At 32.3% G+C, this 72,089-nt stretch overlaps 4 protein-coding genes across 5 annotated transcripts; 3 read left to right on the top strand and 1 right to left on the bottom strand.

Moving 5' to 3' along the window:
* Positions 1 to 2,179: 2,179 nt before the first annotated feature.
* On the bottom strand, positions 2,180 to 25,296 carry LOC133324485 (ribose-phosphate pyrophosphokinase 2). Of its 2 annotated transcripts, XM_061533318.1 has the most exons (8): positions 25,048 to 25,296; positions 11,423 to 11,606; positions 10,845 to 10,907; positions 7,516 to 7,614; positions 3,911 to 4,035; positions 2,776 to 2,974; positions 2,361 to 2,495; positions 2,180 to 2,288 (listed from the first exon to the last, which is right to left on the bottom strand). In XM_061533318.1, exons 1-8 carry the CDS (start codon positions 25,263 to 25,265, stop codon positions 2,196 to 2,198), a joined length of 1,116 nt encoding a protein of 371 aa, XP_061389302.1. In that variant the 5' UTR covers positions 25,266 to 25,296; the 3' UTR covers positions 2,180 to 2,195. The 2 variants fall into 2 exon arrangements, with proteins under 2 accessions (XP_061389302.1, XP_061389303.1); XM_061533319.1 differs by lacking the exon at positions 10,845 to 10,907.
* On the top strand, positions 4,313 to 5,047 carry LOC133324487 (sperm flagellar protein 1). The gene has a single exon (XM_061533320.1). It carries the CDS (start codon positions 4,313 to 4,315, stop codon positions 5,045 to 5,047), a length of 735 nt encoding a protein of 244 aa, XP_061389304.1.
* An 18,509-nt stretch (positions 25,297 to 43,805) lies between the features above and the next one.
* On the top strand, positions 43,806 to 47,650 carry LOC133324483 (ubiquitin-conjugating enzyme E2-22 kDa). The gene is made up of 5 exons (XM_061533316.1): positions 43,806 to 43,872; positions 46,567 to 46,719; positions 46,780 to 46,862; positions 46,917 to 47,080; positions 47,483 to 47,650. The coding sequence occupies exons 1-5, from the start codon at positions 43,807 to 43,809 to the stop codon at positions 47,617 to 47,619; spliced, it is 603 nt and encodes a 200-aa protein (XP_061389300.1). The 5' UTR covers position 43,806; the 3' UTR covers positions 47,620 to 47,650.
* Positions 47,651 to 50,405: 2,755 nt separating this feature from the next.
* On the top strand, positions 50,406 to 51,274 carry LOC133324488 (small ribosomal subunit protein eS17). The gene is made up of 3 exons (XM_061533321.1): positions 50,406 to 50,510; positions 50,811 to 50,962; positions 51,029 to 51,274. Exons 1-3 carry the CDS (start codon positions 50,508 to 50,510, stop codon positions 51,267 to 51,269), a joined length of 396 nt encoding a protein of 131 aa, XP_061389305.1. The 5' UTR covers positions 50,406 to 50,507; the 3' UTR covers positions 51,270 to 51,274.
* Positions 51,275 to 72,089: the final 20,815 nt, after the last annotated feature.

Genomic DNA, 72,089 nt, shown 5'->3' with positions numbered 1-72,089 from the left:
AAAATCTTACTGCATAAAATTCTTTCAGTAAGCTCCAGTAAATTTGTTGTTGTTGAACTGTCAAACTTGCTCTCTCACTTGACTCTCTTTTACTGGATTTTTGGGTAAACAGACAACATTTGGTAACAATTGTTACCAAATATCGACTAAACAGGCACAGCTAATGATTGTGGCAAGTCAAGAGGATTTGAAAACTATTTCGCAATTTTCTTCTTTATAATCTTATAGAAGTTCTTTGTTGCTCCCTAGAAGTAGCAACATCCTCTAAATATGATCTAAGTATAATAATATTTTTTGGTTTCAATTCACTATTTCTTTTTAATTATTTCGTACAGCACAAACACTTTAAATTTGCGCAAACAAATAAGGGTACACAAAGTATGAAAAAGACCCACAGTTGATTAAAAAAAGATTCAATATTCAAAAATTTTTACTCCTATATTTTCTACGATTGGAGGATTTTCCTCTCGAGAGAAATGCTTTCCGTGGTAATAGAATTATATTTCGGTGCTGGTCCATTTGGCACTTTTGAACTCCTAGACTATAGCTACAAATTCGCTAATTACAAGATATTGATATTTCAAATAGGAATTTATAGACAAAAAGAGTTACATTTAATTTCTCTATAAAATGAAAAGGAAATAAATTGCTAATACACTTTCCTTTTAGCTATTTTAAGTGTCTAGATGTTATTCTTCAGACATAATTCCTTCTGCACTTTTCAACTCATAGGCTGTAGCTACAACTTTGTCAATGACAAGTGATTTTTTAGGAGTTATAGTCCAAAAGATAAGGGTTCTCTTTTATATTTTTTTATTTTTATTTACAATTTTCTTTCAGCAATTTTAATGGTCCAGATGATATTCTTCGATGATAATCCCTTGGACACTTTTGTAACCTAGTCTATAGCTACACATTTGCTACAGATAAGCAATATTCCAAATGGTTTAAAAGATATATCTCTTAACAAATATGTCCACATAGACATTATTTTAATATAACTTCGGTTTCTATAATTTTATGTATATAACTGTATTTTTCGAATATATTTTGTTTGGTAATTTTTTTCTCCAGAACTATAACCATATACAGATTTAAAAATTGCAATATAACGCAATATAGCTCTCAATGTAATAAACCCTATAATTAATTAATGAAAACAAACCAAAAATCTTCTCAGCAAACTGCAACAAAATTCAAATAAAAAATTCCATATTTTTGGTTTTTTTCTTACTTATATTTATTTCATTTGTTTTGTTTTTTCTTTTATCTTATTATTTCATTATATTAACTATTTTGTATTTATTTCCAATGGTATTTTCATAGAGTTATTTTTACTTGAACTAAATGTTAATAATGACATCTTAACTATAACAAATATTGTTGGTAATTATTTTTTTCTTTTATGCTATTACATTGCTGTTGATTTCTATGTTTTTATAAACTTCACTTTCATTTCCTTAATTGTTGTGGACAAAACATGACTATGGAGGAGTTAGCTGCTACTACACGATTATGTATGGTTGTTTTTTATTTTATATGTATTGTTAAGAGTTTTTTCTTTTGTCATTTCTAAATATACACATTTATAAAAAAATATTTTTAATATTTTGCATAATTATTTTTTTGTTTTGTTTGTTTCTCAATCTCTTATACAGTGTTTATATAGTTAGTGTATATAATATCGATTCATAAAATGTGCTCTGATTTTAATGAACAAAAACATAATTTCAACAATTACGCATTTTGATTTAGAATTGAAAACATTAATGTAATGCTGTATAGAAAAAGACTACTGGTGTTGAGAGGATAATTGAATTCACCGAAGATCCTACATGGTTTAATAAAAAACTTTTTAATTATAAAGAAGAAGAAAAAAACAAGGAAATAAGTAGTAATTTTTTCATTTAATAAAAAATCATATTTTTTATAATTAAAAATATTTCAATTAAAAAAATATATATAATCGTCTAACGACAATGGCAAATGGTAGACCAAAAAATTGTTTGTTTTGTTATCCTTTAAAAAAATATTGTTTAGAGAGAAAAATATAAAGAAATTTTGTACGAAAATAGTATGAACAAAAAAATATTGAAGTATTTTAAATGTATATAAAGTATTGTGTGATTAAAATAAAAAATATATATAATCATTCAAAAAATGAAACAAATTTTGTATATAAAAAATGATATTTCTTAGTATGGAACATTTGAGAAGAGATATGAAACACTTTCGCCGTTGTGTGTTCTTCTAACGGCTTCGGCAAACATCATGGACACATCGATGCACTGCAAAGAAAATAAAAGAAAGGAAAATTTATTAAAAAAATATTTATAATAATTGCAACAAAGAAAACATACCTGTATTTTGGGACAATCTCTCATGTGACCATCTTGAGGAATAGTATTTGTAACAACCACAGCCTCAAAGCAGGCATTGTTTATGCGCGAAATCGCTGGTCCCGAGAAGATACCATGTGTCAGAATAGCATAAACCTGAAATGATGAAAACATTTTAATACACATAAGTTTACAGAAGATATTTGCTGAATTATCTACATCAGTAGATGTTTAAAAAAAATATATAGAGTGAAATTTGTTTACAAATTTTAATTGATTTTTTACGAGGCCTATTCAAAAAGTATCTAGAATTTTGTATGTGATCAAAATTCCCTAAATTTATAAAATTTAGGAAACTTTTTGAGTACGTCGAGTATTTTAAAAATATTCCATAAACCGGTTTCCCAAGAATTATTTATTTAACACAGAGACATACCTTGGTAGCACCTGCTTCTACCAAACGATCGGCAGCATGTACAATTGTACCGCATGTATCGGCCATATCATCGACCAATATAGCAATTTTATCTTTAACATCACCAACAAGCACCATCGAAGCAACTTCATTGGCCTTCTTGCGTTCTTTGTGAATCAAAGCGAATTCAACGTTCAAACGATCAGCAATGGAGGTCACACTGAAATGAAAAAGGGAACGAGAAAAAAGGCATTAGAAAATCATAATTTGTTGTCTTAGTTGTTAACCCTCAATTGGCACACTGAGTGGGGTCTTTCCGTCCTATTTTTTCACTAGATGTCGTTTTTGAGCTATGATAGTGTTGTAAAGCGATGATAAAGGTGTACAAAATTGTGTGCCAATCGGACAAACGTTGGGTCTTTAGTGCACAATCAGACGAATATATATATATATATATATATAAATATATGGGAGCTATATCTAAATCTGAACCGATTTTTACAAAACTTAGCACACATCATTTTAGAATCAGTTCAGTACGCTACGCCAAATTTCGTACAAATAGAAAGACATGTAGGTACTTTGGTACACCATTTACTTGAAATCGGACGTAAATATATATGGGAGCTATATCTAAATCTGAACCGATTTTCACGAAACTTTGTACTCATCATTCGAGACTTAGTTTAGTACGATGTGCCAAATTTGTACAAATTGAATGATATAAGAACTTCGTGCATCATTTACATTAAATTGGAAAATATATATGGGAGCTATATCTAAATCTGAATCGATTTTCACGAAACTTAACACACACCATTCTAGACTTAATTCAGTACGATATGCCAAAATTTCGTACAAATAGAAAGATATGTGGGGACTTTGGTACACCATTTACTTCAAATTGGACGTAAATATATATGGGAGTCAAATAATGCGACCTGTACTTTGTTTACAATTTAACATGGACAGACAGACAGACGAACATGATTCTATGCATATTCTCAAAATGAACTATGAGTCTATCTCGTTTCCTTTTGCAAACATATGCGCAAAGACATAATAACCTGTACCACAGTGTGGTTAAAGGCATATAAACCTAAAAGTGGACGTTACATTGTGAAGCTATTTGACAGATATGTTTTTTTGGACTTACCGTTTAGCACCACCAGCATCGGGTGAGACAATAATTGAGTTTTTCCATTCTGGAATGTTTTCCTTGATCCATTTCAATACAGCTGGTTCAGCGTATAGATTGTCCACAGGGATATCAAAGAAACCCTAGAAATTAAAGAAATTTTAATAAGAATTTTAAAACAATAAAAAACCCAAATATATATATATATATACATATATGTTTGTAAGTTTATATTTATATAAATATTACGGAACGGGAACAAAACAATAACTTCAATAAAAATATTTATTTTTGAAATATTTCACAATTGTTTAAATTTGTCATAATTATAAAAATATTTTTCATAATTTAGAGAAGAAAAATAAAATAAACTACAAATTCCCCGCAGGACTTGGAATACCAAAAAGCAAAAAAAAAACAATGCCAAAGAAACTCAACGACCAACAGCTGCGCGAACTGAAAGAATGGCTGCAATTACACGAAATTGTCTATAAAAATTTACATCGTGACTTTTCGGATGGCCTGCTCGTTGTACAGCTATTAAAGAAATTCTATCCCAAACTCATAGATTTGCATAATTATCCACCTCGCAATAATACCCAATTAAAAGTGAACAATTGGGAAACATTAAACCTCAAAGTTCTAACAAAAATCGGACTACAACAAAATAAAAATTCGATTGAGAAATTTGCCAAAGCCGTACCGGGTGCAATAGAATCATTACTCTACGATATAATGCTATTAGCTCGAGAACAGTTGGAACAACGAAAAAATAACGATCAGCTAATCAATGAACAAGAACGAATATGGGCAGAAAATGATGAAATTATAACAGTTACTGTAAATAAGAGAATTGGTGACGGTCTCATACAGGTGCCACAAAAAATGATTCTCTACTCATTGTATGAGGAAGCTCTCAAACAATCTCATGCCAAGGATAACTATTTATTGGCTGCCCAACAGAAAATTACGCACTTGGAAAATGTTATACAATTGAAAGTGGAGCGAATTGATGAATTGTGTTCGCAATTGGCTAAAGTATCGGTGAGAAATTTACTAAGACAAGTCGATCATTTGGAACAGCAGTTACAAAGTGATCCATTAATAAATGTTAGCCATTCTGGTGGAGACAACAATGGCATATCAGATTCATAAAAATATAACAATTGAAATAAAATTATTTCGATATAATATATTTCGTATATAACTTGTTTTTTTTTTTTATTTTCTCTTCTCAATATCTAGATTCCAAATAGTTTGCCAGAAAATGTATGCGAAAGGTTAAGGGTTTCCTCAATGGCAATTATTCCCGGACCAAAGGAAATTGTTAATATTATGGAATCGCCATAGAAAACTAAAATTATTTTTGTCTTATTAATTTTCAAATTAATTATTTTTAACATTAGATTTACCGCGTTTTTACTGAAGTGATCCAATTAAAGAAAATTAATGTTTCTTCTAAAAAAAATAATTTTAAATCAAGTTAAATAAAATGTTTTTTTTTTTTAAATAGTTATTTAAATATTTTTTATATCTGATTTTTAAACAAATTTGTAATCAAGGCCTATAGGCCTTGTTTGTAATGAATCAAATTGGCACGGTTCATAAATCGAGTATACATTTCATGAGTAAATAAACAATATTAAATAGTTCAGCATTGAACTGAACGACCTCGATAATGGTAGTAAAAAACAAAAAAAAAGTTATTTTTTTTGTAATATTTGATAAACTAGTCTTTGCCGAGTCTTATGGACATTAGAAAATACCACAAGACATTGATTTGAAAAATGTGGTTGAAATTCAAACGCAATAAATCAATTATCAAAGTAATTATTTACTTTTTGCCCGAAATGGAATTTATATTTGACGAAACTATCAATCAAGTTGTATTTATTTACAAAAGTTATATGCCAAGGTGTTTTTACAACAACTAAAATTTGTACAAAAACAACCTTTTGAAGTGAAATGTTAAATACCCAAAATCGGATGAAATTGTTCTATGGAAGATATATCAAAAAGGGGGAGGGAGGCAAATCAAATAACCATGACATATGAAATTTGAAGTAAAATATATCCACCAAACTGTTTAAATGGAAGACTAAAACGGAAGGCCAAAAAAGTAATTTTATAAAAGACTTGTTGACCCACAATGACTTTGCAAATTTATTATAAATATAAATGTTCGTTACAACCCTATGTTCTTCAGTTCGACGATCCCAAAATCTTATTGATGAACCTTAAGATATATTAAATTGAGATATATTAAATTGTGAATATTTCACCTATATAGTGTATATTCATCACCGGAATAAAATTTTACCATGTCCGTACGTACGTCTGTTGAAGAATAGAATCACTTTCTATATCGAATTATGCATGTCCGTTCGTCTGTTGGTGTTAAATTGTAAACAAAGTGCAAGTGGCATTTATAATCCGATTTGGATAAAATTAGGTACAGCTGATTTATTTGGCCCAAGGACGAACCCTGAATTGAACTGAAATAATATGTGCTACGATTTGTGAAAATCGGGTAAGATTTAGATATGTCTTCCATATATATTTTTCTGCGATTTCCAACAAATTTAGCATAGCGAACTAAATTGAGTCTAGAATGACGTGTTTTAAGTTTGTTAAAAATATATTTAGATATAGTTCCCATATATATTTTCTTGCGATTTAATGTAAATGGTGCACAAAAGCCCCAAAAATTCTTTCGATTCGCACGGAATTTGGCATAGCGTACTAATCATTCTAAACTTAGTTCAGTCTAGAATGATTTGTTCTAAGCTTCGTGAAAATCGGTTCAGATTTAGATATAGCTCCCATATATATTTTTGTCCGATTTTTAGAAAGTGATGCACCAAACTCCTAATATTTGACAGGAAAATTTACACAGTGTATCAATTTGGCAATATACTAATAATCTGAGGGTATTTGGTATTGAAAATGGGATACATCGATCAATTTTTTTTTTTTTTTTTAGCCTGCATGTAAATTGTAATAATTTGTATTTTGAGGAGTTTTGGACACGTTTTTATACCGAATTGGTTGTAATTTCGCATTTTAAACTCTGATTGGGTAGCAAATTGTTTTACCAAAAATTATTAATAGTGGTCCACTTTTTTGGATAACCTCGTATAACAGAACCTCCCAAATTCGGGTAATTTGGACAGGTATTTCTACCGAATTGACCGTAAATTGGTAATTTTGGGTTTCATTGGGTAGCAAATCATTCCACTAAATATTATCAATAGGCGTCCACTTTTTAAAATAGCCCTCATTTAACACATCCTCCCAACTTTCGATATTTTGGGGAGTTTATGCAGGGTTTTCAACCGAATTCGGTAGGAAATCGTTCTACAAAAAAATCAACTCCATAATTTCAGTATTTTGAGAACCTTTTTCAACTGAATTTGCTTGGGTAAATTTGAAGATGTTTTTAATTGTATAAATCACCATTAGAGTTGCTAATTGAATTTGGCTTGGTCTCAACATCTATTATTTGAATAATAAATACTGAAACTATGTACATATACTTATGTATCCCATAGACCCTGGCTTTAATACCTTAAAATTAAAAAAAAAAAAATTAAACGAACACAAAATGTATTTTTTTTACTTACCTGAATTTGTGATGCATGCAAGTCCATGGTTATAATGTGATCTGCTCCGGCCACTGATAGCATATTTGCGACCAATTTCGCCGAAATGGGGGCACGACTCTGTAGAAAAAATTAAAATGCAAAATTGAAAAGGTTAATAACTCCAAAACTAATAAAAATCATATTCAATATAAAAAAATTAAATTAAATGGCATCTTTTAAAATATGATATGACAAAGGACAATATTTTTGTTGTGAATATAAACCAATTTTCGGAAACGATGACGAGATGATGATGTGGAATTATTGATAATGGGCCCCAGTGAGATAAATGGAGGATAAATTGACATTGAACGACGACGATGTACAATGTTAGGTAACAAATACGCCCATTTTGTTGATTATGGAATTTATTTATGTAAACACAAAAATATTTTTAATTTTTTTTTCTTTTGAAAAAATAAAAACAAATACATAAAGAAAAGAAATTATAAATTAATAAAAAAATTAAAAATATTTCTTTTTTGGTGAACAACTTTATTACGTGGTGCTTAAAAATTCGGCTTACAAAATCTGTGATAAATGTGCAGAACATTGAACGGGGTGGGGGTCAAGAAAAAGGGGGATTTGATTCTATATGGTGTAAGAAAAAATTTGTAAAATCACATTGTATATAGGATACATACATACATTTTCAAAGTGCATTTATAGAGAGTGAAGACATAGATAAGAAAAAATTGCATGCAAAAACAATTTGTCATTGTTGGATAACTCAAATTGGGAGTGATAAAAATTGGATACATTCTTAAATCATTTAAAAAATCTTGCTAAGAAGAAGAAGAACTAAAAAAAGAAGACTCAGTCAGTTGTAATTGATAACAAAAAAGGCATATGCAAAATAAAGCCCTAGGGATATCGATTTTGTTGTCATTCTGGGCAGAGAACTAAGCAAAAAATAATTTTTCCCTCTCAGCTATAGTTTAGCGAGATTCTCCTTAAAACTACTCACAGTATATTGTGTAGGTGAAAATTCCTATAGAAAAAAAGATATAGTTAAAGAAAAGAAAAAAAACAAAGAGGTGAAACACAAACTGCAGATAGTTTTTTTTTTTTTTTGAAGAAACAAATCGGGAATATGTTGGGAAACAAATCGGAAATATGTTGGGAAACAAATCGGGAATATGTTGGGATTGAACAAAAGTGCGCGAATGACATGGGGATGCTGTGTATATTTATATTTTGAAATTTGAATATTGAGAAAGTTAATAAAGTGTTATAAATTTCTTTTAAGATGTCGAAAAATCGAAAATCGGGAATATGTTGGGTTTGGAGAAAAGTTCACGAACAAGAGGGGGATGCTGTGTATATTGATTTTTTTCAAATTTTGATATTGAGAAAGTGATATATGATTTTGAAACGTATAAAAAATTAATGCAATCTAAATAAATATTTACTATTAAAAAAAAAAAAATATTTTATAATCAATAACAAATTTCATTTTTTTTTAATAATTATCGTGAAATTCTAAATATGATAGCTGGGCGTTTAGGAAATTTACGTTTGAAGCTTAAAAATGAGGGCTAATATTCCACCATTTCAAGAGATTTGAATTTATTCGGATTAGGATTTCTCGAATCCCTTGCATTGTAGGTATTAGAAAAATTATTTAATTTAGTTTAAATATTAAAATTGTTTTTCTTCCTGGTGATATGTATATTTCACTCGCTGCCCTTGACCTTACATACATGTAAATAACTAATACTGATAATTATTATAATGAAATATAATTATAAAACAAAATTCAATAACAATAAATGAAATTGATTGTACAAACAAGAGACAATATACATATAAATATATAGGACAACAAATTGACAAACATAAACACAAATTTATTATTAAAACTAAATAATAATTCAGAAATGTGTGTGTGAGAGAGTTTTTCTTTATCAGTTAAAATTTTGAATATAAATGAGAGATTAAAAAAATAATATAATACCATAATTCTTAAATATATAAAACAACAACAATATACATATATTTGTTCACCAAAAAATATTGATTACAAATCTTATATAAAAATGTGAATACAAATTGTTGTAATTGTAATAAAATTGCAATGAAGCTGCTGAACTTAAGAAAATCGAAATAATATAAATTCAAATATCGTCGTATTATTTTGAAAAGATAATTTTGAAGCTAATTGTTGTGATTTCATGTATGGATGGACTATTTTTTTTTTTTTTTTTTTTATTCAACTAAAACTTTATAATACCAATGGTGTCGAATTTTAAGCAAATTTTGTACAAAGATTTTTTTATCAATTTTCTTTATTATTATTTTAGGTGCATTTCATTGCAAAAAAATATTCTATATTTATTAAAATACATACAAATTATTATTAAAAACGAAATACTCAACATGCAATGTTACTTTAAAGTGGCGACACAAAACATAAAACTTTAGATAAACCAAGATTTTAAAATTAGAATAAAACAGGATTCTGAAATATGTAATCATAAAGTTGAAAAATATATTGACATAATAAATAAAATATGTTTGTTTAAACAAAAATAGTAAAATGAAAAAAATTGTTTAAACAAAATCGTTAAAAATTTTTGTTAAAACTAAAATATTAAAACTTTTATTATTATTTTTTTTTATTAATAAATTTGTATTGTAATATATTTTTTAAAAAAACATATTTTTTGTCATACAAAAAATGTTAAAATATTTTTTCTTTTAGAAAATTTAAAATTTTTTATTTTTGGACATTTTGTTAACATAAAATTAAATTTACTAATAAAAAACAGAATTTTTTTTTTTTTCAAAAAATTACAAAAATCTAATTATTGAAAATTGTATTAACATATACCAATTATAAAAATTAAATTATTTATTTTTTTAAACTTTATTAATAAATTTGTATTTAAAATAATAATAAATAAATAAATAAATTTTAATAAAAAATATTTTTTTAAATATTAAAATATTTGATCATTTTTGAAAATTTTAAAAATCTAATTCTTGATAATATTGTTAACATAAAAATTTTATTCACTAATAAAAAAACACAATTTATTTGTGAAAAACATTTCAGAATCCCTTTTTCCATTATTTTAAATTGTACAAAATATGCTTAAAAATTAGAAAAAGAAACAAATCTTATGTTTTAATATTTATATTATTCTGTTATTTCAAAAAAACAATCTTTGTTGCTATTACAAATATTATGAATTAATGTGAATACTTTGTTTTATTTGTTTTTTCACCCATCGTTAAACATAAAAAATGAAAAAGAAAACAAACAAATTATAAATTATAATCTGAAACTAGAACGAAGTAAATACCCTAAATTTCCAATCGTAGTTCTTACAACGGAGCTTAACGTCGCCATCATCAGAGCCGGCCAGCTAAAGAAAATCAAATAATTTAATAATAATTAAACAAATGAGAGAGTATAGTTTTTTTACACTTTTAATACACAACTTCAACTTCAAAATTATCCCCCAGTTAAGAAAAAAAACATATTTTTTTTTTCTTTGACGATTTCAATTTTTGTCCATAAGATGGTAGATTTCCAAAGAAAGAACACAGAAAATCAAAAAAATTACAACAATCAAATAGTAAATAAATAAAATCACATCAAAATGTAAAACATCAACAAAATGCAAAACAATAAAGCTTTGATTTTTCTGTTTTGTTTTTAGTATAGATTTCGTTTTCAAAAAAATAATAATAGCAATACAATTTCAAAATAAAAAAAAAATAAAAACAACCATTTCCACTCTTCACTATTCAATTTGCCTGTTTGGTTTAACCTTTTTTCGTTTCTTTGAGTTTTTGGTTTTTGTATATTTTCTCTTTTTATTTATTTTTTGTTTTAAATTAAAAAAGTGTGCCAAATTGTCTTTTGTTTTTAACATACCTTGTCTTTTTTATCTTGGCGGGCATATGGGAAACAAGGAATCACAGCTGTTACACGGGATGCTGAAGCAATCTTACAAGCGTTGATCATGATCAGCAATTCCATCAAGTTGTCATTAATTTCACCGGAACCAGATTGTACAATGTACACATCTTCACCGCGCACAGATTCACCAATTTCAACACTGTAATGTAGAAAAAAAAGATATTAATTAGAAAAAAATTTAAAAAATAGGAATCGATTTCAAAATGTGTCACAGTGACCCCCATATAAACATATATATTTATAATTGCTTAATGTGAGCTGAATTTATCTTGATTTACCACTCATTAAATAGAAATAATTTCAAATACAACCCTGTTTTTGCACCAAACAATAATAGCTGACCCTTAAAGTATGCTTTAAAATTTGCACAGCATAACGAATTGGATATAGATTTTGTTGGAATCCATTCAAATTAGGACATAACTCCTCCATATATTGATCCGTCCGATCTGCTATTAAAAACTAGGTCCTTTTTCATTTATAAAAAATTCTATAAATAATTATAAAAACAATAAAAATAATTATTTGTATGATTGATATAAATAGAAAAGTTAATCAAAAAAAACTATGAACAATTAATTTTGGACACGTGGTGGTGTCAACCACCCCTCTTTTCAACCTAACCTAGCCTAATTTGTTTAATATTGTAAACAAATATATATGTATGTATTATCTGCTTGTAGGCAGGAAACTACAAAATTATTAAAATTACAAACTTTTGACAAGCATGCAATCATGAAATGACAATAAATGTCATGCAAAAACATTTAAAGGTCTTGGGCCATGACTTTTTCCCTTGTTTCTTTTTTTTTGGTAAAGACAAAATGGAAGGAAACAGTTGTCACGAAACATCAAAATTAATTATAGACGGATGTCGGTTTATGATAAAAAATACATATTTCCTAATTGTATTTAAAGGGTGAAACATATACGAGGATTCAGACCTATTAATATTAAAATGGTTTAAAATTGGCAGTCAATCAATGTTTGCATAATTTTGATGATGCTCTCCAGTTGGTCAAAAATTCATAAAAACATTTGCAGCTGTTGTTTTAAATAAAATTAATATTCATTATATTTTTTAACTTTTCAGGAGCCGTCATATTTTTTGTGCATCTATTTTGGATTTTACTGTATTTTGAAGCATACTTTTAGGAGAAATGATTAAATTGTTGGTGCAAAAACAGAGTTGTATTTGAAATTACGCTTTCAAATCGCGTTTAGACTGTGCTTTCTAAATCGACTCGTTTTGTTTTGGGACAAAAGCATTTGGAGCAAATCGAGCGCCTTTAGTCTAAGCCTTCTAAATTAACTTCATTTCTAAATCCAGATATCAAATCCTAACTGTTTAGACAAGTATTAAAATTATAAAAGTTGTGCCAATTTTTTAATCTATATTATCATAATTTATTAAACGGCATATACAATTATAAAAGTTGTGCCAATTTTTTAATCTATATTTTCATAATTTATTAGTCCCAATTTAGATTAGGCGAGTTTACTAGCGGCAAGTCTTTGTTTGGAGGCGAGAGGGGCAAGGGGAATAGAAATTGAAAAAAAATAATTCGTTTGTGTCAGTAATTTGAAATAGCAATCCAGAACATTGTCACAAAATATCAAAAAAAAAAATATTTTTGAAACCTTGTATATACGCATGAAGTAAGTTCAAAAGAAAACGATAAGAATTGCCGCAATTAAACTCGCCTAATCTAAATCAGGACGGCATATACATTAGAACTTTTTACCGGGTTAACCAAAGGAATTGACAATTGAAACCCACTGTGTTAACGAAATCCGGTAACTATTATGAATTACTTTCAGAAATACATAACATTTGTTGTTTTAATTTATAGTAATATTTATTATAAATTAAAAAAAACATCTCAATTGTTAATCAGCTGTTTTATTTTTTAGTAGGCAACTATATTTTAAATGTAACGTATTTTGTAGCATACTTTAAGGATAAGTCATTGGTTTTTGTGCAAAATCAGGGTTGTATTTGAAATTATTTTGATTTGAGGCTACTATGCCATCTAAATCGACTTGATTTGTAAATCGAGGTGCGAAATCCTAGCTATTTAGACTAGTATTAAAATTAAATAAAGTGGATTTGTCTGCTGTTATATGCTTTATTATAGCTATATTTAATATAAATTGCTATATTTATTATATTTTGAATATTGACTAATTTTAAATTATACTTTAGGGAGGCACCTTTATTTATTTTTTTATGCATTTGAAATTATCTCGATTTAGTCCAGGATTTCAAGCTAATCGAGATAAGTGGATTTTATAACGATAAAAGTTGTGGTCTAAACGCGAGCTCGATTTAGCAATTCAATTCAAACGAGTCTATAGGATTTCATTTCAAATCAAGATATTGAATGATAATGTACATCAAAATAAAATCTATAGTCTAAACACTCCCTTAGGATATAAGGTATAAAATTAACATTGGATTTAATTTTGCATATCGTTTCTTTTTGGAATTGTGAAAAAATTAATAGCTTTTTGTTATTTTCTTTAAGAAAATGTTAAAACTAAAGGCTGACAACAATATTTTAAATATTGTTTATCTTTTTAGGAAAAAAATCTTCTTTTTAGGAAGATTTTTGTTTTTTTGGTTTTTCCTCTGTAACATTGACGTCAAATAGGAGGGGTAGAAATAAAAAAACCGATCAACAAAAAATATTAAAATATAAATATGGCATAACATAATGTTGCTGCTATTGTTCCTCATGTTGTTGTTGTTGCAGATATATTTTTCTGTGACGATATTGGACAAGTCCCATAAGCCAGCTAAAAGAACAATTTAATTGTCCCTGACAGCGACAACAAAATAAAATACCACCCTGCTTTTGCTTAGTGATATCCATAAGTTATTCGTTTTCATTGTTCCATTCATCCATGGTGTGGTTTTTTAAGTTTTGGCTATTTTAGTTTTGGTTCTCTTGCGTAGATAGGCTGCCTGTTAATTGTTGTTGGTACATACGTATAAAATATGTTACACACAATGGGGTAAAAAAAAAAAATATATATATATATATATCAACATTTCATATTGAGTTTTTTAAATATATTTTAAAACAATCATGTATGATCATGTCAGGAAAAAGGATCGATTTGCTCCATCTTCAGATTTATTGTAGGTTTACATTAACAATAATTCAGAGCACTAATAGTACGTTTACATTGATTTATTAAATCCAGTAGATCTAAATTGTCTATTCCATTACATAAATGTCAAATAAATCCTCATTGAAGAGGTTAACCCGGAAAAAAGTTCTAAGGTAAATCCTGTTTTAAGACGCGTTTATACCATGTAAAAACGACTCGATTTGTGTTTTTGTCAGCTGTTATTTGTTTACGCATACATAAACATTTCACTGCTTTCACAATTTCTGTGGCAATTTTTCAATTAATAATTTTATAATTTTTAGTACGTTTACATTTAACAGGATTTCGTTAACTTAGTGGGTTTCAGAAATACATAAAAAAATTCTTTGTATTTTGTATCAAAAATGCAAAAAAAAAGTTTTCATCAGCTGACACATTTTTGTAAAATAGTTATTTTGAATATTAACTAATTTTAAAGCATACTTTAAGGAGAAACGCTATATTTGGAGCATAAAACAGAGTTGTATTTGAAATTATCTCGATTTAGCATAGGATTCCGAGTATTTTGAGCTCGATTTAACAGTTAGATCGCAAAATTGTTCTTAATATTGTCCCTTTAGTGTGACAATCGCTTGGGACATAAAACCGTTAATTAGATGAAATGCATAAATTATTAAATTTTTAAATGCTGTTATTAGCCTTAAGGATTATTTAAATTTTTAGTTCATTTTAGTTCCACTGTGCCAAATACTATTATTCTCAAGAAAGTGAAAGTTTCTACCCCACCGCCTGCTATCTCGTTTGTTTGATCATTTTCAATTTCGTACACAAAAAAGTCTTTGTCATTTGTTGCTGCTTCCGCATAACATGCTACATACATAGGATGGATGCTGCCTGTCCCCCATTGCTGATGACTTTTTCTCACATCTTTTGAGATCTTGTCTTTTCGATCCCTAGAACATTTCAAGATAACATTTGTGGCACATTTCGTTGGTTTCTAAGGTGGCTGATAGTGGCATCTCGTACGTCCAAATTGATGTATGAGATACCAGCAATAAAACAACATGGTCAATAGCTATATCTTTTATTTTCGCTCGTCGCTCAAAGCCCCCCTACACCATTCTAATTTATTTCAAGCGAGACAAGATGATTATCATGCCAAAGATAAAAAAATGTTTAACGTCGAAAAAAAAAAACAAAATTTGGCTTTGTGCCTAGATTTTTTTGGGAAGGGAAAATATATCTTCACACGTACATATATCCGAGATGTTTGTTGGTTTTCTAAAACAACAACAAAATAATTTTAAAATTAAATAAAAAACTGAAGAAACAACAATAAAAATACACCCTGTATGTACGTACATACTAAAATAATTGTTTACACAGTAATGTCGGATTAAGTAGCGCATGTGATGATGGTTTTGAAAAATTTTGTTAAAAATGATATTCAATGCGTCCCTGAAGGAAACATGGGGACGATGGTGGTCATGTCAATACTTTTGTCTACAAGTATGTGGATATTGTCAACACTTTTCCAACGATGTTGTCAACATTCTGTCAATTATATTAAGAAGAATAAGCTTTACTTTAATTAGAAGAAGCTTTTTCATATTTACAATGTGCTTCTTCTTCTCTTTCATCCCTATGTCACTATCGACTTTCGAATGACACGTTCATATAAAATGTCTATAGGAAAATACCTTAAGTTTCAATAGGGTTTCACTATTGACATTTCCTACAGGGGTATTTTTAAAATGGAATATCAAATTACAGAAAGTGGGGCTAAACTCTTCAAAACGCCGAAAATTTGTAGGGACATTTTTATGGGCGATATATCACAAAATGGACCTATTTTAATAATTTTATAAGGGTCCACACCTTATATTCTGTATTTTTCAACCGAATTAGCTGTAATTTGATATTTTTGTGTTCTCATTGGTTAGAAAATCTTCTTACCAAATATTATAAGGATACCTCCCGAATTTCGATATTTTGGTTAGTTTGGGGACATTTACCACCAAAAATGGTTGTAATTTAATACTTGGGGTTCTGATTGGGTAGAATATCTTCCTACCAAAATTGATAAACATTGGTGGTAGTTTCGGGTCAGTCCCCATATAAGGGTCACCTCTTATGTTCTGAATAACCAATAAGGGTGCCTCCAAAATACTTGTAATTTTATATTTGAGATTCTCATTGGGTGGAATACCTTCCAAACATAATTGATCAGCATTGATCGAAGTTTCGGGTCAGCTCCCATTCAAGGGTCACATCTAATATTCAGAATTTTAGGCACAGGGTTCAATCGAATTTGCTGTAATTTGATATTTTGAATTCTCATTGGTTAGCAAATTGTCCTACCAAATATTATCAATATTGGTCCGCTTTCTATGTTTTCCCCATATAAGGGTACTTCCCGAATTTCGGAATTTTGATTAGTTTGGGGACATAACAACAATGATTGTAATTTAATATTTGCGATTTTCATGTGGTAGAATATCTTCCTTCCAAAAATTATCGACAATAGTCGAAGTTTCGGGTTATCCGCCATCGGGATTTTAGACACAAATTTCAATTGGTTGTAATTGGCTGTAATTCGATATTTTGGTTTCTAATTGGTTAGCAAATCTTCATACCAAATATTATCAATATTGGCCCACTTTTTAGAGTAGCCCCCATATAAGGATACCTCCAAATTTCGATATTTTGGTTAGTTTGGGGTCATATTCTTCGAAAAATAGTTGTAATTTAATATTTGGGATTATCATTGGGTAGAATATCTTCCAAACAAAAATAATCATCATTTCGGGATAGCACTCATAAAAAGGGTCGATCCATAATATTTGGGTTAACGAAATCCGATATAATGTAAACGTACTTTTATTGACTTGAAAATTTTTTTTGGCATAGCCCCGCCATATAACGCGATGCCATCAATATTTCGTATTCGGAGGATTTCGATATGTCCAAGGTCCTAGCCCAATTTTTTCAACCTTAGAGCCCTTTCCAACCATGACACAGCACCCACATAAATGTCTCTATCAATTTCAGTTATTTCGAATGTGCTTTATATGGACCGGCCGGATTGAATATATGGCTATTTTGTTTGTTTATTTCCGTCTGCTATTTTAAGCATTCACAACTATAAATCTGCATCTAAATCTAATATTGCATGGTTAGCAATCGCTCAATTTAGCATCACAAATCATCGACAGATTCCCAGCTGTTTTGATTCTGTCATCTAATTAAGAAAAAAACAAATAATACAATATATATTTTTTCGGTCGATCCCAACACTACCCTTCCGATCGTAGTGGGCCTCCTCGCAAAAGGTAGAAACAACGTACATCCCATAATGTCTGAAGAACTGTCAATTGATTCCCTTTGTATCTAATATTAGGATTTCCTATTTTGTATAAGTTATATTTTCAAATAAACAAAATCAACATCGACAATATTGCATTTTCTAATACAAATTTATATTTAATTAAAATTTACATATTTTTAATTTTATCAACAATAAAAAAGATTTTACAATAATGCCAATAAAATTTCAAATCAACTTGTTAATTAAAAAAATGATTAATGTTAATTTTATGGCCGTTGTAATTCACCAAAGACATATTGTATTTTCGATTTTGTAGTTACGCTATTTTGGCACCTGATTGCCAAATGTGATTTTAATCTACTAACAATAATTATTTCAAACAAATGTCGGATACATTTTTTTAAATATTTATTATACGCTCAAAGAAAAAAATTGGAGTAATTAAGTCAAGTGTTTGCGTGTTTGTTTAATTGATTAAGTGATTAAAACCCCTCGTTTTATCTTGACATGATTAAGAAAATCTATAGGCGTAATATATAAAATAAATTCCAAAAAAAAAAAAAAAAAAACACAAAATCATGTTTATCATAATGTCTGAGTAGTTGTCATTAATGACAGTTTATCAGTAGTATCAGTCGATTTAGACGACACATATTTTATCGACCAATTCTGGGGCGCCGCAGAGTTTTTGTTTTGTTTTCGCAAATTTTGCTGATCATCTCCAAACTTTAATCAAGTTTGATAAAAATAGTATGTGCATTGGAATTTTTCAACATTTTGAATATTTGTGTGATATGAAATCGGATACTTCATAAGGCTCGAACCCGATTCAATGCGTTGCAAACTAAAATATCCACCTTCTCACTCCTATAGTGTTTGTTGAACGCCCGTATTATCCAAATACGCAAGGACCTTATTTATTTATTGAAAATAATTTCATTTTTGATGATTTTATAAATCAAAAGTCTTTTAAATTTTAGTATCGTATTATAGTAATATCAGCAATTATAACAAATAAATACTTAAAATTTTTATTACCTATATATAAAGATTTATAGGGTCATTTCGTCTTTTAAATTTATTTTAACTTTTTAACTAAAAAATAAAATTCTATTATAAATATTCTTAAAATGTTTTCTTGAGCAGTATTCTCTTTTGAAAGAAATTTTCTTTCTATATTCTCATCGATTCTGATACAAAAAAACATTAACAAGTCGTTGTTTTTGTCACGTTTTGGTATTCCATTTTATTCTGCGACGATCAAGCATCCTCAATTTGGGGCGTGTGTACCTGACGACGTAAGGAGGGTAGCGAAAATAATACGCAAACAGTTAACAAATTATTAATGTGGGTGATAAGAACAAAAAAAAACGAAAATGTGCTACCAACAATATCGGAAACATCTGATAATGACAACACGCAAATATGTGTCACTTGGCACATGAAGACGAAAGAACAAGCACAGCTGATTTATGAATACACACGCAACTCAATGTTTTTTTCTCCCTCCGTTCAAAAATCTATTTTTTTTTTTTTGGTTTTAGCTATTTTTTTTTTTTTTTTTTGTGGACAGAAGACTTTCGTTGACGATCAATCATGTGATATTTTCGAATTGGAAATCTATCGCCAAACATGTTGAAATTTGTCTTTTTCCTGATTTTTTTCAATTTTGGCAAAGGTTTAATATATGAGAACTAAAAGTTTAAACGCGTGGTAATGAAAACATTACTGACAAATTAAAAAGGCCAATTATGAATAAGAGTTGTTTTCCCGTATAAAACTAGCGAAAGTCAGCTGTTTTTTCTCAAGTTTAATGTCGTTGTTTATATTTTCCAAATAAATTCCAATGGAATGAAATGGAAGTCAATTCACAATAATGGATTATGACAGCAAACTTGACAAACAGCTGGTCTCCCTGGATGGCCTTATTAATAGACCTTTGTTCTATCGATTGTTTCTGGCCCCGAAAACAGCTGATACTACATGACAAACCTTCACTAAGTAACAGTAACAACAGACAAGTCTGCTGTGTTGAACGCATAGGAACAAGGCCCATTAATAAGGTCAACTAGAAAGCGAAATTGAGCAGATTTTCTTTCTCAATTAATGGCAAAAATTCCGACTTTATTTACGTTTTGATGATATGCAGGAAATTCAAAATGATGGGCAGCAAAGTTGAGAAGTAGCTGTTAAGGGTGGAACACATACGAGGATTCAGGCCTGGCCTGTTAAGTTTTCTTTGTAGGAAATGTCAAAATATAAAGGAATATCAGAGTTAAACTTGATTATGAACGCCACCCTCATTTCTTTTACAATAAAAGAAGCCAACTTAATATCATGCCACTTCTTGAGAATCGGCTGATAACTAGCCTATTTATAAGGTCGAACAGCAGGGCAATTCTGTAACTTTTTTTGGCGTTACCGACAAAGAATTAAAATTCAGATTTTGATGCTATCGACAATGGTCGGTAATTCTGTCGTTAAACAATTACAGAATAGCTCTACAGATGATTCAATCACAACGACCTAGTTCAATTGCTGTTACCTGTTAAATGGATTTTGGAGTTAACGAACATACCTAATATTCGATAACATTGATATTCGAACATGCCAAGAGCACGATGAACACAAATCAAGTGGACAACAACATTTATATTTCGACTAAAACTTGCTTCCTTAAAAAAAAAAATCACACAGAGCAACAAATATTGCTGAAAATTATATCACACAACAATAACAACAAAGAACAGCTGTGCGAATAAACCAATCGAAGCACAGAGAATGTAATTAGAATGTCTTAATAACGATAACAACAAACACTAATGGTCGGGCGAAACAGAAACTAAACAAAATGAAGATTGCAAAAATAAAAAAAATCTTCAAAACATTTTGGAAAAAATCCAAGGCCTAAAAAACAAATATTACGTCTGATGTGTGTTCAGCATTCAATGGCGTAAAGCGACATGCCTTGCGCCCAATCAGACAGTTATTCTTGTATTCGCATGTTTTGTTTTCTTGGTTCTTACCGGTAAAATGTTGATATCGATAGCACGATTGTTACGATAATAAAACACACGCACAAATCAACAGCAGACCGGTGTTGATTTTGTTTTTATAAAACAGAGAGTAAGAGAGAAAGAAAGAGAGGGAGATCGTGAAGCCTATGTCTTTCTCCATAAATTTAAAGGTTAATTAAATTACACAATGGGTAGGCGTCAGTAAAATCGTATGGGGTATTAAAAAACAATTTACCTTAAAATAAATCAATAGTCCTATCAAATTTGTTAGGGCTTCAATTTTTTGTTGGCATTGCAAAATAATGTAGATATTCGTAATTGTCATTTAGAGAGATGGTGTCGTCATTGTCAGACAGACCATAAGAAAATAAATGAATGAAAAAACATGTCAAGATAATTTTAATTATTTAGTTAATTTCTGATATATAGAAAGAAACACCAGCCACTATCTCAATTGACAAACATACAAATAATAATAATGTGGGTTAAGATACGAGGTGATAAAACATAATGAAAAGAAAAAATAAAAAAACAAAACAAATATTCATATCACATTATAGTTAGTTTGTATCCATTCCCCGTGTTAATTATAATATTAAATATTTATACAGGTTATTGGCTTCTTTTTTACGGCTAAAAATCGAGAAAGAGAAAACATGTTTATATTCTGTCAAAATTCACGTGTTGTTGTCAATGTGTATGCCGGAGTTTTTGAGAACAACAAATACTTATTCTAATCGGTGCCATTGTTAGCTAGATAAGTCCGATAATAACCGAATTAAAAATGTCCATTTACATTGCCGATTATAAAACAAGAAAATATAGGAAATTATACTGACTGACTGAAATGAGTCTGTAAGTGCACCAATAGTCGGCACGTTAAGAATTTTCGCTTTTTAAACGTTTCCCCATTCCAAGTGCATCTTTTCCACGATATTGTATTTAGGTTCATCTGTTTCGAAATTTTGTTAATTATTTTTTTTTTTTAATTTCGAATTCATATCATTTGAGAGTTTTATGATGGCAACCCTTTTTAATTTGGAAATCGTCTATCAATTTTAAATAATATGAAAAATAAATTCCAAATTTTATGTACGTCGATTATAAGTTTTAGAGGCAGGGAACTTCAAAATATTTATAAATATAAATGATTTAGCAATTTTGCCATTGAACACATGATATGCGTAACTTTCGCAGGAAGATATTTTCCTTTAAATTTTAAAAGCTGAATACTGTCAAAGGCAAATTTATGAAAAGCTTGGAAATATATGACTGCATGAGACTACCTTGAATAATTATGCCATGGAATGAAAATAGTAATTTTATTCATTTTTTCATGGCATAGAAATTGTGTTTTGGAATATTGTTTGAAAATGACAAAAATTGTCTATATTTACAGTTAATGAAAAATTCAAGACAGTCTCACGACAATTAAGAAGAATTTAAATGTATTGGTAAAATGGGTCTCTATCTTTGCTATAAAAAAGTCGTTTGTAAACACCAGGTTAATGAAGAAACATTTTTGAAAAAGTTATTTACTTAATGTGAAAACTGATTCTTGACATACTGTATGTACTATTTGTTTTTATTCCCAGAGTTTTCGACATTTATTTACTGCATGAATCCACTCTTTCTAGATTTACAGCAGATTTATGAATATCTTTTAATTTTTTTATATTAATTTTATTTATTAATTTTACTATCTTTTAATTTAGCAAACGCTAATGCTAACTTCACTAACTTCTCGTTTCACTCATTTTAAAGCAATTTATTAATATTTATATTTTTGTATAATATGGCATCTCTGTTCTGTTGATTTGACACTTGTGACATTCTTCCATCACCCATACAGATTGCATTAAACATCTGACACATAAATTACCGTTGCAATAGCAACAACTTGTCTTGTCATGCAGGCACTCTCAAGAATATTTTACTCCTCCTATATGCGGTTGCTATACATTTACTCTTTTTTCTTTCACTTTATTTGTGTCTCTTTATTTATATTCATTCATACTTTTATTTATTTTTTTTCTTACAAATGAATACCAATATAGTACGGAGGTATATTTTTGTCTGAGCTTTTTAAATAATAACAATAACAAATATGAGAGAGTGAGAGAGAGAGACAAACAGCAACGCTCTTCTCATTTGCTCTGTGTCTGGTGCTTGTCTACTAATGACAAAATAATGCGCGCGCAAATGTAAGAGTTGTTTTTGTCATGAGCCAGCAGCAGCAAGCAAAGAAGGAGAAGAGAAAGAATTGTTTGGTGTTATTGTTGTGTTCGGAATACAAACACACTGAAACAAAAACTATAGGGAAAAATTACTACTGCGTTGAATTTTGCAAAATAAGAAAAAAATGAAAAATTTATATATTTTATAACCTCTAAATTGTGTGTGCGTGTTTTGGGGATTTTCTCCCCTTGCCACCTAATGAAATGCTTCAAAATACATATAGACAAACCTATATTTTTATTGTTTGCTGTACATTGTCAAGGAATCCATAACAACAAGCCATTAACGCTTAGTTAGTTGGTTATTCACAAAAATATCAACCACATGATTTTGTGTTAATGTATTTTTATTATTGTTTTTTTTTTGTTATCTGGAGAGGGACCGGGGGAACAGACCAACCAATTTTTAACACAATTTCTTTAAATAACAATAAAATGTGCCTATCAATGTAGTATGATACCCCAACTTTGCACCTTGAATTTATTCCCCCTCCTATAGCGGTGGTTTCAGTTTATTTTATTTTTTTTCGTTGGGCCTTTGGAGAGGCAGCATTGAAAGAAAAATTTAGTCGATATGCTAATTGAATTAATAGTAGTAAATATACAATGGCAACAACAACAATAAGCAGAAAAACACTGATTGTCAGTCTGAGTGGGTCGGTTCGGCCCTCCTGCCGCTGCTGCTGCTGACGGTTGTTGGCTATTGAATCATATGTTTTCTACAGCTGTATGTATATAGAGCAGGGATAGCCAACAATACATATGCAAACTGCTATGATTGTGTTGAACACACGCATAGTTTGGTTGGGAGAGTAATTTTCGCTCTCTCGGCACAGATCGTATATGTTAAAGCATTGTATATAATGTTGAGTTCGAACACAGAACTGTGACACACATATAGGGTACACACATAGGGTATACTATGTAGGTAGTGGGGAGTAATACATCAATATCGAGAATCTACTTTGCTTTGGTTGTCAGAAAGAACAAAAAAAGAAAATCGAAACATTGTCATGAAATATAGGTACAGTCATTGGACTGGACTGGTGGTGGCACCAGCTATCTACTTATGAATGAAATCAATATCTTGTTCACAACTTCACTTCGACAACCACCTTCAGTCATGCAAGAACCGAGAAGACTCCTTGCCTCCTCTTCCATGCCTCCATGCCAGTAATACCTACTAAAAACCAATAACAACTTGTCTATTAACCAAGTTTCGTAGTGGTGGCAAGGGCAACAGACATCCTTGAAGTTCTTATCGTTGTCAATGTTGACGGTTTCGCCTGCATGTGTAGGAATAACAAACCACTTTGCTGGCTGGGTTTTAGTAAACCAGATTTAGAGTTCCATGTTTTGAAACTGAATTTCCGTTAGGCACACAAAACAACCTCCTAATGGCATAAATTATACCCACATTCAGTATTACGACATGTGGAGGCAGGCGACGGCATGTGCTTTCCAAGTGCACTGCGTATATATCCAGGAGACCACAAAAAAATCACAACAACAACACCACTCACACACACATTTAAATATAGATAAAAATTTTTAAACAAAATAAAATTCACGTGTTTCTTTTGTTTCACTTTGTCTCTGCTTGTTCTTCTTCTTCATGTTCATTCTTTGTGACATCACAAGTTAAAATGTTTTTTTTTATTTCGTTTCAAATTAATTACAATAGATTTTTTTTATTCGTCACAAATTGAAGAATACTTTGTTTTTGTTGTTTGTTCTGTTCTGTTCTTTTTTGTGCACATTTTCTTCACATTCACCTTTTATTTATTTTTTAATTATTTTTTTATAACCCCTTTTTTCTCTTTGTTTTATTTTATTTATTTATTTTTTTTTTTATTTTATTTTATTTTGAATTCTACTCACCATGTTTCCAAGTTGCTGAATTTCTTGGTGACCACTTTGCCCAAATCGATACCCAAACGGTCGACAATCCTTTGGGCCAGATCTGGATGCGATGTACCCGAAAACACTTTAATGTTTGGCATTCTGGAGTGTAATGAATTTAATGTGCTGGCTTGTTTCTCCAAATTGTCGCGTATCAAACTTTTTGCGCGTATCGGATTAGCAGATCGAACTGGCATCACACAATCTACGAGTACAAGTTTTTATTACAAAAAATATTAAAGGCGAAACAGAAAAGAAACACTCACACACACAGAGAAACACACACAACAAGAGAGAGAGATAGAGACAGATAGAAACAGAGAGAGAGTGCGAGAAAAGCATTCAGCATTATTAAAAAACAAACAACAAATTGTTCTCTTCTTTTTCAAATACATTTTCTATACTCTTTTAGCATACAAAGCCGACCGACACACACACACAAGAACTAAGAATTCCCTTAAAAAACCTACATCTTAAAGAGACTCATATTACAAGAGGCGTTGTCGTGCTCATTGTTTAACAGGTAGTTTTTTTTATGAAATTAGAAAAAAAAGGTTAGCTCATTAGCCGCTTCTAGGATTATTGTTGTTCTCATCTTAAAAAAAAAACACACACCAACAAACATAATCTCTTTTTAAGAACCCATAAAAAAGGTTTTTTATGGGTTTTACTTAAAAAATGCCCTTAAAACAATGCCGTTTTTGTACTCCTTGTCAAATGAGAGGCTAATAAATGCTGTATATGTAACGTGTTTTAAATAATTTTTTAAATTCTATCTCCGAGGGATAGAATTAAATGGAAGATTGGACAAAATACCTACAACATTAAAACTAAACTAAAAAAACTGGAAAAGGAGCTCACATTATAGATATGTGAGTAATTTTACTCATTTTAATTCAGGATACTCCAATGTATTTGAATGAAATCACCAAATCAATAAATAAATAAATTTCATGTAAGAAATTAAATAGTGAGTTCAAAAATATCCACTTGGTTTTTTGTCATTATAAAAAAATCGCAGGTATGCCATTTTAATTAATTATTAATAAAATGTTATTCTTTTTTATATGTGAACCATGGCATAATTATACAAGGTAGTCTCATATGTTTCCAATTTTTTTTTATAAATTTGCCTTTGACTGTATTCAGCGTTCAAAATTTAAATGAAAATATGTTCCTTGGAAATGTACGTATCACAAATTGCTTAATAATTTGTTTTTATAAATATTTTGAAGTTCCCTGCCTCTAAAACTCCTAAATATGAGTTGTAACAATAATTGTTAAATCTTGAGATCAATTGTGCAGCATTAAACGACATGTACACTAGAACTTTTTTGCATGGTTAACCTTTTTTATGAGGATTTATTTGACAAATATGTAAAGTAATTGACCATTAAAACCCAATGGGTTAACGAAATCCGGTTAAATGTAAACGTCCTATTAGAAAACATATTTTGACATATATAAAATTTTACGGAATTTATTTTTCATATTATTTAAAATTGATAGATGAGTTCCAATTGAAAAAAGGAATGGCATCATCAAATTCTCAAATGAGACTAGCTTCTGTAATTATGCAATGATGAACATCCTAATTTAAAATTAATGAAATAAAATAGCCCATATTTATATAAATACAATATAAGAAGTAATTGTAAAAATTATTTTATATTATTTTCAACTAAATAGGGGTTAAAAGTTAATCTTCCTATGGAATATAAAGTTAAATACTGCATTAGAATTTTTTTACACAAATCTCAACGGAAAATAGCGGAAATACTCAATATTACTCGATCTGCTGTCCAAAAAATTATATTGAGGCACAAAACCGAGAATCGAATCTGCAAAAAGCCGAAAATCAGCAAAAAATCATTCAATATATGAAACGAATTTTTTTTGGCTCCGACAAGTGGCCGATAATCCAAAGCTAAGTGTAAATCTCTGCTGAAATCGCAGCGAAATGTCTGGAAAAGAAATGTAACCTAAAATTTATTCGAAGAATTATACGTAAGCGTGGTCTTCATGGCAGAGTTGACATGACCCCCAAAAAACGGAAAATCCGATTGTAGTTCGTTTAGAAACACAAAAAAAAAAGATTTTGGAAATTGTTTGAGTCGGATGGACAAAGTACGGTATGACGCAGGGCGAATTAAGCCGTGGACTCTAATCACAACATTCCGACCGTAAAGCATGGTAGAGTTGTATTTTCTAGTTCAAAAAGAAGATCGTTTTTTTAATCTTGAACATTTGTTTGCAAATCACATCAAATAAATATTTAATAAAAAGCATTGGAATGTTAAGTTTTAAAAGTGAAATTGCTATTTCTTTATCTCTGTACAGATGTATACAATAATAATAAAAAACAAAATAGATAACTTTTATAGAGAAACATGTATGTTTAATTATTGTGATCTGTTTTTCGATTCGTGAATTATATTGGACTGCCGCCAAACAGAGAAACGTTTTACGTACAAAGTCAAATGCGGGGTCTAAAATCGATATTTCGATTTAAAACATTTTTACCCTATTCCAATGTATATTATCTAACCAACCTTAACTATAAAAAAATAACTTTTGCAATACTAAAACAGCTGATTATAAATTACACTAAAGGAATGTGCATTTTGTAACCCCTTTACATTACAACTCTTCTCTCTATTCCCTTTCGTTTAGTTTATTGATTAAATATCATGTTTTGCCCATTTCTTGTGTACTGTCTACTCGCAAAATAAACGACAGAAGAATTAATAAATAAAAGTTATATTCTTATAACTATAGCAACAAAAAAAGCTTTCAGTTATTCTTTGTTGCTCTCTTAAAAGTGAGTAATAAGCTTACTCTTGAAGACAACACACGAAACACGATAACGAAATAAAACAATAACAATGCATGTTATGATAAAAAGCCGGCATAACAATAATAAGATAACAACATCAGAGACGTAGTAACAGGTAAAATTGTAGTGATAATTAATAATAACTTTGACATGTTATGCTCCTTTGCGTAAACATATTATCGATAGCGTTGATAAATCGAAAACTGTTGTCGACAACTAAATGCCTGAATTACACTAGGCAACATACAGTATGGCAAGAAAGTGTTTACACACGGATAACAATGTAACATTCGCAAATGTAGAAGATCGAAGTTACACCAATTATATTATTTTTGATATTTATTTGTTATTTATTATACTTGTGGGCTGCCCTTAATACAGTTTTGAGTCAACCAAATTAAAATTTAGAACAACAGAAAAGATCAACACAAGGACAAAAACAAAGCTGGTTCAGTTTCATCAGTGTTATATTGGGAATCATTTGATGACAAAACCTTGAAATAAAGTATTAAAAAGGTGCCGGCAAAAAGTTGTCCTATCATGTAATTCAAATGATATATTATAAGCGCAAGTTGGGGAAAAGTGTGATCGAATTGTTGGAAATGTTTTCAGTTACACAAAAGACAATTTACAATATATTAAATTGAGTAGAAAACGAGAGAATTTACCCTCAAATTTCCACAAGGACGCTTGCGAGGGAGCTCGAAGAAGAGTGTGATGTTTAATGAGATGAGATTTCAAGTAAATATCTAAACAAGTCTTGAAGATATAGCCGATTTATTGTGCTAGCATCAAGTGACGACAAGAGGGCATATTAAATTTTAAACGCTTTTTTCTCCAAACAGTGAGTGGCGGATACAATAACTTAAAAAGTAATAATTCGATCGATTCCAAAATTTGGACGTTTCTCTGTGACTTTTTAAAAATATGTTTCAAAAGTCCGTCATTTTGTTGATTTTTGAACGATTTACATATTTTTTAACAACTAAAAATTTATATTTTCTAAATTGTATCTCATGGCATAATTATACAAGGTAGTCTCATGCAGTCATATGCTTCCATTTTTTTCATAAATATTCTTTTGACAACATTCAACTTTCAATATTTAAACGAAAATATCTTCCTTCGAAATGTACGCAAATCTTATGTCCAGTGGCAACAATATTTGAATCACATATATTTATTACTATTTTTAAGTTCCCTGCCTATGAATCTTGAGAACAATGTGGAGCTTTAGAAAAAAATATATTTTTTTTAATTTTTTGAAAATTTGCCAATTGTCATGCGTAACATTTTATTTTTTATTTTTCATTTGATTTGAAATTGATATATGAATTCCATATTAAGAAGAGTTGCCATTATTAACACGTTGACGGACAGTTGCGTCTATAGCCGTCAAGTTAAAGTTCACTATGTGTCATGACGGCTGTAGCAGCACAAATGTGCATTTACCAGCGTACAAGTAGCAGCCATGTGTCATGTGTCATGTTTTCGAATTTCACTTGTTTCTACTGTCCGTCAACGTGTTAATTTCTCAAATGAAACTACCTTGTATAATCATGCCATCTATTACAATATGGCAACATGAATCCATTTTCGAAAATTCGAATCCACATTCCGCATTTTTTGATTCTCCCTATTCATTCAGAATATGGCAAGAATGTGGAAATGCTTTTTTTTACATGCGAGATATTTCCCTAGCAAATATCCAGAATAAGGCTGAAGAAAAACGCCTGTAAACTACCTTATATTATTGTATTACTGTTACAGTGATTTATTTTTCACTTTTTATTCAAATTGTTTACATGCGATTTTCATTTAGCATATTTTTTTAATCTTTTTTAATCTATTTGTTGTCGAAATTGACCTTAAATGCTGATCCTTTGAATTTACGTCATTTCGAAATTTTGCAAGTCGATGTAAATGTTGTTGCCATCCGTTATAGTGTTATTGGACCCATTAATTATTTTCAATACTTTTATGAACAACAAACTGATAATGTCATGAAAAACAATATTTGTCTGTTCGAAAAATCATGACTTCATTGGTAACCCCAGCAGACAACATCCCATTTCATGAACATTGGGTTGACAAGTGTTATCAGCCTCTTGACGATGTGGTGTGGCATAACAAGAAAAAAAAACCTATTACAAAAGGTTGGCAACCTTTGTCTGATTAAAAACAAATTTAATAACAGAGATAAGAAGGAAAAATAATTTGATTACAAATTCTACACGAAATCTACAATCACACACAGACAGATATTTATTTTCGAGAGGTTCGAGAGAAAGAGAGCGGATGAGGCCTCCTCAATGCTGCTCTTTACAAAACCAAAAAGAAAGGAGAAAAGCAGTCCCACATGTGAGAACCAATGGAGAAAGAGATACATTATGTCACAGCAACATATTGCAATTAAGAGCGGAAAAAGAGAAATGCACACAAACAAATGCAACAAAACAAAATGTATCAAACATAATGCATTTCCTCCCAAGATGGAGGCGCCAAGTAATACAAGGATAATAGGAAGGAAATGCATTACACAGAGTATACAAAAGATGCTTCAAAAAAACAAATATGACATTGCGTATACACAACACACACACACACACCTCGAATAATCACAGCAAAATAAAATCACAATTATATAAAAAAAACTAACTGAAATTATTTACGCACCATCATCATTCGCCATCTCCTCTTGATTTGAGCGATCACCAGGCATTTTGTCAAGTGTAAATCCTTCGACAATTTCAATAATACAAAAAAAAATCAATTTTGCTACACGTTTTGTTTCAATTTGGCCAGACCAGAACGGCAGACATGACCTCCAGTAAATAAGTTCAATATCAACTGAAAATTTTTCGTTTGTTTTGATTTCTTTCGGAAACAAATTCTATTTCGATTTTCCACTAACGGTTCTTTACCATCACATTACGCACGCACAGACTAACGAACGAACGAACAACTCACACAAGGGACACAAACGAAGGGAGCAAAACTAATTGTGTTATTATTTACACGGCGACGACGGCGACGTACAAAATCTATAGCAGATTGACCAATAGTCATAAATAGTATAGACGCGGAACGCCACAAGTATCCGCGTAATGGTACTACGAATCAACGATGCGACCAATCAAGTCTAACCAGCTGAGCTATTGTGTTTGTTGTTTGTTTGGCGTCGCGTTGTGGCAGCAAGGTATTTTGTTGACTATTTTGTTTTATACATATGTATGTAGATACATATGTATGTAAGTCCCTCGTCCACCCATCAAGTTCATAGATACCGTTTTTTTTTCATAATAGTCTGCCACCACTGCAACAAGCAATACAAATGCAGACAAATAAAAGTAATAAATAAGAAAAAAAAAACTCTCAACAAAACAGAAATTGTAAAACGGAATGCAAATTTTACTCTCAACTGCAATAACAAGAAAAAAACAAAACTGACATGCACAATCAGATGTTTGGCTCTTTTGTCGGCCTCTTCATAGAGAGTATCAGCATCATCGATGAAATCAAAGAGATAATTTGCAATATGGCTTCGTTTCGATGGGAGAGTGCAAAAGAGTTGTACGATTGTTTTGTCAAGAGACTGTTGGCTGTTGTCATCACTGTTTTTATCACAGAGAGAGATAAAGGTGACAATAAAAATGTCACAATTAAATTGTGACACTGTCATTTGACAGTGACTCAAATAAATGAATGCAACATTTGAATTGTGGGTTGGTAAATAACATAATACTGCGTTTATAAGCGACAAGACACTCGAAGACAATAGGGTTTAAGGGGAAACACATAAGAGGACTTTCAGGCTTGGCATGTTAATTTGGCTTCTTTTATTGTAAAATAATAAAGTTGAACGGCGCCCAAATTCAAGTTTGACTCTGATGTTGCTTTATAAATTGACAATTCTTGCGAAGCCATCTTAAGAGGACAGGCCTGAATCCTCGTATGTGTTTTTCCCTAAAGGCAGGCTTCGATTAAATTCACTTTTTGAAAAATTATACATTTAAGTGTCCGTAGCCTTGTTACAGCCATAACCATTTATATTGGCAAAGATGTTTGTGAATAGTCCAGATTAGCATCGTTATGCATTTTACTTAATAAAGGAATTACAAAAAAACATACAGTATGTAAAAGCCTCATTCATACACCCATAATAAATCTAAAAAATCATTAATAATTCAAGTTATGTAATGAAAAAAAAATCCAAAAATGTATTCAATTTATTTTATATATGAAAATCAAAAGAGACACAATAAACTGTGACATCGTGCTTCGTGCATTAAAAGCTAGATGCCGCTGTTTACAAAATATTATTAATAAAACCCGTATTCGTACAGATCACACCGTTATGTTATTATTGTAATTAACGGGATATGTGAGCTTCCACTGCTTATTGTTGAGTACTGAGCTATCAAAATTTGACGAGAAAAAAATATGACTTTATCTCCTCATACCTCAAACACGCCATCAAAGCCCAGATCTTAATCGCATTAAGAATTTTTGGTCAATTTGGAATAAACAGTTGAAACATTATAGCATCAGAAACGTTTGTAAATAGCTTTAAAAACGTAATGGGACCAAATATCATCCCAGTTAACCTTCGAACTAGTCGAATCCCTGCCTTAGATGACTGTGGTCATAAAACAAAAAGGATATCCCATGCGTAATACATACAATTTTTTATCTTGTTGCTCTGTTCGAATGCGGTTTATGTCATAAATAATATAAAAATCCGCCATCTACAGGATTTAATGCCCTCAGCCATATGGCTAATAAGGGTATATATGCACTTTGATACGGTGAAAATGTGCCTCATCGACATATTGTTTTTAAAATCCATATTTCTTTGGATCAAATAAGTTTCAGAAAATTTGCAGTCAGTATACAAATGTCCGTCCGTCTGTCTGGACCGGACGGCTGGTGCGCAAGATAACTATCGAATGGAGTAACCGATTTCATCAAAACTTTGTACATCTTAAATTTGTTTGCAAACATTGGTCAAATTCAAAGAGTATCGGTCCACTGCTTCTGGTACCTCCCCCAAAAAAATTTCAAAAATTTGCAAAAAATAAATTTTATATATCATGCGAACGGACTATCTGGTTTGAACCAAACGTTGTACAACATATTATCTTTACCAAACCTAGATGAAGTCCGAAAATGGCACCAATTAGTCCACTCCTTTTGGTACCTCCCCCACGAAGGATAAACATTTTCAATATTTCTAAATCCTATATCAGGCGAATGGAATGCCCGATTTGAACCACAATTTGTACAGCCTATTATCTTTACCAAGCCTAGATCAAGTTTGAAAATGGGACCCATTGGTCCACTTCTTCTGGTACTTTCCCCACAGAGCGTTAATATTTAAATAATATGACAAATAAATTCCATAAATGTGTATGTATGTCGATTGGCATATTTTCTATAAATTCAACAAAAATATATTTTCTAAAGCTGAAAATTTCACTCAAGATTTAACCATGGTTGTTACATCCTTTTATTATAAGTTTTTGAGGCAGAGAACTTTAAAATATTTATAAATATAAATTATTGAGCAATTTTTGCCACTGAACAAATAATATGCGTACATATTAAAGGAAGATATTTTCATTTAAATTTTGAAAGCTGAATACTGTCAAAGGCAAATTTATCAAAAAATTGGAAACAGATGACCTTGTATAATTATGCCATGCTAGGGAAATTAGTAAAATAAGAACAACAACCTCTTGCGTATATTTATTTCAAATTTGACGGATGAAGCCACTACCAAAATAATTGTTTTTTTATATTCACCACAAACTGTCCTACCTTGTACACTAGAGCCCCGACTTGCTTCGTCCCGATTTGCGTCGTTTTTCTAGTTGCGTCGCTTTTCAGAAATCTGAAAATTCGACTTGCGTCGATCCCCATTAACGACGCCGACTTGCGACTTGCTCTAGAGCATGATGCAATAATAAGGTGATGTATCAAAACAAAAACCATTGTTTTTGTCTCGACTATCTGTCAAATTTGTCCATATAATATTTCAAAAACCTGGCAGCATTGCTCATCGAATTCAAGTAGAAATTACGCACTTTGACAGCTAATCAAGACATCAGCTGTTCTAAATGGACTACCTATTCATTGTGCCATGCTCTAGAGTATTACTGTATCATGGGTATTAGTACGGTCTTACGGCAATTTATTGCGTATTGAGATATTATAGTACGTTTACATTGTACTGGACTTCTAATGTATATGCCGTTTTACACCTACATCCATATAAATTTTTAATTTTTTGCAAGTTCTGGAAAAGAGTTTTTAAGTTTTCTATACGCTTTTAAGTCATGTATACATCAACCGAGTTGTAATAAAACTCGCAATTTAGATTGTCAATCGCCCTGGCTAGACGTAAATATTTATATTTAAAACACAACATTTACGTATTAATGCGTAGGCCGTTTAGCACGCAATACACTATGAAATACGACAAATTTTTAAAAAACATTTACATATATGTATGTACAAAATTTTTCGGTAACCATTAGAGATAACATACACAAATATTTATCTATTTCTGATTCTTTAGCACGTCAATAGCTCAACATAGAAATCGGATTGTCTTCAACATCTATACCAAATCCGCTAAAGACCTGACAAAAAACGAACTCACGTTTTTCAAACATAAAACATATGATGGCTATAAATAAAAATGGCAAAACATACGCACATTCACACATACAGACACAAACACACACCAGCAAATGCTAAACATATGTATGGGCCACAAATTTACGGGTGACAACTCCAAGCGATGAAATGCCAAATCGTTCTGAAAATACATTAACTAGAAAAAATCCAACAAAAAAAAAACATTTTTTGCTAAACAAAATCAATCAATGTCTTAGCTGGCATAATCACCAACCATTAAACCAGTGTGAATGTCAAGGAAATGCGATAAACAATTGTCAAAAATATCCAATAAATCCATTTTGACATTAAGAGACGGCACACAACAAAAGAAAACCACGTGTTTCCTCACAAATACAAACACGTGCAGCAGCAAAAAGAGAGAGCGCCAAAATCAACAACATTTCTCACTGCATGCACAACTCTGTTCTTGGTCACTCTTGTTTTTTGCAATACATTTTCATATCGAAAATATGCACTACACACTCACACAAATGGGTACACAAGAAAATAATAATAATAACAAAAAAAGCAAACTTACTTTTCTCCTCTTTGGATAATATTTCCGTTTTCGTCTTGAAAGACTGTTTTGGTGGGTATTTTCTTCAAAAAAAAAATTAAAATTTTACATATAACACGTGGTGGTATTATACCAAAATCCCAAAAAAAAATTGTTGATCTACTGCAAAATGTTTTCACAAATCGGCAGTTTTTTATCCTTTACGATGCACTGCACAGATACGCACACACAAGCTCACACACGCTACACCAATTTTTGGATTATCCGTTGACACTTGAAGTTTAGTTGTTGCCCAAACAAAAGCTGATTTCGTTATGCTTTGGCATCTCTTAAACTCCAAACACTTCGAGTCCAAGAACTCTCTGAAAAAGTACCCAAGGCACACACACATACGGCGCAACTGAACAAAACACTATCGCAAAATCTAAACCTAACACACGCTCACAAAATGACAACAACAACAACAACAATGTGAGTAAAAAGTCCATACATAGAGATGTACATGAATTCCATATAAAGAAATTGTTTTTTGGTACGAAATAGAGTAACAAAACAGAATCGAGATAAACAAAGAACACAGAATTTATATTAAACACAATAAAAGCCGGTTACAGGCCAGACAATCAGTGGCGTGCGTTTAGATAGTTGTGGAAGGGTAAGCTATGAGATAATGGAGGTATCTTAAGTGACTATGTCGATTTTATGTCTATAATTTTATAAAAAATTATAAAGGGAAATCGAAAAAAAATTTCGATTTTACCAACGTAATCGCTCCAACTCGATACGTCTGACTATGTCGATGTCCGATAATAGATGGACCGTCGACGCAGATCGGCCCATAGATCTTCCGGAGACATTTTCTCTCAAACACTCCAAGAGCTGCTTCAGATCCATACAACAGCATGGGTAATGTCAGCGTCTTGTAGAGTATGAGTTTGGTCTTGTGAGAGGTGACCTTTTTTTGAGTTGTTTACTCCGACCATAGTAGCAGCTGTTGACCAACACTATTTCTCTTCTGATATCAAAACTGATGTTATTAGTTTTACTTATGACGATACTGAAGTATACAAAATCCTTAAGTACCTCGAAGCTATAGTTTTCAAGTTCCATAGTTGGTCCAAGTCTACTGGCGTTTTTATACCATCTGCTTGGTCTTCTTGCCATTTACAGCGCATTATGTCGATGTTGTCGGCGTACAGAGTTCCATTTCTGTTCACATCTGCATCACGTATGACTTTTTGAAATCGAAAGATCAAAAACTCGACTTTTACATCCGACTACGTATTCCTAGCCGAACACAGACATGGCTTTAAACATTGGTGTGCTCATGTTTCGCTTTTACACCCGACTACGTATTCCTAGCCGAACACAGACATGGCTTTATACATTGGTGTGCTCCAATAATGTCATTGGCCACGGGCTTTACTCGTTCATACAGCACGCAGGATAGCACTTAATATGCGATGGGAAGAAGACTAATTCCACTATAGTTGACACATATGTCTTGTCTCCGTTTTTGTGCACGGGATATAGGATGTTGAGGTTCCAATCTAGCCAAATTGTACTAATCAGTAAGGTATATGCTCCTGATCAGCATCGGCACCTTCTGCTTTATTATTCTTTAGCCGACTAATTGCTATTCTGACAATCTATACCGTCATATCTACTTGGTTCTGGGGTATCTTCTTTGATACCAGAAGCTTTGCAAAATGCTCCTTCCAGATCCTCAACACGCTGTCGGGGTTGCCATTTACGCTGCCTTTTTACCTCAGTAGCATTGCGACTCTCCTGATCGTACCATGGGTTTCATGATGGTGGTCTTTGGCATCCAATTGTTGCTTTTGCTGCAGTTTGTTGGTTCGCGAAAAGGAATGCTTTCGTCAAACAGATGGGTAAGTTGGGCGGAGAAGGCTTCAAACAAACCACTTTGAGAACAATTTGAGTTCACCTGCCTTTTAATAATTATACCATGGTTTATACTACATTTACATAGTACTGGGTTTCGTTAACTCAGCTGGTTTAAATTGCCAACTCCATTGCATAAATGTCAAATAAATCCCGATATAGTAGGTTCATAGTACGTTTACATTGTACCGGATTTATTAAGTCCAGTAGATCTAAAATGTCTATTCCATTGCATATATGCCAAATAAAGAGGAAAACACATAAGAGGACTTGGCGTGTTAAGTTGGCTTCATTTTTTTTTTTTTTTTGTCAAAGAATAAAGGTATAAACGGCGCACAGTGTCACGACCGCGGCCAAAAATGATCAAAACCAAGTACCTCGGAGGACAAAATTTTTGATGTGGTATGATAGAAAACACTCTAATTAGAAAAAATATGAAATTGTATATCGATATGTCGAGTAGTTTTGTCTCTATAAAGGTTCAAATCTGATAATTATTTATAAAGTGATTTTTTACCATATTTTCCGAAAAATGGGTGTATTTCTGTTGCTCAAATATTTGAATATTCAAATTAACGGTTATTACAAAAGTGTTTATTTTGGTTGCTGTGGATGTTAAAAACTAGGAAACTAGGCTGTAGTTTGTATGTATATAGATATCATGTGGTGTATACAATGTCCACACTTGTAGTACTTAGATTATACTTTTTTTATCAGATTATTTGAGGCCAGGGGCGGCCAAATTTGAAGTTATTTGGACGAAGACATGAAAATTTTCATAGAATTTGCATTAATAAAAACAATTTTTGTGTTCAAAAAATCGGATTTTTCAAGACTCTTTGTATGGGAGGTAATCAAATTTTGGTCCGATCTACCCAATTTTTGGTCCGTTGCTTTGTAGGCATAAGTAAATATAAATTGTCAATTTTCATTGAATTTGGTTGAATTTTAAAGATTATATAGCCCAAAATAGTAAAATTTTTAAGAGGGAGGTATATCAAATCTTGGTCCGATTTTTCCAGTTTTTGGTCAGTTGCTTTGTAGGCATAATAAAAATAATTTGTCAATTTTCATTGAATTTGGTTGAATATTAAAGATTTATAGGCCAAAAAGGGTGACATTCTCAAGACCCATCATATGGGAGGTATACCAAATCTTGGTCCGATCTATCCAATTTTTTGTCAGTTGCTCTTTAGGCCAATAATAAGCACATGTACCAAATTTCATTAACTTAGGATAACTCCTATTTTTGGCCGCTGTTAATATGAACTTGCGACATATTGCGGCGTCCAAATTCAAGTTTGACTCTGACATTCCTGTATAAATTGGCATTACATACAAAGCCAACTTAACATGCCATGCCTGAATCCTCGTATGTGTTTCCACCTTAAATCGTCATAAAGTTCTAATGTTAATGACGTTTAACCCGGTAAACACTTCCAATGTATATACCGTTTAAGTCAAAAACAACAGAATCACATTTTACAAGATGTGTGTAGTTAAAAAAACTACGTCCCTGTGCGGCAACAATAAATTAAAAGCCAACCACGTGTTGATGAAAAACTCAAAATACAAATTTCATCAAATCTGATGTCTGGCCTACAAAACAATCAATATTCATATCAAAACAATATACACTAAAAGATGTTGGCAGTCAGCACACATTGGCAAATTAGAAATGAAAAAAAAAGAGTTTTCGAATCCATAAAACCAAGCCCCCTTGGGCAACGAGCCAAGCAAACAAACAAACACGATCACTACTACGGCGGGAGCAACAACAGCAACCAATTAATAATAAATTGCGCACTATCTCTCCTGCGTAGTTCCATTCCATTTTCGTAGTTGTTTGTCTGGCCGTTTTTTTTTTTGTAGTTGTTTGTATGGCCGTTTTTTTTTTTACCCGAAACACATGCTCCATGTTGAAGAAGCCGTTGACGACAAACAAAAATATATTCTTTACGAAAAAAGAAATTCTCATAAATATTTATGCGACAACAACAATCGTAGGAAATTAACGAATTTCTGACCTTTACGAAGACCCTTCATGTGATTTGTCTTAGCAGTCCTGGTTTTTATTGAGTATTAGGGGAATTTTTTTTCAAGATTCCGAAAAAAATCTTTCTTATTTTTTGATTTCTATTGTTAGTAATTCATATCATGCTGTGTGTAACCCCTAGATATGTATACATTGTAACTACCTGACAGAATGATAAGAATGTTACAATTTTTTCTCAAATCTTTCTTGTCAGAAAAACTGTGTTGACTTAAGAGTACAACGGAAAATAGAAAAAGATGAGAAACGGGAAACATATACGCCCTTTAGTATTTTTCATCCGTGTTGTAATAACAAAAGAATCGACTGAGGATGGATCTCGAAAAATATGTCTAGGGTTTTCGGAAACAACCTGTTGCGTGTATTTTTTTATATTTGACAGAAGAAGCCACTACCTTTGCTTTTATGCTTTTTTTGTCATTAATCTCAAGCTGTCCGACCTTTTACATTGATTTACATTTTGAATTAATATGGCAAAAATTTCAAAACTATTAATTGGTCTGTTCCCGTACTGCAAGAATCTAATAGTTTTTACTAATCGAAAAAAACCCCTCCTACTATGAAAAAGCAACGAAAAAGAAAACCAACCTCCCACCCCCAAGATTTACGACCCACGCAAACGTATAAAGAACCACGATCTGTGAATCTGAACTTGAAATGTGCGCATGTTGTGCAAAACAGGCGCAGTTTTCGCATTGGCGGATGTACTCAGGAAGTACAAATCCGATATTATTGCCTTACGGGAAATGCGATGAAAAGGGACTAGCGTAAGTAAATCAGATAATTACGCCCTGTAATATAGCCGACATGAAACGAGACATGAAATTGGCTGCGGATTTATGGTTAATAGGAGAATAAAAGACCTCGTCTCCATATTCACTCCAGTAGATGAGCGAATTGCTACAATCCGTATAAAGGTGAAGTTGTTCTACATCAGTCTTATTTGCGCCCATGCTCCGATGGAAGACAAAGACCAAAGACATATTTTACGAGGGCCTAGAAACAGCATATGACAGCTGTCCTGGCCATGACATTAAAATCTGTTGGAGATTAAAAAAAAATTGGAAGGGAACATATTTCAGTAGTGTTGGCGCGTTATTTGGGGGAAGGGAAAATAGTTTAGGTCACACACTCCTCGGAGAAACATCCGACAACGGCATGAGGTTGATTGACCATGGCAAATAACATGGTAGTTAGCAGTACCAGATTGGAGCATCTCGATATACACAAGGCCACCTGGATTTCTCCTCATCAAGCAACGAGAAATCAAATTTATCATGTTGTGATAGGCGGAAGGCATTCATCCAGTGTTTTAGTCGTTCGATCGATACGAGGAGCGAATATCGATTCGGACCATTATCTTGTGGCAGCCAAAGTTTGCACACGTCTTAATGTAGCAGCAAAGGTACGATCTAACACAACACGGTAACTCGACGTCGAAAAGCTGCAAACACAACATATAGCAGAAGCCTACCACGCTCAACTTACCCTCTCTCTACAAACTGCAGCAAAAGCAATACTTGAGTACCAAAACCATCATCAAGAAACCGATCAGAAATGTCGTAATGAGGAGAAACGTATTTTCAGATAAAAGAAGAAAGAACAAGAAAACGAGAGCGGGAGCAAATCGAGATGTACAGGAGTCAGAATAAAGTCCGGAAATTTTACCAACGAGTAAAACACCAAACCGAAGGCTTTGGCGTAGACACATCCTCCTGTAGAGATGAAGATGGAAACCTGGCGACAGATGCATATAGCGTGTTGATAATCTGGAAGGAGCCTTTTAAAAAACTTCTAGTATCAAACAGTGGCGGTAAAGAAGATACCCCAGAACCGATAAGAGATGACGGAATAGGGTGTATACCACCTAGCCAAGATGAAGTCAGAGTAGCAATTCATCGACTGAAGAACAATAAAGCAGCAGTTGCCAATGGATTACCATCCGAACTATTCAAGACCGGTGGCCAGGAACATGAACATGATTAGTACAATTTGGCTAAAGGAATGCATGCCCAATGATTGGAATCTCGGCATCCTGTGTCCCGTTCACAAAAAAAGGAGACAATACGATATGTGCCAACTATAGAGGAATAAGTCTCCTTCCCATCGCATATAAAGTGCTATCCAGTGTTCTGAAGCCAATGGTCAACGACATTATTCGAACATACCAATGCGGCTTCAGTCCTGGCAAACCATTGACCTGCGCCAGATCCTGGAAAAGACACGAAAAACACATCGAAACATTCCACATATTCGTCAACTATAAAGCCGCATTCGCAGTCTTCACTCTGCGCCAGATCCTGGAAAAGAGACACGAAAAACACATCGACACACTCCACATATTCGTCGACTATAAAGCCGCATTCGACAGTCTGAACGAGGTTCTGAACGGAGAAGGTGACAGTTTGTCGTGTGATTTGTTTAACATCCTGCTACAAATGTGAACAGAAATGGCACTCTGTACAGCATATGTTACTCGCCTACGCCGACGACATCGACATAATGGGTCGAACATTGCCAGCGGTAACAGCCACCTTTGAACGAAAAGTGGAATTGGCAGTAAATCGCGAGAAGGCCAAGCGTAAGTCGTCCAGTAGACTCGGACCAACTGTGGAACTTGAAAATTACAGCTTCGAAATCCGGAGGAGAAGGTGTTGGCCAACATCTGCTACTATGGTCTGAGCAAGCAACTCAAAAGAAATCCACCTCTCGCCAGACCAAACTCACATTCTTGCGCAAGCTATTGGAATGATTTAGAGAAATATTCTCCGGAAGATCTGGGGACCGATCTGCGGACATCGGCTTAGTCAGCAAGGTCATGTTGTGAGAATGGATGAATATACCCCAGCTCAAAAGGCATATAAAAGCAGCAGGCCTGAATCCCGGTATGTGTTTCACCCTTTATGCATTTGTTAACAATAGTCTGAGGCATTTAGGAGCATAAGGAACACTACTACACTACTTATTTAGGAAAAAGAAACGTTCTCTTACGGAGAGAACGAAATATGGTGTCAGTCCGCAACTCTTACCTATTTTGTTCCTGCAAGAATACAGTGTCATTAGACCAATATACGCTCAATGATAGCGACCAAGATCTATTAATAAGGTCAACCAGCTAACGAAATTAAGCTGTTTTTTTTTTCTCAAGTCTAATGTCAAAAATTTGGACTTTGCTGGATATCAGCAAAATTGAGAGCATGCTGATATCTAGCTTGTCTCTCTGGATGACCTTATTAATACAACCTGATAGTGACGAGGTTTTTTATATACATTCAGTGGGAATGTGGGGATTGTGGGGAAACAGTAGGCGGCCGACTTCAAGACCATTTTGTGGCGCCCAACCTGTTAGGAGCACTAGTGCACATTGCATAATGTTGGTAAAAATTGGTCGTTAAACACACACATCACCACAAACCACATCTTGTGGACAAAACTCACAAGAATTTCATGTATACCAAGTATTCCTTATGGAACATTTCCCAATGTTTGCAGTGATGTTTCTGCTTTTCAGCATACCAATAAGCAGCATACCATTCCAATAAGAGAGAGAGGAAATCCCTGTGATCTTGAGAGCTAAATGAATTTGTGATTTACTAATCCTTTCTATTATCTTAATTTGAATGTCAGAAAGGCTAATCGTTCTGTAGTATTTAGGTAAAGTGGGATTAGATTTTCTCCAGAACCTGCAGAAATATACAATTTTTTACTACAATAACAATTTTTCCTTTGTGATATCAAATAAAATAGTAAAAATTAGTAGATTATTGCAGATCATTTACTACGAAAAAAAATTTACCAAATTTTTAATGGTCTGTTCCCGTACTGCAATAATCTACTAATGTTTACTATTTTTCCGATTTCATAAAGGAAAAATTGTTATTGTAGTAAAAAATTGTACATTCTTGCAGGTTCTGCAAGAGACCATAAATTATTACAGTACGAGAAAGACCAATAATGAATGAATTTTCAATGTTTACATATTTTCACACTTTTTATAAGAAAGAAATTTGATAATTCGAAAAGAATTTCTGTGTGTATTGGGAATACGTGGAAAGTGAAAAAATACTGGGGAATTGACACCCAATAAACGGCAAAATATGTAAGCATGTGGCATCTCTCAACTGTATTTGCACACCAATCGATATGTGTAAAAAACATCGATAACATAGTGCTGATTCAAATCGAAAATTTGACATCACTGTGTGAAATTCTCGAACAAGAAACAATACAAATTAATTTTGTTTCTTCGACAAAATTCGTCAAAATAAAATAAATTAAAATAGATTTGTGATATATCTTCAACTATTCCAATAAATTTTGTGACTACAAATATTACGTACAAACAAATATACGTTTGACAACTGCCCACATTAATTCCTCAAAGAGAACATTTTCAAATGACTGTTTTTTATTTTGCCTAATTTTTGCAAACTTTTTCTTGTTCTTATTTGCGAGAGCAGAACCTGGCGTACATGTATGTGTGTGTGTGGTGTGTCGCATTGGCATATTAAAAGCATAAACCTCAAAGCAAGCAGTAGTTGAACAAAAGTAGAAGAAGAAACTAAAGAAGAATAAAACAAAAACAATTGTGTGCGAATAAAGAAAGGCAATTTAAAAAAAAAGGCATAATCTTTGTTGGGGTCAAAAGCTGCTTTCTTTGAACGGCGAAGAGGAACTCCACCGCAAATATAGTTTGCGAATTTCCAGAATACAAACAGAAAGGTATCTCCACCATCCATCAGCATGGCAGTGAATATGGCTGTATCGCGTATAAAGCGCGAATTTAAGGAAGTTATGCGCAGCGAAGAGGTAAACTTTTGTTGTGGCATCGATTTTTATCAAATTCTTATTGGAATGTTCCACAAGTAGCAGTGGCGATAGTAAAGTAATTTTAGAAATCTCGGAGAAGGTATTTTGTAACATGATTTGGTATTTTTTTCTTTTTGTCAAAGATAGTGGCTAGATTTGCCCTTTTCTTTTTGCAAGGGGGTTCCTAACCTAAATATTTGGCATTGCCAATTGTCAGCTGTCATTTGTGTTGTTGTGTGTGTGTGCGTGTATGAAGTGTATGCGAATGGGATTGTTGTTGTTTTGATTTTGTTTATACAAATGTGTTTCAGTATTTTGTTTTATTATCTTTTTTTAACTTTTCGAGTATTGAATGTTGTTGCCCTTGGTTTTGTAGTAGCTACTTAGCACAAAGTTTAGTTTTATTTGGGAGAGAGTTTTGTTATTTTCCTGATGATGATTCACTCTACTTTATATCCTATGTATGATTATTCTATACATTTCATTATTTATAATTTTTTGGATGTAGGTTAAAGGAGTGCTTGAAAAAATCACAAGTGGTAAACTTAAAAGAAATCTGTTGCAATCAGAAACAAAAATGTAAAGTTTTCATGATGACTTTTCAAAAGAAATCTACCAATTTTTATTTTTTTTCTGAAAGATCACACCTTTATCTACTTTTGGATTTTATTTTGTTAACTGCCAAACGTTCTACTACGAAACATTACCGCATTACCCACTGCGTCCTAAATACCGAATATTGGGGAATACCGTTATATGGGGGCGAACCTGAAACTTGGCTCTATATTAATAATTTAATAGAGGAGCCACAAAGAGTAACGAGAAGCAGCATTAAGTGTCAGACAGCGCGTAGTGCCCTAAGGCTGCATACACAAAATGTATTACGAACAAACTAGGTATGACATTGGACCAATCCGTAAAACTAAGCGACTATATATCACTAGTCCTAAGATTTGACGATTATCCCTAGTAGAGACGACTGGAACCGTAGGAACCCTCCTCGGGACGGTCTGGTTTTTTTCTACAGACGGATCCAATTTGGAAGAAGGTGCAGGGGCTGGCGTCTACTGTGAAAGATTAGGCCTTGAGCTTACCCACAAGCTGGATAGAAACTGTAGTGTTTTCCAAGCTAAAATCTTCGCTATTTGGAAGGCAGCGGAATTGATAAAAAGTCTGGATGCAGACTGACTATCTTTGTGGATAGTCAGGTGGCACTTAAATTCATAAAATCCTGTAATATCATAGACTACTGGGTGCTCACTTTCCACCGTTTCTAAGCTTCTTTTCAACTAAATAACCTGCTTTGGTTCAACCTTATCACGTAATATGTTTTCTGTCCAATCTATAGCCATTGAAACTATTCCCACCTTCCTCCTAATACATCTTATTAGCTTCTTATACTTTCTTTAATGTTAAGCTCCGCTCTTCAATGCAGATTCCATACTATTTGGGAGCATTGCAAACTATCCTAAAGCAGGTGAAGATAAACAGAGCGCCTGGAAAGTATAGAATTCCATATGAGCACATTGTTCATGATCCAGAAGATTTCCATAAAGAACTAGAAAGGCGATACTACACAACATTTAAATACTGCAATCATAGATAATAGATAATGGGTATTCTAAATGAACGGATCTGTAAATAGGTAGAAGGATTTCAAGTTCTAGCCGAATACCAAAAAGGGTTCAGAAATGGTTATTTCACTTTGTGGGCATTAAAGCCGCCTTTTGGCAACGTATTTAGAAAATCTTTCATACAAATTTTGTTAACTCGAGTATCATCCAAATTTCTTAACAGTTTGAATAGGAGACGAACTGTCAGATTATTTTGAAACCAAAACGAGAGTTAAGCAATCCTTATGTCCCCTAGTCTATTCTCACTATAGATTAACCATATGCATTGCTGTTATATGCAGATGACATGGTAATACTCTCGGAAGATATATCGACCTGAAATACTGATATTCCGAAATGGCGATCGATTACGTATATGTGAGAAATGGTCATACAGTGGAAACGAAATAAAAAAGACGAATAATAGGCATTACCTTCGCTGAAAACATGTAGAAAACAGAACGGACAGTTAAGGAGGATATAAACCGACCCTGAAAAAACTTCCTGGGAAAAAAAGAAGTCAATATTCCAATGAAATGGAATGTCTATCAATCTGTATGTAGGGCAATACAATTTTATGATGTTTTCGGGAATGAATATTAATTTTACTGATTCCAATAATAGCGAAAAAATTTCATGGATTTTAAAGCCAATGTGTGTAATGATTAATTTAATGTGTCAAGATTCAACCTGGAAAATAGGAAAAGAAAATGAGCCCTATGCAACACAAATCAAGATGAAATCTCATTCTATCTTTTTTTGGGAGAATATCCAGTTCTGAGAGAACCTAGATTGAGAATTTTCCTGTGATATTATCTGACGATAATATATGGTCAACATTTTGGATGGTCGTGAGACAAATTATTGAGATAAGCTCGTGTCTTATTTGAAAAATACCTTCAAAGTATAGAGAATTCCTAATAAATCAGTATAATTCGTTATAAAATAATTACTCGATTTTCGATTTTTCATGTTTTATAATATATAATTAACAAAGAATGAAAATTTGTAAATTAGGTTTCATTCTATTTTAGGTTTATATAAATTTCATTCTATTAATTATAATTTTATCGTATTTCAGATTGTCCAGTGTTCGATAAAAATTGAATTGATCAATGACAGTTGGACTGAATTGCGTGGAGAAATAGCTGGTCCACCAGATACACCCTATGAAGGTGGCAAATTTGTTTTGGAAATTAAAGTTCCCGAAACATATCCCTTTAATCCCCCAAAAGTATGTTACAATTATAAAGTTGTACAATACGATAAAATTGTCTAATGTTTTACATTTTAGGTTCGTTTTATAACAAAAATTTGGCATCCAAATATCTCATCAGTTACCGGAGCCATTTGTTTGGATATTTTAAAAGATAATTGGTATGTAAAGTTGTATTGAAACAAAACAAATTAATTTATTTTGTGTTTCTATAGGGCTGCTGCTATGACATTACGTACCGTACTGCTGTCATTACAGGCTCTATTGGCTGCTGCCGAACCAGATGATCCACAAGATGCTGTCGTTGCTTATCAATATAAGGATAAATATCAGCTGTTTGTTATGACAGCTAGACACTGGACAAATGTATATGCTGGAGGTTTGTTAATTATACTTTTAATATTTTAATTTAAAACAAGTAGTTATTTTACAAAAAGAATTGAACAAAAAGCCGTAGAATTATATAAAAATTAACATTTGAAAGTAATTTCTGTTCTGAAACAGAAACATTATAGTTATAGAAAAAATATCATAATCTATAGGCGATTAGTAGTAGATGACTAATGTTCTAAAACAGAGCATTAAAAAATAAAATAAAGTATTGAGCTGAATATTGAATTATTCGAGATATTGTTCACAATTTTTTTAATAATTACCAATCTCGTAATAATATATGGGGATTATTTTTCTTTCCATTTTATCAATTTATTTTATTTTTTTTTTTTTTTTTTTGATTTTTCATATGAAGACCTAATTTTGTATTTTTTTTTTCAAATTACAGGCCCCCACAAATATCCCGACTGTGATGCTAAAATTCAACGCTTGAAGGATATGGGCATCGATGAACATGATGCACGTGCCGTATTGTCAAAAGAGAATTGGGATTTGGAAAAAGCGACTGAAAGTCTATTTAGTTAGCTTAATTTCTATGAATTGTGTAAGACAACAACCAGAATTCTCCCTCCCCCATGAAAGGCAATATGTCAAGCCATTGTGGGGATTACTTTAAGTTTATAAAATGAAACAAACAAAAAAAATCAAGCGCTTAGCATAAATATAGATAAGAGAAATCAGCAAAACCAACAAACATCATCTGCAAAAGCGCTAAAACAAAAAAAATAATACTTTCTATTTTTAATTTATTTTTATCTTTTCTAATTCAAAATATTTCGATTACACTTAAATTACCCGTTATAATAAGAATTTATTTTAAAACCCCTTTCCGCCAAAAATTGTTTAAATATTTAAATTATTATTGTTTTTTTTTAATACTTCCGGGACAGTTGAACTGTTCTGTTATTTTTATTTTATTCCCCTATTTTAATTCTTCGCGCCTTACTATTTAAAGAAATATTTTCAAAAAAAACCCAAACACTTTGCCTTTTCACTTAGTATATATTCCATATATTTTGGAGATTTTTGTTTTTGTCACATTATTAATATTACACATTCGCCGCCGCCTAAAACTTTGTACTGTTCTTTGCCTTTATTTGTTTTAATATCATTTTATTTCCAATATACCGATTTTTATTAAGAACGTATTTAAATCATAAATTATAAAAACAACACAAAGAGAAAAAAATTAGATTGTAAAAAAATAAAATTACAAAAATAATAAAAAAAGCATTGCTGTCCAGATAATTTGTGTGAGGGGTTTTTTTTTTTTGTCGCATAAGAATCGACAGAAAAATCGCGTATTTCTCCATAGGGTGAGTCTCAAATCTCCAAGCGAAGGCCGTCCACCCACAAAAAATATTCTATATATACAAGGTCTAAAACTTTTCAAATTTGTAAAGGGAATGTCGAACATTGCATGCGCTTACAGCCACCTTTGAACAAATCGAGAAGGAGTCTGCCAAAGTGGGTCTGGCAGTAAGCGGCGAGAAGACCAAGCTGATGATTACAAGGCGCAAGACGTCCAGTAGACTCAGACTAACTTAGGAACTTGAGAACTACAGCTTCGAGGTAGTCAAGGATTTTATATACCTTGGTTCCGCCATAAATAAAACTAATGACATCAGTTTTGAAATTCCGAGAACGGAATTTCATAATGAAGGCCACCTCCCGCCAGTCCAAACTCACACTCTACAAGAAACTTATACTATGGATCGGAACCGTGGGTTCTTACGCAAGCAGATGAGGCAGCTTTTGGAGTGTTTGAGAGAAAATTCTCAGAAAGATCTAGGGCGGTTATAAGATATAACCCCCTCCGCCTTTCTGCTTGCTCTCCTTCTGGCCGACTTCGACACTACCTCAATCTCTTTTGCAGTGGGAGAGTATGTCAGAGACCCATTAGAGGGTTCTGATTGCCTGTCATCATCTTCTTTGGAGGAGTAACATAGGCCGCCTTCACACCCGACGTAGGAATTCTTTCGATTAAGAATTCACACGCATTGTGCAAAAACTTTTAAAATTGTTCAAGGGAATATCGGGAATAGTTAAATTTAAACGAGTGAAAGTGAATAAGGCGATTTTGGAACTAGGCAGGTTTTCAGGTTTGTGTTATTGCTCGGACAGGGATTGTATCCTAGCCGCCTTTCTGGATAACTTTTGCGGGTTCGCCTTCGTCGGCTTCGACACTACCTTACCCTTGGTCGTCTTCGACACTACCTTACCCTCTTTCGGGTATTTATCAACATTTAGAGACTTCTTGGAGGGTTCTTATTGATAAGAAATTCCAGCCATCATTTCTTCTCTCTTCACACGCGAGAATTCCCTCGCATTGTCATTGTGATAGTTTCGAGAGAACTTATCAATAAATTTGAGGTTCCTCTTAATCAGAGTACATATCCCTTTCGATAAACCGGTTGCAGAAATTAAGCGCTGTCCGGAAGATATTTTTGTCGGAGATTTCTTCGGCGCAGACGCTTTAGTTGTTGTAGCAGTCCTATTGGATATTTAGGGGCGCCATTCTCGGTTCATCGATGTTGGGATCATAGACACTCTGGCATTTTCTCGGAGACTCACCCCAAAAGAGATACGCAGTAAATATTATTTTACTTCCATGTCTGAAAGCATTCAGCTTTTCTCCCCGTAGGTATGAATATTTCTCGAGTACAACGTTTACAAAGAGAAATCCATTTTGTATTGTGTTCTCTTAAATTTTGTTGAAAGTTTTAACAGTTTTGTGGGTTAAGGAACGGTTGAGGAACGTAAAAAGTAGCAAAACTTGAAATATTAGTAGACTTCTGCAGGTTCTGGAATAGAAATGTAGACAATTATACGAGGCAGGACAGCTTTTGTCAACAAAGAAAAAATACACCTCTACCTTGAGGCTTGTTATGTCAGAGTAAATAATTAAATAAAAATTCAAACTGTCGTTGTAATCTTTTGGCATATTTTTTACGATGTACTAAAAACCTGAAAAATTAATGTAGCGTCGGGTTTTCTTCACAGAATCGAAATAAACATTTTATACTGATTCTTGTTCAAAAAATTTTTAATTTCTTTCCTATGGATCTTATAAAATGAATATATCAAACGTTGTATATATAAATTCAAAACATAAGCCACAACAACAAACAATTTTAATTGTAAGTTGCTGTAGCCTACCTTGTATGAGTGTACCATGCACGAATATAATAATTCGTATTACCTCGCTTAATTAAAATAAATACTAATTAAATATGTTTATATATCTAATCATTTATTAAACGTTAAGTCAATTTAGTGCTCACTAAACACAGCTCTCACCCCTGTTGCTGACAAAAGCTGCATGCTATGAGAATCAACAAAATGACAGCTGTCAAAATGACATTCATTGAAAGTTAATTTTTTGCTGTTCTTTTCCGGTAAAATCTTCCGCCATGGTAGGTGTCGTTTTTAGAAAATATTTATAGAAATCGTGAAAATTTAATAACATCCAAATAATTTTGTGCAAAATTCTAAATGAAAAATAAATAGAATTGAAATAGAAATCAAGTGTTGTTGAAATTTCATAAAACGAACAAAACGAAAAGATGAAAATCAAGTGATAAACAAAAAAACTAATTTTCTTTGTTTTCCTTTTCAACACCCCAACTTGCTCGCTTGCAATGGCTGTCGTCGTCGTCCCCGATGTTTTTATTTTTAAATGATGTTGTGCTTTTTGATTTTCCTAACAACCAAAGGGTCGTGTAAGAACCAAGACTATCAAGAAGGCCGCCAAGGTCATCATTGAGAAATACTACACCCGCTTGACTTCGGATTTCCATACCAACAAGCGTATCTGTGAAGAAGTCGCCATTATCCCAACCAAGCCCTTGAGAAACAAGATTGCCGGGTAAGTAATGAAATATTTGAGATATACCTCCGTATTAAACATGATTTTGTTTGTTTTGTTTTCCAGTTATGTTACCCATTTGATGGGCCGTCTCCGCCACTCTCAAGTGCGTGGTATTTCCATCAAATTGCAAGAAGAAGAACGTGAACGTCGTGATAACTATGTTCCCGCTGTTTCTGCTTTGGAACAAGATATCATTGAAGTCGATCCTGATACCAAGGAGATGTTGAAGTTGTTGGACTTCCACAACATCCGTGGTCTTCAATTGACAAATCCCTCTACCAACACATACAACCGTAGAAACTAGATATTTTAGTTCACGTTCAAAATTGGAGTGCATTATATGGAGGTTCCCTGTTTTTGGGGGAATGAGATATTTTTGTGGTCAATAAAAAACTGAAAAAAAGAAAAGCCAAACAAAAGTTGTTATGCTATTTATTAGCCAGAGGCATCAGGAGAGAGTGTGTTTACTTTTTTGGAGAACTCTGTGGAGAATCAATAGACTAAAGATAAATTATAATACTTAATGGTATGTGAAAGGAATTAATGAGACGGTTTTATTAATAACTAAAGCTCAAACCATTTATGAAGCTTATATAAGTCTGTGTATTAAGGAGCAGACTTTACGATTTCAAATTTGGATAACCTTCAATGGGCCTGGTAAATGAAACTATTCTTTAAAAAAATAATGAACATTTTCATACATTTTAAATGCTCAAAAGAATATTCAAGATCTTTTTTTACGCTTTAGGGAAACGAATCTTATGGGCTAACGAAGCGTTTGGTTTTAGTATGAACCAAAATGATTATTAGAGCCTACAAATTAACGATAAAAAAGCGGACCATTAATTAATTTAACTAAAATATTTTTCATCCTTCGGATTTATCCCAGTTCTTAATACAAATTAAATCGATTTGTGGCAAATGCTTTTAATGTTTTGATAGGCGCTAACTCGGCTTTATCTTTAAGAATCATTGAAAATTTTGAACATTGTTAAACAGTTGTACATCCAAATTAAGTAAAAGCAGTAAATATTTTTTTGAAACTGAAAATGTGAAGAAGTCCCCTCAACATTCGTGAGTGGCACTCTGTTATGTTCAATAGGTCATTGACTTTCCGTATGCTATTTCTATAATAAAATAGAGAGTAATCCTTATATATATTCCGCTTATAGTAGCATCAACTATTTCTGAAAGTAAGAGTACTCAAACCTCGAAGCAATCTCAGTGTAAAAAATTTTGAAATGAGTTCTACTTTTGTTTGAATGCTTTCATGCTTTGATTACAAACATTTAATTATTTGGCTTTTAAAATATCCATTAACTTCTACAAGCTCTAGAAGATATGTGCCTCCAAAGTTCCGTGAGCCACACAAAGTCCCATTGGGACCCTTGTATTCAAAGTGATTTTTAAGAAATCATGGGAAAATACAAGGATCCCAACGGAACTTTGTGTGCTTCAAATATCTTCGAAATAACGATTACCACAAAAGACAAAAATTATACCGTTGTAATCGGGGTCCCAGGGACTATATGTGTTACAAATTTTAAAACGATCCGCGAGGGGCCCTAAACTAGACTGTTCCCAAATGGAACAGTTAAAAAATTAAAAAAAATGTTAACAATGGGTGGGAGGTACCAGAAAGAGTAGATCGACGGGTTTCATCTTCGGAAATAATCCATCCATTACATAGTGCAATGTTCCGATAAAATTGGATATATGGTTCGCTTCATATGTTTTAACAAAAGTGGGCCGATAAGCACCATTTTTCAGTTTTTCAGTTTAGTTCTAATTGGATAGTCCGCTAGCTTGACATTATAAAATAAATTTTGAGCAAATGTTTGATCTTTTTGTGGGGATGCAGCAGAAGCAGTGGAGCGATTGGTCCCATCTTCGATCTTATTCCATATTACCATGTGCGTATTCCATACGATTAGTATTACAAGATTAATAAATTTTCAAAATGATGACCTTTTGTGTGGGAGGAACCAGAAGGAATGGACCGATGGTTCTCATCTTTCGTTTTTACAATTACAATCTACATATTACAATCTACAAAGTTTTGATGAAATCGGATATTCCGTTCGCTCCACATTTGACCGATAATTCTCATCTCCCAAAAATGAACAGACATGATTAAAATATTAGGTTGTATACAGTTTGGTTAGAATCGGATGTTCTTTCCGCATGCTATTATAAAATACATTTTCAGCTCAGAAGGAGTGGTCCGATTTTCCCCATCTTGAACGATTTGTTACGATGTGCCAATTTGAATTACAATGGATATTCAATTCGCTTGATATTGGATTAACAAAATTTCAAAATTTTGACACTTTGTGGGGTATGTACCAGAAGGAGTGGACCAACGGACCATATTTTCAGCAACATTTTTATCATTTTGTGGGGGAGGTACCAGAAGGAGTGGACCATACCCTCATTAGCCATTAGTCTGAGGGTAAAAATTTTCATTTTCAGCGTCTTCAAATATATTCTCTAAGAGAACTTTAGCAAGTAAAATTCGTGCGGGCCTAACTTTTTATACCATTTACCATTTAGTGTGAATTCATTTAAAAAATGTTGTTTATTTGGAACAAAGAAGTTGTACCAAATAAAGACACTCCGGTTGGAAACCTGGGCTAGTAACTTCATCGTACAGAAAATTGTGCAGGGCCTTTCTGGAGAGCTATCTCATTCACCAGGAATCTGGAATGGAAAATTACATGCACTTTGGAGCTAAAACCCTCAAAGTACCTATAATGGCTTGGTACTTTCTTTTATTTGGGTTATGCCAACTTGAACGTATATAAAAATTACAAATTACAATTGTTGTTGTTGTAGTACACACCTTATGTGAAAACCCCACTGGCGTGGAAACGGAGTTATAGTTCGATGAGTTGCTACCCAATGAGAATCGAAAACCTCAATTTGCAGCGAGAAAAATATTGTTTCGCCTTTGAATATTTCGAAGTGTCTGTCTGCCCAATCGTTAGCATGTGCTACCAATGTCTAGCAATAATATAATTTGCTATAAATCCGATCGAATTAAAATAGTGTTTCCATATACCTGTCCGATTTCAATGTAAATAAGGTATCATACTAAGGTATCATTCTTTTCTAATTTTATCATGGTCTCATGGTACAATTATAAAAGGTAACAGCAAAACCCAGCTGATTTGATTCGAATGTAATACTAGTGTCAATGAAATATGAATATGACAAATTATGTTTTTAAAAACCACCCATCAGAAAAATTGGAAACGCATACAATTCGAAATTGTTCTTTATTACATGTATAATAAATATATTCAATTTACTCAATCTGCCTGCTGGAAATGTTTGAGGAAGCAAATCTTTCTTCATAGAATAACTCGCAATTCCTATCATAAGTGGCAATGCCTCAATTATAGGAAAGATGTGGAAGCGATAGAAATATAAATTTGATAGATTTTCATTCATGTTTTTCAATTTTTGGTCTGTTCCCGTACTGCAAGAATCTACTAGATTTAATTATTTTTTCGATAACATAAAGGAAAAATTCGTTATCGTAGTAAAAAGTAGTAGATTCTTGCAGTACGGGAATAGACCATTTATGTTGAGGATTCGAAAATATTTGGTCTGTTCCCGTACTGCAAGAATATACTATTTTTTACTACGAAAACATTTTTTCCTTTATGATATTGAAAACTCCAACCAATTACATTTTCAAAATAAATATAGTTTGTTCATAATTTGTTTGTTTGTTTACATTTTTCTGTCAAATTACGTTGACACTAGTATAACTTACAACAACAAATTTCCATGTGGTTGTTGTATCGTTTGTTGTACAACAACACTTGCTGTTACCTTCTATTATTATACCATGGCATGGTCTAAAATGCAAAGAACTCTTTTTTATTTTTAAATTTTAATTTTCTTTATGCTGAAAACATATGTTCTGTCCCCTTACTGCTAGAATCTACTACTTTTTACTACGATAACGAATTTTTTTTATGACATCGGAAAAAATAGTAAAATCTAGTAGATTCTTGCAGTACGGGAACAGAACCATTATTGGGTTCTATTAAATGTCAATGAAAACGCAACCAGACAAACCTACTACAAATCTCGATTTTCGATTACTCCGAAATTCGATTGACACAGCCCTTATCTATTTCTAATTAGAAATGTCATAGATAACAGCTGTTTATGGATAGAACAAGAAAACGAAAAAAAAGATATACACTCTCTCAAAAGTGTACACAAATTTAATTTGTTGAAATATTTTGTGTTGAACTACAAAGAAAACAAATATTTGAACAAATGTAGTTATGAAAATTTAAATAGAAAAGATAAAGAAATTTAAAAAATAGATCAGTGAAATAAAAATAAGTTCCCCACCCAAAAATATTTCGAATAATTAAAACAGTGAGTGTGAATCAACAGCTAAAATTGCAGCTTCCAAAATCCAACACACATTCGTACAAACGTATCTATCTACCTACCTATTGTAAGTACCTAGAAGAGAATATATATATAAAAAACTATCTGTGAGATAGATACAAAGATAGTGAACGTGAGAGAGACCGAGAGAGAGTGGAAGAATTTTTGTAGTTGGCGGGAATGTTTTGTTTGTTGGAATTGTTCCAAGCATTCAAGAGACATACATGACAAACAAAACCTAATGGTGGGGTTGGTTTTTTAAGGAAAATTGTAGCAAAGGGAAAACCAATTGGATTTGTATTCGGTACCCTACAGCATAACATTGTGGACATTTAAAGAAGACAGAACTTATTTATAAAATACATAATCCGTTTATAAGAACAAATCGATTATCCTTATAAAGTAATGATTACAAAACATACACTCTTTTTCTTGCGGAAATCCATATTTCCTGAGACGTGAGCCTACAAAGTTCCGTTGGGAGCTTTGTATTTTCCCATGCTTTTTAAAGTTCACAAATATTAGAGGCGGTTAAAGTGCAGATTTCTAAAATGTATTTCCATCTTTTGGCTTAACTCTAGTTTAGTAAAAACGATCAGATTCTTCTGAATTTTTTCCAGAGATTTTGTCGGGTAGCCAATGTTGGTGCCTGTCCATAGGAGAATGTTGTAAATCCCCGGCCGAAGGCTGTTCAGAAGGAGTTTCTGTCGCGTAGCCGGTGTATGTACCTGTCCATAGGTGAAAATCTTAAAAAAATCCTCAAAAAACTATGCTATTTAAAATGAGGTTCTGTCATGTAGAAAGATTTTCCTTGTTTTTATTGGGTTCTGTCGCACCATTTTGAAAAGGGCAAATTGTGGTCTATAATTTGAGTCAGGATTGGACAGGGGCTATAATAGATTTTTAGGCTTTTAGGAGGCTTTTCAAAAAAATCTTATCGTTTTTACTAAACTAGAGTTAAGCCGCTTTGTATTTTCCCATGCTTTTTAAAGTTCACAAAGATTTGAGACGGTTAAAGTGCAGATTTCTAAAATGTATTTACATAAAAGCATCAAGTTCGGCCGGGACGAACTTTGGATACCCTCCACCATAGGTATACTGACAGATACTTGCAATGGAAATATAGGAAACATACCAAAAAGTGGACCTATACCGATAAATCAACAAACTGATTTATGTAAACCATTATGTACACCAAATACAAATTTCAGCAATTTTTAGTGGGGATTTCTCCTAAAATCTGAAAACCCCAAAACGTGGACTGATACTGATAACGTATGGTAGAGTATAAATCCTCAAACTATGCCAATAATGGGGCCCAATATTGATTACATAGTGTAGGAATTAGCGAATATTTGGGGTTATAATTATATGAGGGCTATGCCCAATTAAAGTCCGATATATACCAACTTCGACATTTAGACATTGTTCTAAAAATATAAATAAATGTCCTTGGAAAATTGTTAATGAATTGTAAAAGTTATGGCCTTAGAAAATTTGAAGCAAGCATTTTTGAAACTTGAAAAAATTATGTATTTGTAATTAGTTGCCAATAACTCGGGTATTTATTGAGCTACATAGAAATATTTTATATGGATTTAAAGTTTAGACATTGTTCTAAAAATAGAAATTAATATTCTTAGAAAATTGTTGAAAATTTTTTTTTTGCCTTAGATAATTTGACGCAAACATTTCATTTTCGGGTATTTATTGAGCTACATAGAAAGATCTAATATGGAATTAAATTTTAGACTTTGTTCTAACAATAGAAATAAGGCTTATTTTAAAATTATTGAAAATTTTTAAAAGTTATGGCCTTAGAAAACTTGACGCAAAAAATTGTGAATGTTGAAAAATGTATGTATTTATAATTTTTGGGACCATAACTCGGGTATTTGATGAGTTATATTGAAATATTTGTATGTATATAGAAAATAAGTGCGTCAGTGGAACTTCGGAAATATATATTCTTGTAATGAGGTTCCTTGGGACCATATGTAGTAAAAATTACTAAAAGATCAGCGACCGGGCCCTAAACTTGACTTGTTCTCGTATATTCTCACAGCGGTATATAAAAAATACATAAAATTAGGGCAAATCTATATATGGAGGCTATGTCAAAAATGAAAAAAACTGAAAATTTTCCGCGAAGAAAATTTTCACCCAACATGAACCCTCCATAAAATAAATATCCTAAAGTAGTTGCTGTATGTGCCAAATTTCAAAGTGTGCTCTATCGTTATTTAAACATGTGGTCCGATGGACTGACAGGCGAACATGACTAAATCGAAATAGAATTTTATTCTGATGAAAAATAAATGTATTTTATGGGTTCTCCGGAAATTATTTCGAGGTGTTGCAAAGGAAATGACATTTAATATATATCAAAATGTAGCGTATAGAAAATTCTGCTCAATTCTGCCGTGATGTATTTCATGTCATTTTATTTTTGTTTTCCCCTTTGTGCCATGATTCGTTGTTTGTTTTGCTTTACCCATAGTCAAAGCCCAAAATAAATAATAACACAATTTTTAACATTATATTTACCGGTGGGAGCGAAGCTCAGTCAAACATATCCAAAACATATTTATTGAAGAACACAAAACTAAAGCATAGACATTACCAACAGTGCGCTGCTAAACAACCAACCAACGAACAGCGATGACGAATAAACGTGAACGGAACATGCCAAATGAACAGCAAATGATTCTCCCCCTTGTTGTTTTAGTTTTTCCATGGACAAAAACTATATACAGTGTGTTCGAAGAGATTGAAATCAAGGGGTGTTTTCTTATTGGGGAAAATATTTAAATTTTCTAAATTGGGATTCCTGTACAATTTAGAAAATTTGGGTCAAATTATATTATACCCTGTAATTCAGTATGCAATAGAAATTTGACAGATTTTTAACTCCCTATCAAATGATGGATAGCCGAATGTGCTTGAAGTTCCATTAATTTTTAATTTAATTTTTGGTTCCTTTATTACCAGATAATTTTCATGATAAAAACGGTGGTTAAAAAGATGTGTGTCAGGTATTGTGTCATCTATTAGGGACCCTTTACCATACATATCAGGTTTACCATACAGATTGTTCTGATGGCAACCTTTATATATTTCGTGATTGACATGTGGTCCACTGTCCATATGGATTTATGTTTTTGTAATGCTTTAAATTTTATAATTTTCTGATTCTAAATTCTTCCAATTTAGTGATTTATATTCGCACATCTGGACCTCTAATATGCCATAAAGCTTTAGGGTACATAAATTGACGATTCTTTTGTGCCGATAAAAGTTCTTCATATACAGGCTGAGATAAAAAACTGCAACAAAGTCAAACGCCATAATTTTTACATTTTTTACTCGAGCGGAGAGCGACCATCGGTTGTTATGGCGGCCCACATCATCACCATGGCCGGCGCTTGAGTTCTGGTGGCCATAACTCACCCTGTAGATGCTTCAATGGTGTCATAAAAGTGCATTCTGCCAAAGTTCCTGGTGAACAGTTCAGGCGAATCTTTATAATCTACTTGAATCATTAATTTTATATCGAAATATAGCTTTAAATAAAGCTGCTGTTGCCGTAAACAATGGGCTGTCATTGATAAGTCTTGTCTTGCTTTTTTAATACCATCTATGATGAAATATTCATCGGAGACCCCATAATGTGTGATATTTTTGATCAGAAGAAAAGTCGATTTAGATATGTCCGCCTCTCGGTCGTTGAAATTGAATAGCCATGTCCGTCCGCCCTCTGTTGTAATCACGCGATCTTCTCATGGAATTTAAGAATTGTGGATAAGTTTTTCAATCAAAACAACCCACCTGAAAATGATCAATATTGGTTATTTTTTTTGGGTAGCCCCCATATAACGAAGGGGACCGAAGTTTCACACCTGTGTCTCATCGAAATAACAGATTTAGACCCCATATTTCTTTGGACCAAATCCGTTTCAGACATTGGTGTCGATTTACAAAAGTCCGTCCGTCTGTCTGGCCGGCTGGTGAGCACTATAACTCTCGAAGGAAGCAACCGATTCGAGGATGGGGAATATCGGTCCACCCCTTCTTGTCTCTCCCCCACAAAATGGTAAATATTGTGCTAAAAATTATTTTATAATATCATGCGAAAGGAATATCCGATTTCAATCAAACTTTGCACAACTCTTTGTCTTTACGAAGTCTAGATCAAGTGCAAAGATGGGACCCATTGGTTCTCTCCTTCTGGTAACTCCCCTACAAATGGTCATAATTTTCAAATCCAATATCAGGCGAATGGAATGTCCGATTTGAACCAAACTTTGCATAACCTATTATCTGAACCAAACATAAATCAAGTCCGAATATGAGGCCCATTGGTCCATTTATAAATTAATATTTTATAAATTTATTTAAACTTAATTTGAAGCGATTGAATAGCCGATTTAATCAACATTAAATCTGAAACCTCTTTGATAACAAAATATTTTTATATTAGGTTAGGGAAAAATAAATCCTTTATTTTTATATGAACTATATGACTTTATTTAACATGCTTCGGAATATCCGATTTGTTCCAAATATGCATCGTTTTGTTGTATAATTTGTTGCCATTTTAAAGGTAAATGCATAATGCCTCTCTCATAGAAGTCCTGCTGTATATTTGCAAAAAACAATTCTTTATCATTAAAGGAAAGAAAGTCTGTATGGTGGATGCATTAAAACTTCCCAACCAAGCTCCCGAAATTTCTGGCGAGTCACTGTAGATGTGTGTGGCCTGGCGTTATCCTGGTGGAACACGACTCCTCTCTTGTTGGCCAATTTTGGCCGTTTCTGGTCAATTGCTATCTTCAAACGGTCCAGTTGTTGACAGTAGAGATCAGAATTTAGCCTTTGGCCATATGTAAGCAACTCATTTATTATATATAATAAACCTTCCTGGCCGTTAGTCCTGGTTTGGCAACCGTTTGAGGTTCATCGATCTTTGACCACGATCGTTTTCCCACAGTGTTATCGTATGTGATCCATTTCTCATTTCCGGTCATCATCCCTTCAAAATGGAAATGGGTCTATCTCATTCTGTTTGGCCAAGGCTTCGCAGATGGAAATTCGATCCATCCTATTTTTTCTGTTAATTAGTGTTGCACCCAAACATATAGCTTCTTTTTGAATCCAGCTTTGTGTAAATGGTTTAAAACAATGTTATGGCCGATTTTTAGCTCCTGGACATTTCTCCGATTTTATCGAAATTTTCGACGTCTGGCCTAATGCATTTCTTTCTCGATGACCGGCCTAATGGATTTATTTTTCCCCAACCTAATATAAAGCGAATAAAAAACCTATGTGTAATTCCGAAGACCTCCGCAAACCATAGGTTTTTTACTTGCTAATATTATTTAACAAGTAAAAATTAATAATTTGTTTCGCGTGTTGGGTTTGAGCCCATATAACTGTATTCCAAAATAGAGTGGAGGATATTCTGAACTCGAAATTGTCTGATTATATCCTACAAAGTATGGTCATAGATTTAACCATTTTCATTCGACTGTACATATGTTGGAGTTATTCAATCTCGAAAATGTGCTATTACGATCTATATTTAGGCATAGCACATTTCTAATGACTCATTCCAATTTTCGATATCGAGATATTTATACCCTTCACCACACTGTGGTATAGGGTATTATGTCTTTGTGCATATGTTTGTAACAGGTAAAAGGAATCGTTTGAGAATATGCATAGAATCACTTTCTGAGTCCAAGTATTTTTGTGAACAAAGTACAGGTCGCATTTATGGTCCGATTTGGATGAAATTTGGCACAGTTCACTTATTTGACCCAAGACCGAGCCCTATTGAAATTGGAGAAAATCGGTTTAGATTTAGATATAGCTCCCATATATAATTTCGTCCGATTCTATGTGAATGAATATTTGTCCGATTGGGATAGAATTTTGCACAGAGTACTGAATTAGGTCCAGACTGATATCTGCGAAGTTTTGTTAAAATTCGTACAGATTAAGATATAGCTCTCATAAAAAATGGTGTATGCAACGGTTGCTCAATTACGTCCATTTCATACAATTGGTACCCCAATAAATGCAAATCTGTCCGTTTAACTTCCAATTTTTCATTGATTTCGGAGTGGTACGTGTATGGGGTTTTTTTCAATAGGTTAAAATACCTATCCAGATAGCACATGTAATTTCGCCCGATTCATTTTCAGTATAGGTCCATGTATACATTTAGCGTAAAATCAAAACGAAATAATGTTATTTAGAATTGATATAATGCACTTTGCAAAATGTTTTTAAAAATAGATACACTTTATTGTAGAGATTCTATATTCCGACTACTTGAATATAATGCCATATATAGTTGAGCGGTTCGTTGTATCTTTTGTTTATTTCTTGAATAAAATAACTGTTTTTGTAGCGAAAATTATTCCATATAAAGACATTTTGTGTATGTGTCTCCATTTATCTGTCTGATGTGCGTGCCCACACACTTTCCTGTTGCCAGCACTGTAGTCTGTAGCCAGTCAACCGTCTTGATGTCTTCTTAACGGCAGCAGCACCACCGCTAGTAGCTAATGCGCACGAGTACGCTCAACTATCTGAATACAGTTCAGTTGTTACGTGTTAAGCAAACGTTCCGGGTGTTGTTGTCGCTACAATTAAGCTCTCTCTCTATCTGTGAAAATATCCAAACCTAAATAAAAAAAAAACATAAGCAAAAATTCAATTAATAAAATAAAAAATGTAAGAAGAAATTGAAATGTTTATAAGAAAAATAAGTGTAAATAATAAATTCTGTAATTTTATTTAAAAGTGGAAAAAATTGACATATTTTATGAACAAAAAATTCAGTTGTTTTTAAAAAGAATACTAAATATGTATTGTTTTATGTTTTGTTTATACACAAATTATGCAGGATAAATATTAAAACAAATCAGTTCGACATTGTATTAACATAATTAATTAATTAAATATCACAAATTTATCAAATGAGTTTAATTTATCAAAAACTGTAATAAAAATCAAAATAATTAAAAAGGGTCATCTTTACCTTTCCTTTAAAATTTAAATCCAATTATTTAATGTTCATCCATCGTTGGATACATTTTTCTTGCGGAATTCACACAAAATACAAACATTTGTTTTTGTTTGTTACAGCTTAAAACTGAGAGAGAACCAGCATCCAACCCCCCAAAATTTATATTCTGTATTTTCTTCTCGTATTTTGTTACCTCACTGTTGCACCCTGTTAACAGCGCACACCGACACTCAAAAGAGAGCCAAAAGGAAAATCCAGGAAAAACGGAAATGTCATATACATCTGATAGTTACGTTACGTCAATTAGGCGTTAACTCTTGTTTTAGTTCTTTGTTGAATTGGAAGACGGTTTTAGTGTGACATTTTTGTTTGCAGAACATTTTGTTATCTGTAAGGACTTCTTTTTATTGGGATTTTTTTAAATGAGTTCAAAGACCTATAGTGCTAAGATATTGCCAGAACATAGAAAACCTTTAGAAGGTGTGGATTATGAAAGTAGTTGCATTTTTTCAAACAAATGAGAATGAAGAAATATTTTCAAATAAAAATTTATTTGTCTTACTTAAAATCGAAAAATTAGCTTTATATAAGGCTGCTGTTGCCGTACACAATGGCCGAAGGGGACGGACAGTCGTTGGCCGAATCAGACTTGAATAGTTTTGGATCGAAAAGCCAACTATTGTGGAAATGTTTATGTGAAGAGATTTAGTTCGTGTTGGAAAAAATGAACATAACAATGATTTCGAAACTCATCATTGCAATAAGTCTTCCGTTTAATCTCCCTTGATATTCTAAGGGGAATATCGTTCCACTCCTTCTGGTACCTCCCCCACAAAATGGTCAAAATTGTACTAAAAAAATTTTATAACATCATGCGAACAGACTATCCGATCTGTACCAAACTTTGCACGACCTATTATCATTACCAAGCCTAGGTCAAGTCCGAATGTGGGACTCGTCGGTCCTCTCCTTTTGGTACATCCCCCACATAATTTTTAAACTTGTAAATTTAATTTGAAGCGAATTGAATAACCGATTTGACTAACAATAAACCCGAACATATACCTTGTTTGTAGCACGTAACAAAACCTGTGTTTTATTTCGAAGATCCTCGCAAATCGGATATCTTCTCCACGGAGACTCTATAAAGTATAATATATATTCTTGAACAGAATAAAATACTATGTCAATTTATGTTCGTGGGATCTGTTGTGAAGTCTAAAATCGGACGAATTTAGAGCCTTGGAATTAATAGTTGCCGGCGAAAGCAACAATTACACAAATACAAATATATTTACCCAACACCACAAGTATACGTGTTATACTCACGTGATGTTTAGGTACAATTAAAAGAATTACATTTTTACTTTTCTTCAATCAGACCTGCCAGGCGACAGTATTGAGTTGATTGGGGGTTTTTATAAATCTTAGATCAGATCGATTTTTTGGGTTCACTACTTGATCAAGAAGTGATTTTAGATGGGTTATATTCGATTAATTCTTTTTGGAGGAGGTGGGAGGACAACGATGACTCAAACTACCAAGTTGTCATCGGTGTCCATAGGGGCGGAACCCACGGACAGTATGATGACCGTGCGGCCGCCAACAAGTAGAAATCATGCTAATGCTGGCAATATGACAAGATAGAACTTCAAAATTTTACACATAATTTTTTCCCACTCATTGGATGTTTGAAATTGAAAATGGAATATATTGGTCCATATTTTGGTTAAATGCCCATATAACGGTACCGCCAAATTTTAGATATTTTGATGATATGGTGCACATTTTTGAACCGAATTTCTACCAAATCCCATCAATATTGGTAAAATTTTTACGATAGTCCCATATAACGGTACCTTCACATATTCGGAATTTTTGGTGATTTTTTGAAAGTTTTTAAACCGAATTGACTGTAATTTGGAATTATGTGGTACATCTTCCTACTAAAATTATTAATATCCACTTTTAAGATAGCTCCCATATGATCGTACCTTCCAAATTTCGGTCTTTCGGGCACGTTTTCATCGGGATTGACTGTAATTTGGTATTTTAAATTCAAATCGAATAGCAAACCTCCCCACAAATATTTATCAATATTGGTTCACTTTTTACGATAGTCCCAAATATAATTGCACCGGCTTTTATTCCGTATTTTGAGGTTTTATGGGTCCGTTTTTACACAAATTGACTGTAATTTTGTTCTCATCGTGTGTTAATTATTCCTACCACAAAATTACCACAGTACAGACCACGATATACATTTATAACCATATCGAACACGTACATGTACTTTATATGTACAGCTCATGGTGGAGGCTAAAAAAAGTTCGGAACGGCCGAATTAAACGCCATTTTACCTTGTTTTATTACCTATAGGTAAAAATTTTCATTATTGGTCGGCCAGGACGTACCCAGGAGGTGGACATTCAAAATATCTGAAAGTGGTCGGGACATTTATTTACATTTATATCGTGGTGAATTATAGCCAGGAGAAAACGAAATACCAAACTATAGACACTCAGATAGAAAAATTTGACTACGACCTTGTATATCCAGAAAATATCGCCGGACCTTTGTCTGTCAGTCACCTTTTGGCTGGAACATTATAGAATCCCATTACCAAACAGGGTATAAATTTGGTGTTCGTTGGTACCGGAAATACAGAATAATGAACTGGTACCGTTATGTGGGCTCCATTCCAAAACATGGCCCTATATTGATAAATTTGGGTATTAAGATTTTCTGCCCAATGACTATTCGAATTATAAAATTACAGCAAAAAAGTAAATTATTTCGTTATGTGTATATAATTAATAAATTTGTTCGGCAATAAATTATTTCGGAGTGGCTAATATATTTGTTTTATACAAAATATATAGTCCTTATTCACTTGATTTTTTCTATAGAATACAAATTTGGCCTCCAGCTTCTTTAGAGAAAATCAGACTCAAAAAAATCACTTCTCAGTGTCGCTTTTTTTTCTGTAGAGGAAATCAGTATCTATGCGACTGTTTTTTGTATACCAAGCAGCATTATTGTGGTTTATTATTATTAATTTTATAAACATAAACAAACCGCTTCCTCTGACATACTCGTACATAGACAAAGAGAATCCACAATGATGATCAGGTTTGAAGATATTTTTCATATGAAAAAATAAAAACAAAACAAAAAACACATCACAACGTGCCGTTTGTAATGAAGTACGATTGTGGTTTTACAACAGCACAACGTCATCGATGTTTTCAATAATAGCTGCTACACCACACCATTACGATCTTCAGCATTGAATTCTCATAGCAAAATTCATTACAATATCCGAAGATTGGAAATAAAAGAAGAAACCAAACAGCCTTGTTCATCAATGACTTGTCAAATTAAATCGACTTGAAAATATGAACTCCAGTTTAAAACAGAAATATTTTATTTTATTTATTTGTATTATTGAACTAAGTTTATTAATAGATCAAAAATGACAAAAAATAAAACGACCGAAATTCACAGCTGATAAAAAAGTGTAATAGGGAAGGGAAGGCAAGTGAACAATAAAAACGAAAACAATACAGTGACGACACAATTCATCACCATCACGTACGTGATGAGATCACCACTATTTCACGCTAAACAAAAAAAAAAAAAAACGGAATCAAAATATATGTAGTAAAACAACAATACAATACAATGTCAAAATACACTGAGAGGAATACCTTTTTTTGAATTAGTGTAATTTTTGTGAACCAAAGCTTTTTAAAATTATCCAAATCAAATGACAATGACTACTTGCATACACTTACAGCGAACATTTTTAAAATTAGTTAAAAAAAGATACGTTAACGTTACAGGTGACTGCCTTCTAATTGGGAGTTTCTTATAAGAAATCGTTAACGTCGTTTACCCGTTAAGCATGACACAATAAAAGAAAGTAGAGTAGGTTCAGAAAATTCGAATTGTACAGGTGCAGTGATATCTGAAAGAAAATTAAACAATAAGGTATTTTCTATCGATTTAAATTTTTTATAATTTTCAAACGGCTGGTAAATGGACGTGCGTTACATTAAAGGCTTGTAGCTTTGTATATAAGCATTTGAAGACTTAAAGGATAAGAAAATGAATTGACATAATTTTTTTTTTGTAGTGGATTTTCCACGGCGGGTATGATTTCAGATCACTGGAATGTTCAATTCCAAAAATTTCAACGATTTCGAAATAATACATGTCCGGCTTTGATATGAACTTATTAACATCTCACACAAATTAACTAAATGGCGGACATATGAAATAAAATTTTTGAAAAAACCCTTAATTTTCGATTACAAACCGAGTTAGAAAATACATAAAGAAAATCTTCTAGTTCATACGATAGCTATATGCGTACATAATAATGTGCACAAATTTGGAACCAATTGGATTTTTAGTGTTTGAGTTATTGTGCCCGCCATTTGTAAAAACACTATTTAAAGTTTGAGAATCACTTCTGCCATCTCTTATTTTTTCCTCATAATTTTTTCTACAGAAAAAATCCTCACACACTGAGATTAGATTTTTTCACTTATTATGGGGGTAGATTTTCTTCTATAGACAAAAATAGCTCTGGCAAGAGATTTTGTTCTTTTAAAAAATAAAATAAATATTTTCTCTATGGAAACTGGGAGTAGATTTTGTTAAAAAAGTGATTTCCAGAGTCATGAGAGGATACCCACCCTCCACTACACTATTCTCGATCCCAATAAAATCCCATGTCGATTTAGCCATGATCATTTGTCTATCTGTTTAAATCACGATAGAGCTTTGCAATTTTGCACATACATTTCCACAACACCTAAAATGTTTGGTAATAAAATATATATATATAGGTCCACGAACCTCATATAATGGTTCCCGCTAATATTCGGTATTTTTGACATTTTGGGAACGATTTTCCACCGAATTGATCATAATTTTATATTGGATAGAAAATCTTCCTACATAAAATTATCAATGTTGGTCCACTTATCATGTTAACTCCCTCCAAAATGTTGATATTTCAAATTGTATGTAATCTTTTATTTTGGATTTTAAATTTCAATTTTGGTCCACTATTTAAAGTAGCAACTAAACCAAAATTTTGGTATTTTGGGCATAGTTTTCAAAAGGAAAAAAAAACCTTACTAATTATCGAAATGCATCAATATTGGTCCACTTTTTAAGGAATTATTAAGGCATCCCTAACATATTGATATTTGGGCCAAGACATTCAATTGAATTGACTGTAATTTGGTATTTTGCATTCTCATTAGGAAGCAAATTATCCTAGCAAAAAATGTCGGTATTTTGGTCAACTTTTAAACGTAGCGCCATATAAGGTCATATAAGGTCAATGTATATATATATACATAAATATTATATATATATATATATATATATCTGTATGTTGAATGTTTCTGATGTTCTGCATTTTCCCACCAAAGGAACAGTTATTTGGCATAACGGAGGACATTTTGTGCAAAATACGATAAATATCGGTCATCCTCCATTTTCGGTATCTTTAAAGTTTTAGCCAAATTTTTCAAACTTAAGGGCTGTAAATTTAAATTTCACACATCAAAAGATTCCCTATTCGGTATGTCAAAAATTTTAGGCACATTTCACACAGCCCAATTGGCTTTAATTTGGTATTCCGGGATTTTTGAGGACAATAAACATTTTTGCAGAATATTTTCTAAAATTTCAACACTGTTCTCGCTATTTTGACAGCAAAAAATATACAACATATTTGCAGAATATTTTCGATATTAGTCGAGGTATTGGTCCCTTAAGCACAAATAGAAATGTCCCGAAACAGTATCCATACTTTTAAAGTTTTACAAGAATTTCAGATCGGAAAATAAAAAATATATATATACGAAAAGTACTAAATTGTACTAAATTTGGTACAATTTGAATTAGGAGAAGCTGAAATTCTGAAATTTGAAATTAAACCTTACCGTCGGAGTATAGAATTGCGATATGTAGGTAGTTTTGGAAATTTGTACCTATGTGTTCGAGAGGTACTATATTTGGTACAATGGTATTAAATTTGATAAAAATAAAATTTGAGTGAAATTTGGAATTAGGTTTGCAAATAAGTACTACCAGAGTTCGAGGGTAATTAGTACAGAGCTAGATTTGGAGTAAGTTTTGGAAATATGTTCTATGAAATTAACAAGTAACTAAGTGATACTAAAATTTTTGTCAATACTGGGATGTGTGTGTTGATTGGTTCTTCTGACATGCGGTTTTCTGTGAAAATAAAACAAAATATCGACAAATAAAAATAGTTTATCAAAAATGTCAACTCGTAAGATCTTCCGAGCCCAACATTTCATTTATTGGCAACAAATTGTTGTCCTATCTGGGTGATCTCGTTAATTTCCAAATAACAAATTGAAAACAGTAATAAAATGGATTGAACGATTATAGACTTTACTGTCATTGTCATTTGTCAATTAAACGTTCCTCTTCCCTAATAACATTTTGATATTGAATGTGATTTAATATTAAAAAAAAATACATACATACATATATAAATATACTTTTTAATATGAACATATTTGATAGCTGGCATTATTGGAGGTTTGAAATCAATGCTCATTTAAATGATTTGTAAATAAAAATGACCTTAGTGTTTCATGAAATTTACACAGACAGAGAGCCACAGTGGTTAGGGGTAAATGTGTGAATGTCAGATTTATGTAGAAGCTGGTTCGAAGATTTTTCTCCATGAATATCAATACAATCAATACACTTCAAGTGTTTGGCGAATTGAACTTGAATTTTTCTAGATTCGATTTGAAATCCATAAATATGACACTGTGACGAATGCCACCCAAAATCATTGGCAATGAATCACCATGGCAAAAACAAACCAGAAAATAACAACAACAATAAATAGCCGCCGAATAGAAATGTTTTGTGATCACAATCGCTAAGAACGGCAGCAAGTAGGAGTTCGTTTGTATTTTTTTGGATTTGCGGCACGCTTTAAATTTGTTCGACGATTAGATTCTTTGTTTCGATGGTAACAACATGTCTCACCAGTTTTGTTTTTTTTTGTGGGGAACACATTTAGTCAAAGCTTGTTTACTATTGTTTCGACCCTTTTTAAGTAATGTTCGAGATTATAACTGTGTTAACCCGAACATTGTTGTTGTCGAAAAAGTGTGTTGGTGTTGTTTTTGTTTCGGCTTTTTTCTTCTACTGAATAATGTTTTCAATTCAATTGATCAAAAGGCCGTGAATGCTACGTAACGAACATGATCTAAAAAATACAAAACGTTGGCGTTTTCTTTTCTCAAATTCACCACCGAGTCTTAATTCTAGAAATTTATTTTGTTTTTGTTTTCATTCAAAATATATTTTCATGGTTGGCGGCTTTGCTCTCGTAAAAGTTGTACTTATTTGTCGGTTGCGGTGTTACGATTTCTTTATTTTTGGCATTAATTGTTTTCCCTTGTATTCGCTTGCGTCTCTACCGGGTTGGTCAGTAGTGTTTTTTTTTTTTTTGCTTTTAATTGCCGTCAAGAAGATTTCCCAACCATTTTTGGTTATTATTTTAAGCCACACAAAAAGCGCACACTCACATCTATGTTGGCGTTTTGCGGTTCATAGCTATGACTTTGTTTTAATTGTTAAACGTTTCTCGCTCTCTATTTGTAGGTACTTATTTTTTTTTGTGACTGCTGCTGTTCCAGTTGATTTTATAGTTCATAATTGCTATTTTAGAAAGTCTTATCGCATTTCTTTTCTTAGAATGCATGTTTCTATTTTTTAATAAAGCATTTGTGTGAAAATTTGGGTAATTCGGATTTTACCACGTCCAATATTTTTATCTAGAATACAACTATACAAACGGGGATAGGGGATATATATGATTTAAAAAATCTGAATATATGATTCTTAAATTAGAAACTAATTTCAATTAAAACAAGTGGTTAAATTTTAAATACTTTTTATTGGGTGAACGCACCTAATTCCGGCATGTATCAATAGTCGGCAAATAACTAAATATGAGAAATAAAAAATGTATAAAATTTAGTCGAGATAAGTAGGTTTATTCAGTCAAAATTTGACAATTGGTCAATGAGGTTTGTCAACCCTAGCGATAATTTATGTTTTTTAAGAAAAAAACCAGTAAGGAAAGTAGTAAAGTCGGACTGGGCCGACTATATGATACCCTTCACCACTTTGGGTATATTCTACATATGTATCCTAAAAGACGTCGCCTTTTCGAAGGAACATTGACATGAAATTGAACGAACTTAAATATGTAATCTTTATCTATATCTAAACCGACTAACATCAATCCCTACACATGTCATTCTGCAACCTATGCTACATTTTTTAAATCGATTTAATGCAAACTTGGCAAACGGTATTCGGTATGCTACACTGTTTAAAATTTAATTTCAATCAGACGCCCATTGATTATTTGGTGTACAATAAACATGAATATGTCGAAATTATATATGGAAGCTATGATATATCTATATCTGAACCGATTTCAAGGAAACTTGCCAGAGATTAATTTATGTTAACATCAGTACGTTGCACTATGTCGCGAGTTCATATAAACAGCGGCCAAAAATAGAAGGAGTTATCGTAAGTTAATAAAATTTGGTACATGTGCTTATTATTGGCCTAAAGAGCAACTGACAAAAAATTGGATAGATCGGACCAATATTTCGTATACCTCCCATAAAATGGGTCTTCAGAATGTCACCCTTTATAAAATCTTTAATATTCAAACAAATTCAATGAAAATTGGCAATTTACATTTAATTAGGCCTCTGAAGCAACTGACCAAAAACTGGGTAGATCGGACCAAGATTTGATATACCTCCCATACAACGGGTCTTGAAAATTTTAATATTTTGGGCTATATAATCTTTAATATTCAACCAAATTCAATGAAAATTGGCAATTTACATTTACTTATGCCTATAAAGCAACGGACCAAAAACTGGGTAGATTGGGCCAATATTTGATATACCTCCCATACAAAGGGTCTTGAAAATCCGCTTTTTGGACCTATAATTTTTTTATATTCATCCAAATTCCAGGAAAATTTTCATGTCTTCGTCCAAATTACATCAAATTTGGGCGAAGAAAGTAATAGGTGCTGTAATTTAGTTGTTGTTCCATATTTCAGGTACCTACCATACCAAAAGTCCCTAAAAATGTAACTTTCTGTACTATAAAATCGTTATATGCAGCTAAATTAAGTATAGTAGTTTTATTTTTGTTATTTTTCTTATAATATAATAAATATTTATTATCCTTTAGTAACTAATAAATTACTTGTTTATCATTCTCAAAATTTTCAAAACACACATCAGAGATATATATATGGGCAATATTGCCAATTTTTTAATATTCCATTTTCAAAAAATCAGCTTTTTTGTTTTTGTGGCACATCTATGATTTTTGGTACACATATAGAGAAAAATGTCCTGACTCCGAAACCGTTCGCGATCAAATTTTTGGTTGATGCGCGCAAAAGTTATCGAGGTTTCAATTTTGAGCATAAGAAAAAAATCTTAAAATTACGCCGTTTATTATATTGACCAAAAACGTTGATATATATCTTCCTCCGTAAAATAAGAATATGAATATATTATAATAATCACGATAAAGTTGCAAATATTCGCGAAA

Source organism: Musca vetustissima, unplaced genomic scaffold (assembly GCF_032173495.1).
Source record: "Musca vetustissima isolate MV318-11 ecotype Yass unplaced genomic scaffold, APGP_CSIRO_Mvet_v1 utg3405, whole genome shotgun sequence".
Lineage (NCBI taxonomy): Eukaryota > Metazoa > Arthropoda > Insecta > Diptera > Muscidae > Musca > Musca vetustissima.
Note: the sequence above shows the minus strand (reverse complement) of the source record. Positions and strands in the feature narration are given on the sequence as shown.

Excerpts from the sequence above, each read along its gene's own strand:
- LOC133324487 (XM_061533320.1), top strand. The coding sequence starts at position 4,313 with ATGCCAAAGAAACTCAACGACCAACAGCTGCGCGAACTGAAAGAATGG.
- LOC133324483 (XM_061533316.1), top strand. The coding sequence starts at position 43,807 with ATGGCAGTGAATATGGCTGTATCGCGTATAAAGCGCGAATTTAAGGAA. Across the intron at positions 46,863-46,916 it reads GATATTTTAAAAGATAATTG|GGCTGCTGCTATGACATTAC; the intron begins GTATGTAAAGTT and ends GTGTTTCTATAG. Across the intron at positions 47,081-47,482 it reads GACAAATGTATATGCTGGAG|GCCCCCACAAATATCCCGAC; the intron begins GTTTGTTAATTA and ends TTCAAATTACAG.
- LOC133324485 (XM_061533318.1), bottom strand. The coding sequence starts at position 25,265 with ATGCCAGTTCGATCTGCTAATCCGATACGCGCAAAAAGTTTGATACGC. Across the intron at positions 2,496-2,775 it reads TAGAAGCAGGTGCTACCAAG|GTTTATGCTATTCTGACACA; the intron begins GTATGTCTCTGT and ends TCATCATTTCAG. Across the intron at positions 2,289-2,360 it reads GAGATTGTCCCAAAATACAG|TGCATCGATGTGTCCATGAT; the intron begins GTATGTTTTCTT and ends TTTTCTTTGCAG.
- LOC133324488 (XM_061533321.1), top strand. Across the intron at positions 50,963-51,028 it reads TTGAGAAACAAGATTGCCGG|TTATGTTACCCATTTGATGG; the intron begins GTAAGTAATGAA and ends TTTGTTTTCCAG.